The following is a 72,089-nucleotide window of genomic DNA, read 5'->3' as shown; positions in this document are numbered from 1 at the left end:
AAAGAAAGAAAGAAAAAAACTTCAGACTCCACCACATTCAGGTTCGGTTTAAGCCAGAAATGCTATCCAGCAGATATAATGTTCTCATGAGGTTTTAATTCACTTATATTATCTAAAGCACTGAGGGTTTTTTTGTGTGTTTCATTCATTTAATTTTGTTTCAAATATTTTTACTGTCTCATTAGAAAGTAAAGTTTGGAACTCTATCTCTTGGTCCTGAAATTGTCTAATTCTCACTGTCATTTTTTCCTCTGTTGAGTCCCCACTGGACATACTATTTTTAATTTCCCTTTCTAAAATCAATATTATCTGATGTCATAGTACAGCTACCACTGAGCTGAAAATACTGCAAGAGTTGAACTCAAGCAAATTTGACTTACTATGTATTCACAGAAATATCAAATATTTGAAAAACTAATGGATTTCTCTTCTCTACCTTACAGATCTGATGTGCTTCCAAACAAGTATGGTGGGCACGTTTTCACAAAAAGACTCATAACTTGCCTGTTTCTTCTAATTTGCAGAGGTTGTAGAGGCACCTCTGACAATGGCAGAGCCATAGCTACTGCTGCTGAAGTTCTTGCGGCCACCTGAAAAACTTCGTGCTCATCATTAAAAAGGAGGCTGCTTCCAAAGTCTGCCCCTTGCCAAAATAACCATTGCTAATGGATCCAAACCGTAACCAGCAGCTGAGAGCCACCTGCCTCCATTATCAGAGCTACTCCCTAGTCACTGGGTCACCCGCAGTGCCACCAGTTTGGCCTCTAGAGGAGCCAAGGCCAGCCTCAGAAAACCCTGGAAAGTGAAAAATGGGTCTTCAGTGCTGGCCTTTTGCTGTCATCCATAAAAGACTCTAAGCACTCTGAGGGTGGAAACCACAACTTTCTTGCTCATCTTTGCATCCTTAATATCCAGCAGAGTGTATGGCAAGTATCTGGTACTCAAGATATCACTGTTGTGCTGGCTGGGTAGCTCAGTGGGTTAGAGTGTCATCCTGATATGCCAAGGTTGCAGGTTTGATCCCTTGTCAGAACACATACAAGAATCAACCAATGAATGCATAAATAAGTAAAACAACAAATCTCTCTTCCCCTACTCTCTAAAAATCAACCAACAAATTTAAACTTTTTTTAAAGAAATCACCATTGAATTTGTAGATGATGAATGGATGGGAAGGTGTACAAATAAATTAATGAATAATGTTCCCTCCAAGTGTTTTATGTTAACATGTAGGCATGAAATGAATAAGACACCCACAGATGGCTGCAGTCAGGGAAAACATTAGATAGTTGGACACAGAAAGTAACTATCAAGCATGGGGTGTTTTGTTTGATTGTTTTTAAAGAAGGCTTTTTGATGTAGCACTTAACCTGAAAGTTGTTTTCTTCCTGTGAAGTTTGGGCAGTATAACACATTGAAAAGAGAGAAGAGAAATTCCTGGGTATCAGCAGGCAGCTACAGAAATCAGCACGGAAGAGTCTTCTTTGGAGAATGATTTCTTGTACACCAGTAATGTGTGAATCTATACAATAGCAAATAGGCATGGAAATAGCTAGAGCTATGTAAATACAGTTCATAAAGACTCCTACTCAGAACCTCAGTGCAGAGTACGCTTATATTCCACTGTCTATAGGTAGTTGATCAACCCTGAAAATGGAAAGTCTCGATCAGTGGGGGAGATAGGGCAGGACTGGGTGTAAAACATTATTAAACAAAAGAGGTCCAGTAAAGAGTGTTGGACTGAGAGAAATTTACTCTTAATTATTTTTAGCTGTAGTTTTATACTGGTAAGTCAGTTGAAATGCATATAGGACAGAAGCAGCTGATTGAAGTATAACTTGCATACTACAGAATTTACCTGTTAACAAGTATATGTTTTAATTTCATAGTAAATTCATGCAGCTGTACATCCATCACTACGATCTAGTTGTTGACCATTTCTATCACTCCCAAGATGTTGTTATTCCCATTTACAGTCAATCCCCATTCCCATGTCTAGCCCAGGCTAGCACTGTTCTGCTTTTCTGTTTCTGTAGATTTGTATTTTCAGAAATTTAATGTAAATAGGATCATGCCAGCTATAGTCTTTTGTGTCTATCTTCCTTCACATTGAATGATGTTTTTGAAGTTCACTTATGTTGAACATATATCATATCAATAATTTGTTTCTTTTTATTTCTGAGTAGTAGTACCTTGTGTAATACCCATTTTGTTTAACCCATCAATGGCATTTGGACTGTGTCCATTTTTTAGCTATTGTAAATAACAAGTCTATGAGCATTTTTATACAAGTCTTTTTGTGAACATTTATTATTTATTTCTCTTGAGTATATACCTAGGAAAGGAATTTCTGGGTTATATGCTAAATTTATGCTTTACTTTTTAAGACATTCCCAAACTATTTGCACAAGTGGATGCACCATTTTACACACTCGCTGGTAGCGTGTCTGTGTTTCACTTTCCCCACACCTCTGATACTTAACAAAGTCAGTCTTTTGGAGCACAGCAATCCTAATGAGTTTACAGTGATATCTCCCTGTGACTTTTAACTTGCATTTCCCAAACCAAGGATGGCTGAGCATCTTTTCATGTGTTTACTAGCCATCCAGATGGCTTTTTGGTAAGCTGTCTTTATATCTTTTGTCCATTTTTAAATTAGGCAGTTTGTCATCTTAATAAATTGTAAGTGTTCTTTTTTCCTGGACACAAGTCCTTTGTCAGATATATGATTTATAAATATTTTCTCCTAGTGTGTGGCTTGCAGGTTCATTCTCTCAAAGGTACATTTTGAAGAAAAGTGTTTAATTTTGATAAAGTCCAATTTATCATTTATTTTCCTTTTATGAACTGTGCTTCTGGTATTGCATCAATATGTTTTCCTTTTTTGGCTTGATTTTTATTTTCTTTATATTTTACTTTTGCTTCTTTTCCTTATATTTTATGTACATATATTTTTTAAGTTGTTGTATCTATATTTGTCAAAATTAAACTTAATAGGTATTTCATAACAAAGTATTTATATGATTATGCTCCTCTTTCATAAAATTACATGTTAAAAGAGCCTCACTGGGAATTTTTAAAGTGAGGTGAACCCATTTGACAATTTCAACACATATTATGATGCCTCAAAGGCCAGGTAATAATAGTGCTTTATCAAGGGCTTGCTTTGTGCCAGGTACTGCTTTAAGCTCTTTGCTGGTGTTAACTCATTCAGTCCTAATGCTCTCATGTCGTAAGTACTAGTATTATCACCACTCTGAGGTGAGCAAATAGACACACAGAATATTCCAGTAAGTTGCCCAGAAATTGGCAAAGCTGGGATTCAAGCTCAAGCAATCCAGCTCCTAACCCTGCACTCACTGCCTCTAAGCAACTTCCCCTACAGAATATGATTCCCCAAATTCGATCTGCTTCTGTGGGGGTATGTGGTGGGTGTCTAACATAGTGTCACCCCAGCCCCTCTTCTCTGCAAACTACCTGATCTGTCTATGGGGAGGGTTCCTGTTTCAGCTGTGTGAATTTCCCACCACACACCTCCCTTCCCATCCCCACACACAGCCATTGCTGATTATGCCAACTGTGAACAATAACCTAAGCTGAGCATATCATATTGTCACTCTCACTTGAGGCTTAGGAAATACTGGAATTGGGAGCCAAGTTAAGTCACTGGATTGCTAGATGCTGGGACCTCTACCAATTCCCACTGCAGCCCCAGGACTTTCCTTGGCTTCTCCTTTGCTAAGGCCTAGTTGTTCTGTAATTCCATAGTTCCCTGAGATACCTCTGTATTCTTTTAATGTGACCCCAGGTTGGTGTCTGTTATTTTTGAAGTGTATAACACTCCAAACCGTCACTACTAGAGGCAGCCACGGCGAGGCTCACTCTGCCTGTCCAGGGTCCGCAGGCTGCCCCATCATAATATGGGTTTCAGAACCCCTCCACAGACCTGCGGGCCTTACCTCACTGAGCGCTGATGACACGTGCTTGTCAGCTAAGTCTTCACTGAGATAATCTTTCTAGGCTTTCTGGAAGACATAGTGTATCTGATAAACTAAATTGTGGTAATGAGAGAGAGAGCTGGAAGAGACCTCAGTCCCTCCTTCTTACTTCCAGGTAGCATGTGTATACTGTGCCAAGGGATTTCTGAAGACAATGACACAATTGTTTCTAAACCAAGTGGCTTTAATAGCGGCTATTTTAGCTCAGAAAAGAGAGGAGTATTTCTGGGCAATAAAGGTTTTCTTGTGCCCCTCCACTCACTTCCTCTGAGCAGCAACTTCTTTCCTTTTAGCCAAAGGTGAGCTGGTGAGCAAAGAACCATCAGTGAATTCCACCAGTGACGGCCAGTTCCAGAGAGTGACTTCAGAACCTGCAGCAGCTCCAAAAGTGACACTAACGAGTGACAAGAAGTTCTGTTTGGGGCATGTGATTTGAGAAAGTGTAGGCATTGGAGCCAAATCAACCTATATTCAAATTCCAGCTCACTGCACACACAGGCAGCTTCTGGGCCTATTTCCTCAACTTTAAAATACAGTTGAAGGGTTCAGGATTCACTTGAAAAAGCCTGGCACACTGTGTCCCCTAATTATTCGGGTTTACCCTTCCCCAAAGCAGCAACTCCAAAGCTCTTTTCATCGTTTCTCTCTCACACACGCACACACAAGCACAATTCACAAAAGAACCATAATTCTTAGTGTAAAATTGAGACATTTCACAAGCAGGTTTGTATAATTATTCAAGTCAGTCAATACATACTCAGTGCCAACTTTCTAAGAAAACCCTAATCTATGCTAAAGGAAATTCCCCTGTAGTTGCAACTTGGCAAATATCTGTTGGATTATTCAGCAAATGTTACCAAACATTTGAAAAGCTATCTAGAGCTTCAGAATATTCAAAAATCAGTATTATTTTACTTGCTACTTATTTTCCAACAGTTGCAAGAAAGTGGCTAAAATTTTCATTTTCCAAACATAAAGGGATTTAAAATTTTTTTCAATACTTTTGTGTGTGTGTGTGTCTCTCTCTCTCTCTCTATATATATATATATAGATATATCTATATATACATAGATATATATAGATATATCTATATATATCCCCCAAACTTCACAAACTTACCAGAACTTAATGCCACTCCCCAGTATTTCTAGATCAGCTACCTTTGCAGCTGATGTGGATACTGAAATCATCTAAAACCACATAATAAAGAGATTTAAATCTGGAGTAGATGCCTAAAAACCCACAGAAAAATCTACCAATTTAACTTGTAAAAGTGCATCCAGATGTAAACAAATGATAATGAAAGCACAGTGGCTAACATTTGAGTGCTAACTATGTACAAGGCAATGTGCAAAGGATTTTAAATGGATTTTTAAATTTAATTATCACACATCTATACGGTACATACTATTTTTATTACAATTTTTAGGTGAATAAACTCAAATTTAGGATGTGGAAATAATATGGGTTCTCACAGCTAATAAGTTATGGAGTCAGAATTTGAACTTGGGCTTTCTGACCCAGAACCCAAGTTCTTAATGAAGACATTATTTTATATTTTTATTGTATTTTTTCCTTTAACATTTAACATTATTGTATTTTTTTCCTTTAACATTTCCCTTACTCTTCCCTCCCCACCTCAATCACCACACTGTTGTTCGTTGTAATAAAATATGCAAAACCTAAAATGTACCAATTTAACCATCTTCAAGTATACAGTTTTGTGGCGTTAAGTACATTTACATTGCTCTATAACCATTCCCATCATCTATCTCTAGAATAGTTTTACCTTCCCCAAAATGAATTTCTGTACCCATTAAACACTAAATCCCCCACTACCCCCAGTCCCTCACAACCACCATTCTCCTTTCTGTCTCCATGACTACCCTAGGTACCTCATATAAGTAAAATGATACAATATTTTTCCTTTCTGTGGCTGCCTTACTTCACTTAGCATAATGACTTCAAGATTCATCCATCTTGTAGCATATATCAGAATGTCCTTCCTTTCTAAGGTTTATAGTCCATTGTGTGTATATACCACATTTTGTTTACCCATTTATTCATAGATGAAGACTTGGGTTGCTTCCACCTTTTGGCTTTTGTGAATAATGGGGCTATGAGGATGAATGTAAAGAATATCTGTTCTAGTCCCTTCTTTCAATTCTTTTGGAAACACACCCAGTACCCAAGACATTTTTGATACATTCCTTCTCTTTGCTATTGGCCAGTTATTCTTTGTGTTTTGTTTGCTTTTTATCAGTGTCTCCATGGGCCCTGGCTGGTGTGGCTCAGTGGACTGAGCACTGGCCTACAAACCAAAAGGTCACCAGTTCTATTCCCAGTCAAGGCATATGACTGAGTTGCAGGCCAGATCCCGGGGTAGGGACTGGAGGGGGCACATGAGAGGCAACCACACATTGCTGTTTCTCCCCCTCACTTTCTCCCTCCCTTACCCTCTCTCTAAAAATAAATTTAAAAAATATTTTTAAATGTCTCCATGTATGAAGCAATTACAAATGTATAATATCTAGAGAGATTCTAGTGTCCTCTTAAGCCAGTAGCCCGGAGAACAGCGGCAGAACACTGGGCTGGCTCATAGCTAGGGTAAACATAGGCACCTGCAGGCCGACTGGTGAGGCAGGCAGAATTTTTCAGGCCAAATATATTTTCAACATAATTTCTCCCACTTGGCTAACATGGCATTTTAACATGTTTTTTAAGGCATTAAGGACATGACAAGTCACTGAAAAATTTAGATAGAGACGGTGTGAAGGGGAAAGGGATCCCAGTGAAAAAACAGTTGTGGTTCTGAGGTCCACTGAAAAGCAGGAAGGAAATGTGTAAGCACATTAGTGGTGTTAAAGGCATCTTTAAAAAGGCAAAAAGACGTAACTTAAAAAGAAAAAAATAGAATCAGCTACAGCAAGGCACTAAGAGATAAATGCCCTTAGGAGGCTGCTTCCGCCACTGTTAAACTTTTATCAAACTTTACCAGTTTTTTTTTTTTTTAAAGAGTGCAGCTCTTTTTTTTTTTTTTAAAGATTTTATTTATTTATTTATTTTTAGAGGGGAAGGAGAGAGGGAGAGAAACATCAATGTATGGTTGCCTTTTGTGCATCCCCTGCTGGTAGTTAGCCTGCAAGGAACCGGTTTGCAACCCAGGCATGTGCCCTGGCTGGGAATCGAACCGCGATCGTCTGGTTCGCAGGCCCGCGCTCAATCCACTGAGCTACGCCAGCCAGGGCCCAAACTTTACCAGTTTTAATCAGAATCACAAGTAAGTCTTTTCTCAAATATATCCACTTTAAGCCAAAATAACCTACTCCCCCTGACATACACCAGGGTAGGACTCTTTTCCTTCTTTTTTTTATCTGAGTCAAGCATATACCAGAAATGTCCTTTGGTAGTTTTTCCCCTATTTAAACAATCCTTCATTACTTCCCCACTATTACTACAGCAGTATGTCAGGGCAGACAGACCATGTGCCCTTAGAAAAGAGGCATCCAGGCTTCCATCCTGACCCTGCCTCAGACTGACATTATAGCCTCATATTTTTTTACTTAGATCCCCTTAATCTGTTTCCTAATCTGAAAATTGGGATAAAAATACCCAACTCCAAAAATTTTTAAATATCATAAGTGATAAGATCCTAGTACATAGTAAATGCTTAATTACTGCACTTGCCCTGGCCTAGTTGCTCAGTTGCTTGGAGCACTGTCCCATACACCAAAAAATTGCAAGTTTCATCCCAGGTCACGGCGCATACCTAGATCTCGGGTTGGAACTCTGGTTGGGTGCATACAGGAGGAAACTGATAGACGTTGTCTCTCACATCAATGTTTTCTCTCTCTTCCTAAAATCAATAAACATATCCTCGGGTGAGAATTGAAAAAATAGCAACTTCCCTTTTTATCTGGGTTTTGGGATGAATTAAGTTTTCAATTCATCTTCCATATTTTCTTCACATAATGTAAATATCTGAAAAAGAGGTCCTTACTTTCCTTGTATTTATACAGACACACAATGTGAGAGCTATAGGATTTTTGCCACAGAATGCTTATAAAGGCATTGACCAAAAGTGATGTCATTTATACAGAGGTTGAAGGATAAGGAAAGGCACACTGCCAAAGAAAATATACAGATAACCATTCACTCAGCAAAAGGAGGAACTGTTCAAAATTGAAAGTGATTTAAGAGACATAATAGTTAAATATGATTTTGGACCTATTTGAACAATGGCTTGAACAAACCAACAATAAAAAGCCATCTTTGATACAGAAATTTAAAATATGAACTGGGTATTATATTTTGTTAAGTAATCATTTTAAATTTTCTTAGGTATGATAATAGCATTGTGATTACATTTTTTAAAATCTTCTTATCTGTGGGAGATGTATACTGAAATAGTTATAGGATTTCCCTTAAACTACTCCAACTGGGAGCAGGGGAGTAGAGGGAAAGAAAGACAGATGAAACAAGAGAAGCAAAAGTTAGGAGACATGTTGCAACTGAATTATGGGTACATGGGGGCTCATTAAATTCTCCTATGTACATTTAAAATTTTCCACTATAAAAGTTCTTTCAAAAACAAATTAAGATCAGTATTTAAAGAATGGATGGGAGGAGGGACAAAAGTATAGGTACATAAATCAACTAGACAAAGGAAATGAAGAAGAGGTCATATTCTAGTGAATTTGGAGGTAGAATCAATAGGAATTTGATATGTGGAATAAGTGTCTGATTGCTGTTTTAAAGAGCTGGTACTGGCCCTGGCTGGTATAGCTCAGTGGATTGAGCACAGGCCTGTGAACCAGAGGATTGCGGTTCGATTCCCAGTCAGGACACATGCCTGGGTTACAGGCTGGTTCCCTGCAGGCCAACTCTCAGCAGGGGATGCACAAAAGGCAACCATACATTGATGTTTCTCTCCCTCTCTCCTTCCCCTATAAAGATACATAAATAAATAAAATAAAATCTTAAAAAAAAAGAGCTGGTACTGGTCCGTGAGATGAGAGTTCCTGGAGGAAGAGAAGGTTTGGTGGAAGTCAAACAAGGAAAGCTTTCCAGGAGGCAAAAGTGGCTCTAAACATCTGGAGTTCAGCAGATCAGCAGACAAGTCCAAACTGCAGATAGAGATCTGGGACCCACTGGCATTTAAATGGCACTTAAAGCCATGAGGAAGACTGGAACTGCCCAGAAGAAAGAATAACACAAGGAAAGGGCCCTGGACCGAGCCCTGAGGCACTCCAAACCTTAAGGGGTGGCAAGAAGAAGAGAGAGCCCCGAGGAGAGTAAAAATAAACAGCCAGAGAGAAAAGAAGAAAACCTAAAGAATAAAGTGCTGTGAAAGCTGAGAGAACAGTTTTATAAATACTGATTAGTAGTAGTTGAAATAATCCTTTCTAGTATCAATGGATTAAAATAGGCTTTTTTAGCTTCCCTAGTAATCAAGCCATGTTTTAAGATACCTATGCTATAAATTTTATAGCATTGTTTCCATTGCATAAATATTTTCAAGTTACAAGCTTTAGAACACAACCAAAGTTTAATTGAAGACTGACACAAGCAAAGGAAAAGGAAAGTTTAAGAATCATTTGTTGAATGTTTACTATGTTTGCACAAAGTTCTACTGAGCCAGAGGATATAACAAGAACCAATATTTATCGAAAACCTTTTAGATGACGATAGCTAACATTTATAGAGTGCTTACTTTGTGGTGGGCACTCTTCTATCCCAATATTTGCATTGTTAACTCTTTTAATCTTCACATAATGTAGGTTCCATTATTGTATTCATTTTACAAATGAGGAAACAGAGGGGCCAGAAGTAAATTCCCTGAGATGAATGGAGCCTGTATTTGAACACTTGCAATCTGATTCCAGAGCCAATCCACTTAATAGCTACTCTGATTACTTTCCTTTTTTTACCTGGTCTCTTATTTAAAAAAAAATTAAAGCCCTATACTATAGATATCGTTATGTTCATTTATTTTAAGTATTACTAAAAAGAAACTTGGAAAAGTTAAAAAAAGTTCACTGAGGTCACAAATCCACTATAATCAGCTTGGCAAATCTAATATTAGCAAGACCCCTAAACTACCTTTTACTTCTACTATTCCAGGCAGTATGATAGGTACAAAGAAGTGTAAGATATGATTTTTGTTCTGCAGGATCTCAGGATGATGGGAAGACAAAAACAGTTTAAGTAAGACAAGCATGGTAAGTGCCAAATTAGTAGTACAAACAATTATTAGGGAAATTTGGAGAAGCAAGAAACCCCTAGGTCTTGAACAATGAGTAAGATTTAAATAAATACAAGAGACAGGAGAGATTTTAAGGCTACCAGATAGCATTTATAAAGGAATAACAGGACAACATAGTACCAAAAGAAGGCAGACAGATTAAAGTACACATTTCAATTCTGCCCACATTGATTGATTGATTGATTGATTGATTTATAGCCTTTGTCACTTAGCCTTTCTAAGTTTTAGTGCTCTCCTCAAAACCTGTCTCTTGAAATCTGGTCATTATGTTTGAGGTCTATGATTCACACACAGGACTTGGCACAGGTAACTGGAATGAGAAGCTGAATATTATCATAATGATAAAGTCTGAGGAGATGCCAAACCTGGAGCAACTTTGGCCGAGTTATAGTGGCTACTAATTTAGGGATAGGCCAGATTCCAAAAGTACGTTTACGGGGTTTCTGAAGATTCTTCTCCATCTAAATTTCCTTTGACAATTTCACGACAAGGGGTATTCTCATCCGGCCGGTTCTTCCAGTGGTTCTTCTGCTGTAACATTCATCGACGTGATGGCTCTGCTCTGGGGATGTCATTTTCATTTGTATGGTTTTTCGAAGCTACAGCTTAAGAAAGGGGGCATTTTAAGTATAATCTATTCCTTAAATCACAGACATTAGCAATGACAAAATTATAGAACTGCAAGATTTATTTAATGTGATACAGGCAGGTTTGGTGGTCAAGCCTGCAACTGCTGAAACAGAATACAGACAGAATTTGACATATATTTTGAGACAGGCAAGCAGTTATTACACAGAGTAGAAAGCATACCACATTGCCTCATTTTTCTTACATGTAAGTACTTGGTTTCCCCAAGACAGAAATCTTAAAGGAATACAAACTACCCTAAGAGAGTATGAGTTCTGAGTTGTTTTCCTATAATAGCAATGGTCTAATATGCTCTTACCTGGTCTCTCGAATGATTTAGTGCTAGAATTTATAAAATAACTACATAGAGTTTGAACATAGTCTCTGACCAAGAAAACAGAATGAATCTAACTGGGGATTTAAGCTATGGCTTTTCCTTTTTTTGCATCAACAAGCAGCCTTCTTATCCTTGCAACTTCCAATTCCAGTGCTGCATGGTGCTACAAATGAATAGAACTACATTTATATACTATATACTATTTACATGCACTTATACATACGTTTATCACAATGATAAATGCAGATAATGTATATGCACACATACATACACACATACACACATATGCACACACAAAACAGACAGAAAACCAGTAAGAAAGTGCCCCGAAAGGATCAACTTTCAATATTGTTTTGTGAATGAAATAAAATATTTAAGATTAATGACTATTATTGCTACTAATCACCATGCTCAATTGGAAGCTAAACAGCATGATTCTTCTTAATGCTAATAATCATTAACTGTTAATTACAAAAATTGTAAATTTGGGGTTTTTAATCTAATTTTGGATTTGCAATAAGACCTTTACCTACCTGGACTTTTGAAATGAAACTAACAAAGTATAGATGTTATTTGAAGTAAAACTCTTAAGGAAGCAAATAACAGTAAAAATAATAAATACTGTACCAGGTTAAATACTATATCAGATATGAGTGAACATACTATTAATTCACTTCCCCTAAAAGAGAAAAAAATAATGTTGAGCTTTTTCTAGTCCCAGGGGCTAACACATAGCTATCTTCTATATTTTATGTTAAGACGGTTCTGTATGGCAGAGGTTATTATCCCCATGTTATAGATGAGAAAACTAAGTCTCAACATGGTTATGGAATTTGATCAAGAGCAAACAGCTAGTAAGTGGTGGAGCTGAACACTGACTCTAGTACTTTCCATGATTTTATAATACCTCAGGAATAGAAAATTCCACAAGCACATTTTGAATGCCTGTTATGTGAAAAGCACCATGCCAAACATAAGAAATACACATTTTAACTTTAGAGGTTTCATCTTCTAGTAGAGGCAGGCCCAGCTACATAATTTGAGGGATCCAGTGCAAAATGAAAAGTAGGCCTCTTTTCAAAAATCATTAAAAATTTCAAGATGGTGATATCAAAGCTAACTGATCATGGGGCCTTTTTAAGCACAGGGCCTTGTCACAAGCCCATGAAGCTAGCCCTGAGCACAGGAGGGCAAACAAAGGCATTAGCCAAAGCCAAGCCCACTGTCTCTTTTTGTTCAGCCATAAGCTAAGAATATTTTTCACATTTCTAAATAGTTAATAAAAGAAAATTTGTGATATGAAAATTATACAGTATGCAAATTTGAGAGTCTATAAATAAAGTTTTAGTAGAATAACAGCAATACTGATTTTTTTTTAATGTGTCCTATGGCTGTTTTTGCACAAGAAAGGCAGAGTTGAATATTTGCAACAAAGACCATCTGGCTGGCCCACAAAGTCTTAAATACTTACTATCTGGTTCTTCCAGAAAAAGTCTGCAAATCTCTGTTCTAGCAGGAAGGCAGAAAACAAGTAATAAAAGAAAGGAGCACTAGAGTGGCATGCAGATTCAAAAGAGAAGAAACTACATTAGATTCGAAATATCAGAAAAGATACTCCTTCTTAGAGCGAGTAAGGTGACTTTGCATAATGGGCAGGGGAGGGTGAGAAGAGGCATTAGAGGCAGAGGAATCACCTCTGCGTACCAGGGATGGGGGAAAGCTCTACAGTTGGGCAAGATGAAAAGTCCACTCTGATTGCAAGACAGTTTCAAGTGAAACGGAAAAAAGGAAGAAACAAGAATTTTAACTTTACTTTGGTGGGCTCTTTGAGGAAGAGTGTGTCTTGCTCAGTAAGTTTTAAGATAATTCATCCGGCAACAGTGTGTAGAATTGAGCACAGCAGGAACAGACCAGAGACCGAAAAGCAAGGTAGGAAGGTGTGGTTTAAGTCTAGTTGGTGAGAAGTAGTGCCAACCTAAACAAATGTGGTCGTAAGTAGAAATGAATTACTATCTAACATAAGGGCCAACAGACTGATGGTTGAGAAAAGGCAGAGAACAGCATCAAGCTTGAAAACTAGGTAATTAAAAAAATGTGATAAAATTAACAAAAGAAAGGAGAGGAAACTGGTTTGGTCACAAAGATGATGAGTTCAGTTTGCCCACATGACCAGTTTAAGTTGCAAGTGGAACATTCTGGTGAAGATTTCAAGAAGATAGGATCAAAGGACTCAACCCCAGAAGTGATTAAATGCTAAGTGATGCAGATTCTGGCATTCTCTACAAAGAGATAATAGTTTAATACAAGTGTAATGATTTCCAGTACAACAGAAGGAAACAAATGTATTTTAAATTGAACTATTCTACACATTTTCTCAAATTCTAAATAATCTTAGTTCCAATCTTTTAAAACTAACTTTCTGAAAGGAAAAGAAAAACAACAACAAAAAACTGTTGTCAAAAGGTCATAGAGTTCAAAAAGAAAGAAAAAACGATGTACCCAGGTAACATCTGCTTCCATGAACTAAGAGTTTCAAGCCCTCAGACTCCTCAAAGTTTCATGCAAAATTAAAAGGTCAGTAAGATCGAATTTATTTGCAATTCATACATTCCAAATTTATAATAATTCCTACCGGCTGCTCTAGAATTTGCCTTTGGGAGTTCCACTAAAAAAGTTTTCTAAGGAAACAGAAACTATTGAAATAGGTAACATGTTCAATTAACCTAATTGTAGAACACCTAGAAAGAGCTTACATACAGAAAAATTAGGATAAGTATAATTCATTCTTATCTATTCCTTGAACTTAGGTTAGTTTTCAATTACGAGTATTCTCAAAAGGAATAAAATTAGTCATACGTTCCCCTGGCTGGTGTAGCTCAGTGGATTGAGCACAGGCCTGTGAACCAGAGGATAGCGGTGCAATTCCCAGTCAGGGCACATGCCTGGGTTGCCAGCCAGTTCCCTGCAGGCCAACTCCCAGCAAGGAGACGCACAAAAAGCAACCATACATTGATGTTTCTCTCCCTCTCTCCTTCCCTCTAAAGATAAATAAATAAATAAAATCTTAAAAAAAAATTAGTCATACTTTTCATCAATCTTCCAAATTTATCAAAGTTCATAAAAATTACTTCAAGAATAACACAGGGCACAGTGTAACTATTAACTAATAAAGTTTGTCTTCAATGACACCCCAACCCCTACTCTTCCCTGCACTTTGATGCCTTTGCATCTCTTCGCCCATCAAAACCTCATTTCATAAAAAAGCCAATGTCTTATATATGAGTAGTTGTACTTTTAGGCTTTTCTCTAATAAAGCTTATGTTCCCTTGCTAAGTTCCCACCCCTTTTGGAACAAGGCATTTTTGAAACAGAAAGCACTTTCTGTTGCCCAGTAGTCACATCATATGTCTTCCTACAGGTAATCCTTTCGAAGTGCCGGAGTAATGCATTTAAATATGCAATTTATTTTATTCATGTAAACAGTGATTTAGGTACAGAGTAGAAAGTCGTTTGGGATCATCGATTTGTTAACTGAGTTTAGCCAAGTAATGTGGAAAGAGTTCACCCAGGATAAGACACCAGTGGAGAAAATACTTGTCAATTCAAGAGAAAAAACACTTCAAGAATGAAAAAGACTACCGTGGCCTGGGCTCCTTCGCTGATGTCTAGGTTTGGAAACTGCGCACTCTGTTACTTCTCCAGCCACTTTCCCGAGAATAAAGGAATATGCAAACACCAACTGGTGGCGTTGGTGAATGAACTACAGTTGACACTAACGACACCTTTTGAGTTCTGGAGGGCTGCTAAGCCTTTAGCACTCCGATAAACACCTGGCGTTCGGATGCCGAGACGCAAACACTCTCCGACCCGGAGGACAAAAGCAAGGTAAAAGGAGTGGTAGCGGCGGTAGAGAAACATCGCGGAGGAACCACCGCGAGGGGCGCCGCGCGTGTCCCGCCCGTGGTGGGGCCACGCGGAAGGCCCCGCCCCCGGACCCCTCGCTCCGCCCTTGGACACCGCCCCTTCCCTGTTCGCGTACCCGCGCGCCCCGCCTGCGGACGGAAGCGAGAGCGAGGCCGAACGCCTGACGTCAAGGCGACACCGCCAAACCTCGCCCAGAGTCAGGCGTGTAAACCAGCCGGAGCGGCGGCATCCCAGGACCGCCGTGGCGCCGGGAGCAGCTACCTAGAGGGAGCGCGAGGCGCAGGGTGACGCTGGCTAAGGGGACCCGGTGACAGCGTGAGAGGTTCGCAGAGTGCGTTCGTGGCCGGTGAAGAGAGGGGCGGCAGCAGCAGCAGCCACACCGGGCGGGGGCCCAGGCTCCGGCTGAGGGGGGCGGGTGGGGTGCGGCGCGGACCGGGCGGGGCGCGCGCAGCGGTCAGGGGCTCCGGCGGCAGCGGCGACGACGGCGGTGTCTCGGGGCACGGCGGGTGGTGCAAGGACTCGGCACCCAGCCGGCGAGCGCGTTGCCTTTCGGCCGACGGGGGCGAGCCGCCGCTGCTGCTACCGCCGCCGCGGGGGAACAGCGCGCTTTGCGGAAGGGGTCAAATGTCTGAAATATGGCGGAGGAAGTGAGAGCCCGAGGACCCCCCCCACCCCCCTTGCTCCCTCTCCCTCTTGCCTGCGGCCGCCGCAGCCTCTCTTCTCGCCCGTCATCCCCCCGGCTTCCTGGAGGACTCGTCCCCGCCCCGGAGCCCCCTCGCTGTCCGCCTCAGTTCCCTCCCGGGTGTGGGTGGAAGTTAGAACGGAAACCAGAAAGTTGTCTTTTACGAAGACCCAGCTTCCCCCAGCCTTAATCCACGGCGAGGAAGGTTTGGGGCAAACCACTCCCCGGCGCCCTGAAGGCTCGAGCCCGACAGGGAAAAAGTTTTTCTGAATCCGGGCTGGTTTGCCCCATTTGTTGCGGGAAGTGGCAGGAGGACGGCAGCGGAGGGAGCCCCACCTAGTCTGGCAGCAACCAACGCGTAGAGAAAAACTGTTAAAGGGGCCTTTCCCTTCGTCAGCAAGAGGAAATCTCTCTTTCAGTAAGAGAGTAAATCCAGGAAGTTTGTCTTCTTTTTCGCCATCTCGATGTGTCTAATGCTAAAATTGCCTGTCAGCGCTTGAATTTATTTAAAACTATCCCTAGTAAATCGGGCCATCCGGATTTTTCTTCTGGAAAAAACTGATAGTTTTCGTAGAAAAGGCCATCACTACTAGTTTAAGCAGATTTGCTTTCCCTTTGCCTGTCTCCCTCCCATCCTTTTTATGAGTTTGGAAAAACGTTTTGCCCTGCTTCTCCTATTTCTTAGGAACATAGCAGTTCTGTTTTGCAGTAACGGGAAATCAGATTTTTAACGGGTAGAAATTTTACATGAAGGTTGATTTTAATATTTTTAAATTAATTCAAACTGGATTTTGTTTTGCTACTAGCATGTGATATATATATATATATCAAGTGTTATAACTGAAAGCTTTTTGTAAACTTATTCTTAATCCTCATTTTTGGGTAATTAAAATGCTGTTCAACAGAACTTTTATCTTAGCAAGAAGTAACTTATAAAAAGGGAAGCCGTTCATTTAACTCCCCAGCTCAGATCACTCCCCAAAGCTGACTCTTGATTAGTATTTGAGTCATAATGGAGTCATGGGACTTTTTAAGGCCCGGAAAGGACTACTGAGATCATCCAGTCCCACCCTCTCATTTTGTGGAGGAGGAAACTGAGGCCTAGAAAAGATAACTACTGTAGTTAGTGGTCCTGCTGACTTTTAGGACAGTAGTCTGTCTATGATATGGAAAGTTTTATAACTTTCTATCTATAATATAGAAAGTAGTCTATCTATAATATGGAATTTAGAGGAAGAAATAATATTTTTATATACAGGATAGTATTCCCATCGTACTCAAGAAAATGTGTGGATGAACCACTTAGTTGTTTTCATTTCCAGGTTTTAAGAGAGGACATTGCTACAGAGGAGATGAAATAACTTTAAGGACACAGAGTTCTGAGTGATAGTTTTATTTGAACACATCTGCAGTTTCAGTTTCTGAACTACACAGTGTTTTCACCTGTATTTTCTTGTTTGGCATTCTTAATGAATTTTGAGGCTGCCTTATCGGAAGAATTCCAAAGTTGCTGTGACAAACTAAATCTTGCTGTAAATCTTTGAAATACATGTAGCCACTTTGGTTTTAACATACCAGGTATCAGGATATAACTGAAGAGCCCAGTAATAAGTTGGCATAGTTTTAAAATATGGTATGGGGCATGAAAAGGCATGCTATTCTTGTCTTTTGCTCCGCTTCCCCCCATGAAAGTCATCTCTTTTCCTGTCTATGACACATATCATTTCCTGTCTTCTGTTATCTTTATACATATTTTGTTATGTATTTCACTAACTTGTAAACTCCAAGGACAGGAAGTGTTCTTTGTATGCTCCAAAGCAATGACATGGTACCTTGCATATAAACGGTACCAGCTTGTTAAGTGTAAGCACCATGAGGGTAGGGACTTGATTCCTTTCATTCTCCACTATATTCTTAGTTCTAGAACCTTGCCTGTGCACTTAGTAAGTGTTTAGCATTTAGATTTAGAGGTTAACTGTAATGAATGTTTAAAAAGAGGATATTTGAAAGAGAAACTTGTATTCCTTCAAAAAGAAGCATTTCCACATTGGCTTTGGAATCTTTAACATTACAAATTGATTTCCATTTTATCTTCAAAACAATCCTTTACTATCGAATTTCAGTGTTTTCTCTTAGTTATATAAAGGGAGGTGAGCCCCTCGTGCTAAGGAGCTATCTTGTAAGGAGGGCCTGGCCAAGTGTAACAACGAATTGATCATAAAAAACCTTGATCTGTGTGCATAAGGATCTAATCAGGTGTGTCTTCCAGTATAATTCAAGATTGGTAGGCTTATGCAGAGACTGATAACATGGCAAGTAATTATACCTGGAGGTGGGTTTGGAGGGGTGGGGAGAAAATACAACTGTAATTGAACAACAGTAAAATAATTTAAAAGTAAATAAATATAGTCTTAAGATTTGGAAGAACCGCTCATGTTCATTTTCCTTTGTCTTTAGTTTGTCTTTAGTACTTGATGAATATCTCTAAAGGGAGTGGAATTCAGTCTGATACAGAGAGAATTTGGCTGCTTTTACAAAGGTTTCATTTCTTCCCCCCCCCAAAGTCTAGTTTCAATAGGCAGTTTTGTTATGGAATATCAAGATGTTACTGACATGCATGTATCACTTTCCTAAAGACTTAATGTTTTCCTGTGTGTATTGGTAAGAGTGTGGGTATTGATCTCTAGTGTCTAGATTTGACTGGCACCAGGAATAGTTTAGTATTTATGAACTAAGTTTTCGAAAGCTGCTTTTTCCATTATAAAAATGATGTCACATGTTCATTCTTGAAAAACTTAATATTGATTGGTTTTTCTTAAACTTTTTAAGACTGTATAAGGTTGTGACTAAAACCATGCTTTGATTGTCCCGAGTGTCGTCGTATCTGTCCCCCCCCCCAGCCTATCACTTTTGAGAACTCCACGTGGTGTTAGAGATTAAGCTTCAGTTTTACTGTTTACCTTTCCAAATTGAGTTTCTTTTAGAAATTAAGAAACAGGCATTTTGGCTGATGCAATGATTCATTGTATTGTAACATTGGTCAAGTTTTCCGGTAAACAAGAGTATTGTCCCATGGCTTACCCTTGTGCTAAAAACCTAATGTTTTCCAGTATCTTAGATATTTTGCAATAGAATTGGAAGGTACTAATTACCTTATGAGGACTTAAGTTTTTTAATTTATTAGTTCTTTGGAAACCTCTTGAACCCAATGGAAGCAGTAGCTACATAGAGTGAATTTATGCACTTGTGGTAAAGACTAACTATATATATATATATATATATGTATGTACAGGGTGAGGCATAAATAGATTTACAGTTGTGAGTACGGGAAACATTGGATTTATTCTTGTATTATTGTTTTACTATTTTTCCATTCAAACAACTATGTGATCTGTTGTGCTTCATTTGAACCTAGTTTGAGCACTGGATTATAAAACTAATCCCTTTAGTCATAAATTTCTATTTTAAAGAAGAAAGGTTATGAGGAATTTTTTGGTGTGTGTGTGTTACCTTTAAAAAAATTGAAATTACTTTTTTTAATGTATCACTAACAAAAACTACATCCTCACTCTGGTGTGTTTATTACTGATGTTAGTCAAATTAAGAGTACACAGCAACTAATTATTATTTCAGTAGCAATTTAGAAAGAATTTTTGCTTTGCATCAGTGGAGGATCAAAAACGTTTTTAACTCTGTTTCCAGGTTTAAAACTTAAAAAAGAAAGAAGTGAAAATTCAGGGGAATGAATGCGTACCAGGTTTTTAAATAATTCTTAAATTACTCATCAAAAGAAAAATACATGTGACATGAATTGCTGAATTTCCATATCGGTTTTGTTATGCAGAGCTATATTCTACAGTATTACTATTCTTAAAACTGTATATGAGATGCTTGAGTATTAAAAACGTATTCACTTTTATCTTTTATGTTAATGGAAAAGTACAATAAAGAGAGATACCTTTAAATTAAGAATTTGTCTGTGACCATAGAGAGTAATTATCTAATGTTCTGATTTTGAATTTTACAATGAGATAGTTCCTTAAGATTACTTTTTTAGTTACTCTACTTTATGATTTTGTAGTTATGTTACTACGTACACATTGTATCAGCAAGATGTTTTAAATTTAAATTGGATTCTGATCTCATGAAATAACTTTCTAAATAATCTTTTCAAGTGGTTGGGGATTGAGTTTTTTAATGTTGTACTACTAGACTGAATAAAGATGTTGAAGCAAGAGAGCATCTATTTAAAGCAGTTATAAATAATTTTGATCACTTTAAAGTGACTTAGAATCAGCACTTTTACTACATCACAGAGCTGTTGCTAAGATTTCAATAGTTGGTTTGAAAATTTATTTTAGCGAATATGTTCTTTTAGCATTTTGTTAAGTAATTTTACTTTGAAATTATATGGCGAACTGATTGCTTCATTGGCAATCCATTGGTAGATTACCTCTATCTGTTGCTTTGTCTTGTGGGAAGGGAAAAAAGATGAAAGAAAATCTGTTTTGTCCATTTAATAGCAATTTTTGGCAAAAGCCTCTGGAAAGGAAATGGAAAATGTTACACAAAGTAAAATTCTAATTATCTATATCATCTAAAATTTATCCTTCTCATTAAAATATATTTTTCAAACCACTTTATTTCTTTAAAAAAAGTTGGGTGACTTTGTAAAAGTTCTTAGTTAATGGGACTGAGAATATGAATAAAAACTATTAATATAACTTCTCTTCATTGATAGTTTTTAGGTATCAAAGAGAGATATGCACATTGCATCCAACTGTTACCTTGTGTTTTAGGATTTACTATTAAAACGTTTAGAATATGAAAAGCACAAAGAAGAAAATCAATGTTATTGTACTAATCCTAACAGTACAATGAATTTTTAGTCACAATTTATTCTTTTTCTGAATCTTTCCTACTTCCTTCTTCAGTGGGAAAGATGGACGTATATTGTATCACTTAGAGTTGTTGAGGATTAAATGGACTATTATTCGTAATATGTTTATTATAATATGCTAAAATAGTATTATCGTATTTTGCTATGTATAATGAGTTCTCGTGTCTAATGGACACACACCCACATTTTTGGCCCACACTTTCAGGGGGAAATCTTTCATTTTAAGTAAAAAATCTTAAAACAGGTTTTTAAAATCAAATCTCCACTCTTGTATACATAATTTTAACGTGCTGTGACAAAATGGGAAGAATGCTTAAAATGCTCTTTGCTGCCATGGTTGTCTCTAAGGAAAAGCATTTGTGTAATTATTTGAATTACAAGTTGGACCAGCCACTTTTTCATAAACACCACTTTTACCTGAAAGAGTCCCTGACAAACTATGGTTGTTCAGAATTGGGTATTAGGCTGACATTCTTCTCAAAAATAAAGTGAGCCTGTTGCTTTAAGGAAAAGATTAACACTATTTACAGTCAGCGATAAAATTCTAGTTTTAAAGTGAAAATTAGAATTTTGGAAAACTTGTGTCAGTCATTGTGGTCTCAACAGCTTCCCAGTATTTAAAATATTTTTCTGATGAGATTGGTGTTAATGAACCTTTTTTTTAATAACATGCTATGAAATGGGTCAGTATTTGAAGATCTGCATAACTGTGAAGCAGTATTTTCTAAGTGACTAATTCATGATGTTACAAAATCATGCATGAGCAAGAAATTTTTCCAAAGTTCTAGTTAGACCAGTGGATTTTAGTATTAAATAAAACATAAAGTTTATGGATAAAGGTTTTTTATTTTGATATGCTGCAACCAATTGTTGAGTTTTGGTGTAGTAGTAAAGGAAAATAAAATAACCATACTTATCTGAAAAGGCTATTAAAATATTCCCACTATCTATCTGGATATTCACCTTTTTTATTACTCATTTTCCATGTTGTCACATGATGTGCTCTGAGTATTTAGTATCACTTTTTTTTTTGTAAGGGGAAGAGAAAAAGATTAATGTGAGGCAGTGTTTTCATGTGCTTTAGCTTGAAATCTCTTACTAATATTGAATCATTTTAGGTTTACTGTTTTTTTGCAGTCTTTTGGGTGTCTATTCAATTTTAATCACAGTAATGGATTGGGTAGTTGTTATTTTTTAAGCCTATTTTTTGTTTCAATTCTTGCTTTCTTTATACACGTAGTTAGTCGTAGACTGCATGTGTGTCAAGTTTTGGCATAACTTTAAAAGAGCAGATTTTATGATAACAGTTGACTTTCACAATTTTAGGATATGTGGTAACTTTCTTATAATGAAGCTGAGGGTTTTTTCTCATTTCAAGTTTAATAGTCTCCTAGACCTGAAAATTTGGTGTGTTAGCTGCCTTCAGTAGATACTTTTACAAAACAAATGATAATTGACAATGTTCTTACCTTTTGGGAGAAAGGTGGGTCTTTTTCATGTTTGTTTAAAATTGTAGCAATTCTTCTGAAAAATTTTTTATAAACCTTATGTCATAGGACAGTTCCAGATTTTAAAGGATTTTTAGGCTAGCCTGCATTTGATAAGTAGTAAGTTTTGGATTATGAAAGAAGAAAGGTAAATTATACTGTACTCAATTTCTTGGAAATTTAGTGCCATTTCTCTCCTTAGAAGTTATAAAATTGGTGTGTTCTGTGAAGAAAGAGTATTGAGTCTGAGCATCACAATTTGAAAGAATAGAGTTGACTTCAGAGGAAGAAAAATGGTTATGGAGTGGTGTAAAGAAGGATAAGTGTGAAACAGCTAATTTTAGGGTCTCTTCAGGGATTAAACATCATAGAACACCTACCTAGTGGAGCTTAATCCCACAGTAAGGGAGGGAATTTAAGAAGCAGCTTTAGTTCTCCCTATATTAAATAATTAACTGGTTAGCTATTCTGTCCATTCTGAATTAGGGAACATACTGAGGTCATAATTTATGTCCAGGACATCCAAATTAGTCCCCAAGTTACCTGGCTATTGCTTATGTAGTTTTAGTTGCTAGTTTTTAAAAACTTATATGAAATTTTATCTATTTTTAAGTTTTTTATACTTCATCATTTTTCAACAAAGAGAAGACAGAATTTGCAAACTTTTAAAGACAGAAGAGCATTTATAACATTTTTCAGTTGTTTAGGTGAAAGTGATGATGGTGATAAATAGACAAGGTGGAAGAGGTGGGAGGGCAGTAAGTACAGCAGAAAAGAAAGTGAGGATGGTGAATAAGAGAATCTCGTTCTGATAAGCAGGGCTACTGTTACCTGGTTTGAACAGAAATGATGGACTCCACTTTGAAAAGCACTTGTGATGCTTTTGTGATATAGATCTTGTCCACTAGGGGGTCCTATGGAGAGGATAAATTGGTATTACTTAACAGTTAGAAATTTTGTTCAAATTTCATCACCAAGCAATGTGAATTGAGAGTATGTTTGCTCTTTTTACTCCCCAACAGATCCTTACGCACTTTTCACTGCACAAATTGGACACATTTTATTTTATTCATAAGTTCTAGCTGATTCCTTTGAGCATGAGGGGTAAATCTGAAAAGTCATGTGCTAATTTTGATCAGTTGCTAGACCTTTGATTATGCCCTGTTGTCTTAAGTGTAGCATGGTTAGTTACGATAGCGTTGACCTGGGTGCCCTAAGCTGTAGTTCTCTGTGGCATTGGCCATGAAACCTTGAACAACTCCATTCTTTATGTAGAAGAAGTTTGATTGAATGGCTGTTAAGGCCTTTTTGAGTTCTAAAATCCTTTTTCTGTGATACTGCCTTTGTTGAAACGGTAATCATCTAGACTCCTACAGGAGCTTCTTGACTGATTTCCATTTTTGTCCTCCTTTTACCTCAGTCTCCACCCAGAAGACAGTCATCTTTTAAAAATGTAAATCAGATCATGTAACACCCTCCAGTCCCAATTCTTCCCCCAGTGACTTAAATTAAAACCAGATTTAATGCTTACTTATTACTTCACAAGTTTACCTCCTTTCACTAAGCTCTAGCTATATTGGACTCTTTTATTTTTCATTAAGTATAGTTGACACACACTACTGGACTTGTCACTTCTTTCTGATCTTGACCCAACAAGTTCTTTGTCACCTTCTGATTTTTGGTGCTTACAACTATTGATACTTTCCATCATGATCTTTTCACAGCTGTCTGCAATTCTGCCTCAGTATCAACATTGGATCTTAGCTCAGTTGTCAGTCAGATCTACAAGAGTTTTTCCTGACCTTATATAAGGAGCATTCCCTCTTCATTACCTTCATAGTTCTTATCACCATCAATAATTATATTTATCAATTTATCCTCTCTTCCTGTCTAAATGATTTGTTTCAAGAGAGCAGGAATACCATGTCACTTTCCCACTGCAGCCTCAAATGGTTAGCCCAGTAGCTGGCACATAGTAAATGCTCAAAAATTATTTTGATTGAAAGAATACGTAAACTGTTCAATGATTTGTCCTTATCAGTTCCCATCATAGGCTACCTTTACATAATTTTATGTTTAAATTTAAATTTTATGTTTTTTAAAGAATATTTATTTATTATCAGAGAAAGGAGAAGGTAGGGAAAACAAAAGGGAGAGAAATATTGATGTGTAAGAGGTACATCAATGGAGCCCTGGCTGGCGTAGCTCAGTGGATTGAGCGCGGGCCTGCGAACCAGACGATCGCGGTTGATTCCCAGTCAGGGCACATGCCTGGGTTGCAGGCCAGTTCCTTGCAGGCTAACTACCAGCAGGGGACGCACAAAAGGCAACCATACATTGATGTTTCTCTCCCTCTCTCCTTCCCCTCTAAAGATAAATAAATAAACAAAAATTTAAAAAAATAAGAGATACATCAATGGGTTGCCTCTCGCGCGCCCCCAACTGGATACCCAGCCTGCAACCTAGGCATGTGCCCTGACTGGGTATCCAACTGGTGACCCTTTGGTTCGCAGCCCGTTGGGCGACCTTTCAGCTCACAGGCCGGCACTCAATCCACTGAGCCACACCAGCAAGGGCCCTTTACATAATTTTAAAGTGTTGTACCTATTTCCAACTATAATTCCTCATTTAGGGCATCTGTCTCTTGAGGACTTGCTCATCTGACTGCATGTTATTGAGAGCTGATTGTTCTCAGTTACTGTGTTAAGATTAAATTAAATAATTATGCACAAAAGGTTCTTAGCAAGGATATGAAAAGTTAGTCAATGTGAAATGTGCGTAACGGTTCAAAATAATAATAAATACCCAAATTAATACTATTGGTGAGTGCTTATAGAGTCAGAAGAAGACATTAAAAATGAGGTGGGATCTCCATGATATTAAAAGGGTATGTAAATTTTAGATTAACAGAGAATCTCAGAGGTGGGCAGGAATGCAGAAATTGGGAAGCACAAAGTATGAATGTTCAAGGAAATGTGTTTCCGTATTACATGTCTGTGAAATGGATTATACTTGTAAGGTCCATAATCCCTCTCCTATAACCATTGGTGCCAGGCAGGTATTTTGGAATTCAGAATTTTTTTTGAAACATGTTTTTAATTTTAGCAAGATTAATCAAACTCTTTATTTCTAAGGTCAAACATGAATAGTCACACCGAATAGGTAAGTAAAAGCTATCAATAGCCACATATTGGTTCCTAGGTAAAGTTTTTTTGTGTAAAAAATTCATCAGGTCAGGTTTTGCCACCAAATTAACTGAGGAACTTCCAGGATTCAAAGATTTTAGTATTTCAGAATTTCTTTGAGGTCTGTAATCATTACTTTGTATCTTTGCACAGAGAACATCAGGGCCTGGAAAATGTTACTTTAAAGTAACATTACATTTAGCTTAGAAACAGTCTGTACCAAGGAATTCTTTTTGACACTGTCTCAGGGTAAAACTAGAATGCACTGCTGAGGGTGATGAGTTTTTAAGGGTATGGGAGAATCACCTAATTCCTTATAGTCCAGTTAAATGTTCAAAAATAGTGAAGATTCATCTATATATATTGGTGCTTTGAAATAAAAAGTGTTAAAAAAAAGTTCAACAATTGAAAGCACATGTTTTAGGCACAATTTCTTGAAGGATTTTTAAAGTCTTACAAGATATTATGCCATTTTTTCCCAATTGATACTGTTTCTAAGAATTATATAATACCTTTAAGTTTTATGTACAAGTACAATAGATTAGAATAGGAATAATATAAGACTAATATAATCTCTATTTAAAAATCCATGATGGAATCACCTGGTATTGACAGGAAAGAAAGAAGTATCTGAAGATGCTGCTCTGAAACAGAGAATGATTACAAAAAGTGCCTGCTCCCGTTTTGTTTTCCCCACATGTTCTGCTTATTCTAGCATCCTAATTAACACTCAGAACAGCAGTTGCCTTTGCCTTTTTCTGTTTATTTAGTGTGTACTAATGTCCAAGAATGCCAATGTGTCTGTGCTGCAGGGGTTTTGGGAGACGTTTTTGGATAGCCCATTAAATTTCAAAGACAGGCATGTTTCAAAGCTACCTAAAAAAACTGTTCTTACTGACCTAACAATTAATCAAATAAGTGGAATAATGTATGAGAAAGCCTAATAAACGTAAGCATCATTTATGACTTCTAAAGTAAGGCATGATTTTTTTCATTTTTCTAAGTGCTCTTCATTTTCCTGGTACTTCAGCACATCTTTGAATAAACTGAAGAGGGTACAGTATAAAAGGAAGAACTGTTAAATCAATGAAAACAATTTCATAAAACAGTTAGCTGCATAAGCCAGTATAGGCATTAAGCAGCTAGCATAAAACTGCTGCTTAAATTGAGATATTAAAAGTATTTGAGCCCTGGGTGATGCAGCCCAGTGGATTGAGCATGGGCCTGGGAACCACACGATCGTGGTTCGATTCCCAGTCAGGGCACATGCCTGGGTTGCAGGCCAGTTCCCAGCAGGGGACTCACGAGAGGCAACCACACATTGATATTTCTGTCCTTCCTTTCTTCTCTAAAGATAAATAAAATCTTTATAATAAAAAAAAGAATTTGAGAAAATTGTGGGAGTACCCGAGCTTCCACTGTTTTTTGCTGGTTAATTTTTCTCCTCTGAACTTTTGGCAGGTTTACTAAGGGATTTTCCATTAGGAATGTCCTGGTCTTGAAATTTTACTTACAATGTAATGTAATCATGCAAATGATGAATCCACAATCTAAAATCATGGCATTTTTATTATGCTTTCAAGTGCATTTGGGGGCAGTCATGTTAAACTTTGTCATTTAATCCTGGTTAGGTTAACAGTATAATGAAATAAAATATTTTTTGTAGTCATCTGTTTCTTCTCTCATGGAAGACACTAATTTCATTTATTTCTGAATGCAGCCTTATGTTGCAACAGACTATGTTTTAAAAAATGTTCTCCCATCCTTGTGGAAGGAGGTATATTGTAAAATCTGAGAATTTATATTAAAAGAAATACGGCATTCTTTCATTCATGAAAACTGGCATGGTTTGTTCTGGAATTCTTACGCTTAATTTGAATTCTAATCTGTTAGTACTAAAGTGCTTTTTACCTCTGATTTCTTATACCTCTGCCCCAACAGCTCTAAACTATACTTAGTTTAGTATTTGCTTGAAATACAGGAAAACAGATGTTTCCCTAACTAATGGGGATATCTTTGTGGTTGATGTGGTTATCTTCTTCTGCTATCTGTTCAGCAAACACTATTGAGCATATTTGATATTTGTGTTGAATTCTGGAATCAAATTCAGGAGACTTGGAAAAGATGTGGCTTCAGCTAGGAACGTAGAAAACCATCTAGTCTTCTTAACCCCAATAGTGGTCGTCCCTTTGGTGGGATCTCTCTTTATTTTTCATTTTTCCCCTTCTGTGATTATGGAAGCTAACACATTAAGAGCCGATTGTTTAAATTACTGAAGAATCTGATTTCTGGAAATTTGAGGAACAAGAGAATCTCCTTATTAAATTCAAGGATACCTAATTTGGAGACAATAAGATGGTCTCTGGTCGAACCTGACTTTTTTTTTTTTTTTTTTTGCTAGAGATATAGGTCTTAGGGTCTTTTTAAAATTTATTTTTTTATTTATTTTTAGAGAGAGGAGAAGGGAAGGAGAAAGAGTGGGAGAGAAACATTAATGTGTGGTTGTCTCCCATGTGTCCCCCACTGGGGACCTGGCCTGCAACCCAGGCATGTGCCCTGACTGGGGATCGAACCGGTGATCCTTTGCTTCACAGGCCCATGCTCAATCCACCGAGCTACACCAGCCAGGGCATAGTTCTTAGGGTCTTTAGTAGGAAGGAAGATGTCATCAGAGTCTCCAGAGGTGCCTTTAAAAACTTAGACATACACACACACACACTCCCTACTGTAATGAGAAGTGTTACTAATGACCACTACTCTCATCATTTAACTAGGCTTCTGGGTCTTCAGATTTAAATTTGATCTGATCTTGAGACATGTCCTGCCACCATTCCCAGCAGTGACTTTTCTTTGCCACCTCTTCAAGTACCCCATGCATGGTTACTTCCTCTCATGCCAGGGTGTGACCCATACGGGCCAGACTACATCTACTGGAAACATAACATCTGGCTAAAAATGTCTCATTATATAGTGTTCACATTTATCTGTAGAGACTCACAGTGTCTGAAAAAGCACAGACTTAAATTGAGTCTTGGTGGAACACCTTACTATGAAAATGTTAAGTACTAGCTCTCTCAGTCTCCCTGCAGCTGGAGTTGCAAGTGTTTGACATGGCATAGGTTTGGCAAACAAACTCTGAAGGGAAACTTACTTCCAGAGTCAAAGTGGGTATATTTAATAGATCAGATTCAGTATTATATACAAAAACATACTTTACCCAAGATGTCCTTCTGTCCATTTTATCTGTAAAGTTGGTAAGTTTCTGAATATTTGTATGTTGGGGACTTAGCGTCAGAGTTACAACCCTATTTCTCCTTTCCCCAGACCACAGTAGACATTGATCATTGAGAACTGTACTCTTTACCTTTGAGTCCAGAGTTGGTCTCAGAGTTGTTCTTCACTTTGTAGCCTAGGTAACAATGTTTTGAATTTGTGTCTGAGCTAAACCCCATTTTCAACCAATGAATTAATGGGTGAGATCTCCTTATCTCTTCCAGGCTGTAGCCTGTAGGGCAGGACAGGTATCAGCAAACTCCTCTGGTAAACAGTGAGACAATAAATATTTTAGGGTTTGTGGGCCTCTCTGTCACAACCATTAAACTCTGCTATTTAAAGTTTTTATTTGTATTTTTAGAGAGGGGGAGAAAGAGAAAGAGAGAAACATTAACAGGTTGCCTCTGGCCTCTCATACAGGCCCCAATGAGGAACCTAACTGCAACCCAGTCATGTGCACTGACCAATAATTGAACCAGCAGCCATTTTTACTTTGCAGGACAATGTCCAATGAACACCACCAACAGGGCTAAACTCTGCCATTGTGTTGGACTGGCCAAAAAGTCCATTGTTTGGGGGGGGTTTGTTTGTTTCGGGGTTTTTGGTAGGGGTTCCATAAAATAAAGGATACATTTTTCATTTTCAATAGTAATGTTATTGTTTGGGATATTTTGAGTATGATGGCTTTCTCCCTCATCATATAATGTTGATTGTTCTCAATTAATGTTTTGATTTAATTGCTGTGAACTTCAACTGCTTACCCAATCACGGAGCATCATCCAGCGAGAAATTTCCACCGCGAAACTTCACAAACCACTTTTAACACATTCAGTCAGTCACAGCACCTTCTGCATACACTGCACAATTTTTTTTTTGCATTTCAGTTGCATTTTTACCTTTCTTGAAATAATAAAGCATAATATGCTGAAAATGTGTATTTTCTTCTATCTTTAGTATTGAAATAGCGACACAAAAATTCACCAATTTTAATACGATTTTTTTAATGCATGCTGATGTGACAGCTGGTGGAATACAATCTAACAAAAATTTTTTTGAATGAAGTTAAAAACTAAACTCTAGTCTAACCAGTTTACAGAAAACAAACGAACCCTGGCTGGTGTGGCTCAGTGGATTGAGCAACCAGCCTGTGGACCAAAGGGTTGCCGGTTCGGATTCCCATTCCAGAACAAATTCCTGGGTTGCAGGCCAGGTCCCAGTAGGGGGCGTACAAGGGGCAACCACGCATTGATATTTCTCTCCCTCTTTATCTCCCCCTCTGTCTAAAAATAAATAAAATCTTTAAAAAAATGCAAAAGAACTTTTTGGCCAACCCAATATTATGAGTAACCATAGGCAATATGCAGTTGAATGGCTGTGTTTGAACAAAACTTTATTTACAAAACTACAAGGCAGCAGCTGGGATTTGCCTGAAGGCCAGAGTTGGCCAGCCCCGGCCCTAGGCAAGAAACTGGTTTTGATTCATTCAGCAAATAATTGCCTGTTACATTCCAGGCACTGTGTTAAATGTTAGTTATGCAGCAGTTACATACATACATCTCTGACCAATGAGGTCTTTAAGCCTTAACTGAGTATTTTGTAATGCACATGGCAAATCCAAAGGAGTTTGGGGGAACATGTGGCATATATCGGCCTCATTTGTGAGATCTTAGGCAAATACTCTAAGTGCTGTGTCTGTGGTAATGATGTTAACTAAAAATAATCTCAGTTTGTTTTAGATACCAGGTGCTATGGTATCAGTTGACATCCTGTTATGAAAAATAGGGAACCCAAGTTTCATTTTGTAAAGTCCCTTTAGTTTTCTCAATATTAGTATGTTTCTCTTCAAAATGTCCAGTACTATTTCCTAACCAAATGAGTCAAGGCTCTTAACCAGTACTCAGAGATCTGTTAACTTTACCTCTTGCTATTTTTATTTTCCCATTCTTTTGTACACTGAGACGCAGTCAGACCTTGCTTTCCACTGTAGTCTGACCTCTACTGTTTGCTGCCTTCTGGGCCTTTGCTGCCACTTCTCTTTTCTCCGTTCTTTCCAATTCAAATGCTATAACTTTTATTCATTTGCCACCTTGTTCATAAATCTGTTCCTGATTTCTCCTGAATTTCTAGAGTATTTTTGTGTCTCATATTTTCCATATTTTTATGTCTCGTCTACAAAACTCTAAGCTTCTTGACAGCAAGTATGTTTTGTTCAATTTTTTAACCTACTTCTGATAAGTATCTTACGCATATTCAAAAACTAAGTAAATGAAAGGTACACATTTCTAATTAAGTGTTCCTCGATAAATGTCTTTGGACTTGTATCCAAATGAGAAAGCGCATGTCAGTATATACCATACAGTGTAAAGGCTATACAAAGAGTGTCTGTTTCTAAAAACACTCAAACTTATTTCAAAATGCTAACTGCTGCACACAATTTAGTTTTTAATTTCCATCTTTTATTTCAGAAAAGAATATCATTCTGTTGTGATATAAGATAAGCTATGTGGTACCCAAAATGACTCCTAGATATTTTTTATCCCTTCACGGTTCCACATCTTTAAGATTATGAAACATGAGAGAAAGCACATTTCTATCAAGATTTATCCACCCAAGATGACAAACTGTTTCAGTTTGCTCACGATGAAGGATTTTTCTGGGACACAAGACTTTTCAGCACTAAAACCAGAACGGTTATTCACCCTGATTTCACTTAATAATGTAGCCGTTTCCTTTGCATATCACTGTGCTAGCACAATTTCATGGAAGTATAATAAATGCCTGACATCTAGGTGATTGATTTGGTAAGGGAGGATTATTGGGGACACTTGGGCTTTTATTAAGTTTTTTAATATTATTTTAGACATTTTTTAATGTTCAAATGAAAATACAAAAGTGTTTGATAATTCACCTACTTAAGGATATATTTGTGTATGACATAGCATAGTGGTCTTATCAGAAGGTGGTGCTACTCAGATTTTTAATTAAGAATTTCATAATCTGTCAGGTGATTAATACTTTATTTAAATGTACTTTATTGGCTATAGCAAAGTCTGAGGTGGCCTGATAGTTTCCTTAATTCCCTTTGAAGTGGTTTAAGCTTTGGCGAGGAAATATCAGTAGTCTGTACCTTGCCATTCCTTTGCTGGAATTAGCACTTGTGTGTGTTAATGTTTTATAAATAGGGCAAACTCCATAGCTAAGATCTCTGTAATAGCAAGTATATGAGGCCTGTCTGGATAAAGTCCAGCAATTGTTAATATAATGAGAATGGTGACATCATTGTATCCTGGCAGCCAAGGAGAGTGGACTGGAATGTGCTTGCAGGAACAATGACAACTTCACTGTATATTAGTCAGTGGGGACAGTATATGCCATTGAGTGAGCATGTGTACTGTGTGGCCATCATACTCAAAATGACTGAGTGAGTAGAGCAATGAATCTGCATCAAATTTTGTGTTAAGCTTGAACATTCCTCCGCAGAAACTATTGGGATGATTGAGAAGGCTTTCAGGGACAATGCAGTGAGTACAGTGCGAAAAAAAAGTGTGACACAAACACACAAAAAAGTGTGGCACGAAAGATGGTCAAGAATTCGTTGAAAGTGATCCGTGTTCTGGAAGGCCTGCAGCAACCAGAATACCTGTGAATGCTGAACTCAGCCCCCCTATAACCTAGATTTGGCACCCTGCAACTTCTGGCTTTTCCCAAAACTAAAATCACCTTTGAAAGGGAAGAGATTTCAGACCGTTGGTGAGATTCAGGAAAATACTATGGGGCAGCTGATGGAGATTCCACTAGAGGATTCTGTGGAGTGCTTTGAACAGTGGAAAAAGTAGGTCCTAAGGTGCCTACCTTAAGGAACTGAGGTATCATTGTCCTATGTACAGTGTTTCTTCTGTCTTCTTTAATAAATGTATTTTTTTCATATTACATGGCTGGTGACTTCCTGGACAGACTTCCTGTAACCTAAAATGCCTACTAAAAATCCTTGGAAATTTTATCAGCAGCCAGGCCATGGTGGGACATAAACTATTGTGGAACATGCACCGATGATATTGTTGAAAGAGCCATTAAAAAATTGATACTTTGTACCAAACAGGAATTAAAAACCTGGTTCCTTCCTTCCCCCTCTCCCTCATTATAGTTTCTCCCATTTTGTAATGATTAAATTTTAACATGCCCGATGGGCTGTGTGGAATAATGATAGTATTCTTAATTTGATTGATCTGTTGACTAAAATAAGCTCTTCAGGGGTGGTTTGTTTGGTGGTTATTCTTTCATTGCTTTTTTGGTTTTAAGAATGTGAATAGTCCTTTTGATGGTATTTGGGCTTTATGGTTCTTTTTGCCACTTTATGGAACTTGATACCTAATATCCCAGACCACATCGTTGCAGAACAATTACTTGTGCCTTTTAAGTATATGTATCCAACATGATATTCCTGTGTGGAAATGTAAAGATAAGATTTGGGTGATGAAAAGACTTAAGACAAAATGGAAAATTTGAAGTTTAAAAAGAATAATGTCCTTTCATAAGAGAAGGAGGAAATTTACTTCTTTGCTTTCCAATAGTTTTGGTTGACTTTTAGTAGATATTTTTTAAAGACTAGACCTTAGAAGAATGTGAAGTAAACACTGGCAGTGGTGTCATCATACCAGTAGTGTCTGGTTATTCCTAGAGAAATAAAAGATAGTATGTGAGATGTTACTCCCCTGTTTACAAAGGGCTTCAGATGATAGAAAGGATCAAGTCCAAAGGCACTGTGTGGGCAAGTGACTTTTATATGTTTCGGTTTATTGTGCAACACAAGCTGGTCACAGAGTGTTTCACACTAAGAAACTCATTAAGTCTAGAAAGGTTTTTGGTTTTGTGTGATATTATCTCTGTTCATGTTTTTATTTTTTATAAACTGGCAAGAGTTCATCGAAGTTCATTTGATGAAGCCTTATAACTAAAACAATAAAACCTTACAGTTGGGATTTGTAATCATCTAAATAAATTACATATTTCAAATTGATAAGCCAGAAATACTGAGTAAAACAAATTACATATGGTACGTTCATAATCTTACTAAACAAGTCAGTGTTCTTTATGTGCCTGAAGACTTTTGACACAGGCAGTAAGCATCTTCCTTCTAATCTCTTTAGGAATAAAAGAGACTACTGCCAAGCCCATATCATTTATCCAAAAGATAAAAGATACCTCCTAAACCAAGTCTGTTCCTTTTGGGCAACTTATCTGGTTTAATGGCCTCACTATCCATCTGTTTGATTATGGTGCATCTTACTCTCTTCACACCCATCTAGTCAGTCACCATGTTCTCTTGATTATGACTTACACATTCCTCAAATATACCATCTGGTTATTCCTTCTGTCACTGCCTGACTCAGGTCATCAGCTCTCATCTGTGGTAAACTTTTACTAAATTTCCAAAATTCAGAAATCTAATATTTGGTTTCTCTGATCTTACTAAAACAGGTAGGTTTATATTATTTCCAAACTTGAAAACTCTTTTTCTCTCAGTTTCTGGTACAATACAGGTCAAACTTACATTTTTTAAATTATATTTTATTGATATGCTATGGCAGTTGTCCCAATTTTCCCCCTTTTGCCCCCATCCACCTGTAATCCCCACTCCCCCGGGTAGTCCCCTTACCACTGTTCATGTCCACAGGTCATGTGCTTAAATTATTTGGCTCTCTTACTTCCCATACTGTACTTTTACATCCCCATAGCTCTTCAATTTGTACTTCTTAATCCCATCACCTCTTCACCCATTCCCCCATATCCCCTCCCATTTGACATCCATCAAAACTCACTCTGTCCATGATTCTGTTTCTGTTCTTGTTTGCTTAGTTTTAGATTCATTTGTTGATAGATATGTATTTATTGCCATGTTATTGTTAATAGTTTTGATCTTTTTTTTTAAATAAGTCTCTTTCACATTTCATATAATAATAGTTTGGTGATGATGAACTTCTCTAGTTTTTTCTCATCTGGGAAGCGCTTTATCTGCCCTTCAATTCTATATGCTAGCTTTGCTGGGTAGAGCAGTCTTGGCTATGGATTCCTGCTTTTCATGATTTTGAATATGTCTCGCCAGTCCTTCCTACCCTAAAAGTTTCTTTTGAGAAGTCAGCTGAGGGTCTCATGGGAACTCCCCTGTAGATAACTAACTGCTTTTCTCTTGCTACATTTAAGATTCTCTATTTTTAACCATTGGCATTTTAATTATTGTGTGTCTTAGAGTGGACCTTTTTTCATCCATCTTGTTTGGGACTCTCTGTGCTTCCTGGACTTGCATGTCTATTTCCTTCACCAAATTAAGGAAGTTTACTTTCACTGCTTTTTCAAATAGATTTCCAATCTTTTTTCTCTTCTCTTTCTGATACCCCTGTGATGTGGATGTTAGACCTTTTTCTTTGTTTGTGAGTTTTTTGGTTGGTTGGTTGCTTGCTTGCTTGCTTATGTTCCAAATTATTGATTTCTCAGCTTCATCTACTCTACTGTTGTTTCCCTGTAAATTGTTCTTTATTTCAATTACTGTATCCTTCTTTTCTGACTGGATTTTTTTATATGCTGCTGAGGTCCTCACTAAATTTTTTGAGCATCCTTATAACCAATGTTTTGGACTCTGATAGGTTTCTTATCTCCATTTTGTGTAGCTCTTTTTCTGCAGTTTCTTTTATTTGGGCCATATTTCTTTGTCTTGTTTGGCAGACTCCCTGTGTTTGTTTCTATGTATTAGAGCTGCTTTGACTCCGTGTCTTGGTAGTGTTTCCTAATGTAGTAGGTGTTCTATAGGATCCAGTGGCATAGCCTCCCCTATCACCCAAGCTGGATACTCGAGGTACACCCTTTGTGTAGGCTGAGTACACCCTCCTCTTGTAGTTGAACCTTGATTGCTGTTGGCAGGTCAGTGGGAGGGATTTATACCCTTTGCAACTGCATGGATAGAACTGGAGAGCTTTATGCTGAGTGAAATAAGGCAGGTGGTGAAAGACAAATACCATTGATCTCACCTTTAAGCGGAGTCTAGTCAACAAAACAAGCAAGAAAGCAAGCAGAATATAACCAGAGATGTTGAAATTAAGAACAGATGAACAGTAACCAGAGGGGAGATGGGAGGGAATGATGAGGGGGGGTAGGGTGAAGGGTTTTCAAGGAACAACTATAAAAGACACATGGACAAAACCAAGGGGGTGTGGAATCAGGGGAGGGAGGTGGGGATGGCTGGGGTGGGGATGCAGAAAACTGTACTTGAACAACAATAAAAAAAATTAAGATTTTATTTATTTATCTTTATAGGAGAAGGAAAGGAGAAAGGGAGAGAAATATCAATGTATGGTTGCGTCTTGTGCATCCTGGGTCAGGAACCGGCCTACAACCCAGGCATGTGCCCTGACTGGGAATCGAACCGTGATCCTTTGGTTTGCAGACCTGCACTCAATCCACTGAGCTATGCCAGCCAGGGCAATAAAATTTTTTTTTAAATTTCATTCTCACTGAAAAAAACTTGGCTTACAGTTTTAATTGTCATTGTAATCAAATGATGACTATCTCCAAAGAATGGATAAGATTTTGTGAAGAAGGTTCACAAGGGCAAAATAGCTGAATAATGCACTGAACTAAATTTCGAAATACTTTTATCCCTTCTGTTCTCTAGTTTGTTTGTGGTGATTTTATTAATTTTCTATTGACAATAAACATTCATATATGTTTAAAGGTGGGAAGGGATTTACCCAGGCTAGTGAGCTGCAAGGATTGGTTGCAACCACTTACCATCCACCTCTGCCCTCTGTGGAAAATCAGCTGTGCAGGGGCAGGGAGATGGTGGTGCTCCAGCGTGGTCTGTAGCTGTCCACTGGGCATGCAGGCTCTGGGATTTCCCAGGTGGTTCAGGCCAGGGTCAACCACCATCCTTGTTCTTCCTGAGACCACTGTGGCTGAGCTATAAAGCAGTCTGAGATGCCTGCTACTTGTGCTGTGCTTGGAAATTCTAAGCTGTGAATCTAGGCTGGCTGCTCTAGGGCCAGGCCTAGGGCTATTTAGCAAGAGATACGGGGGTTGGGGGCTCACTGAGGCCAACTGTTGCTGGTTTCATTGGATTTAAGAAGTTGTGAAGCATGAGCCAAGACCAGCTATTCATATGGAAAAGTTTCAGTTAATGTTTTGGGGGGTCCAAAAGTCGGTGGTACGGAGTCTCAGGGTATCTCCTGGGCAGGACAAATTGTGTTAGCCAGTTTGATGGAGTCTCAGATATGGCACTGGCTTGCTGGCTCTGTGGCTGTGTGTGTGGAGGGCTCAGAAAAGGGACAATGAACTCTGCCCTCCTTTCTATCAAACAGTCCTCCAGCTCCCACCTTGATGCTAGACATTTCACGTGGATGTGAGACCAGCCTATTCCACGTCTTTGCCCCTCCTACCAGTCTGGATGGATATGGTATCTTTAATTATGTAGTTGTCACACTTTCATTCAACTCAATTTCTGATGGTTCTGAGTAATGGTGGTTCTATATTTTAGTTGTAATTTGATGTGTTTGTGCAAGGAGGTGAGCTGTTTACCTATGCCACTATCTTGACTGGAAATCCTCCTTTGTCTTTTCCTTTTTTTTTTTTTTAATCTTCACCTGAGGACATTTTTTTCTTTGCTTTTAGGAAGAGAGAAGCATCAATTGGTTGCCTCCATTTGCACCCAGACTGGGGATCTGTACAGGCACAGGGAATCATCTGTGTTAATACTGGTGGTTGCCCATGCCTGCTCGCAGACCAGGGATCAAGTCTGCAACCTTTCTGTTACAGGACTACACTTTAACCAACTGAGCCACACCTGTCAGGGCCAGGTCAAACTCTTAAGCAAAGGAGAGCTCTCCTTCCTTTTCTGCCTGCCCCTGTGCATTCATGATGTGATGAATTCTCTCATGCTAATATTTTTGCCCAATCTTCATCTCATGGTGAGCATTTCTTTTCCTATAAAATATCCACTGATATGGTTTAAGTATTTACTTAGGCAAGAAGCATTGCTGGCATATCCTTACAGACAGAACTCTCTTCTCTGCACCAATAGGAATTTTTTCTATAGACCCTGCTTGATTGTGAGCTAACATAAACACTGTGAACGTTTAATGTTTTCCCTTCTTACTTGTCTCTTGTACCCCCCTTTTCCTGTGTGAGAAATAATGAGGGCCCTTATAAGGTAATGGAGTGGAGAGAATGAAATTGATTCCAGAGGCACCAAGGTAGAATGAGTTAGACTTGGTAACGGGGTCAAAGAGAGACAAATTGATTACAACTCCCCCAGGTATATAGTTCAGTGTAGTGTAGTGTAGTGTAGTGTCGTATTCTTCTGAAGTCCTTTGGGTGCTTCAGATTTTAGGCACTGTAAATAGCTAAATAGATGAGTTGTTCTCTTCTTCTTTTTTAAGTGCCAGTTATAATTCTGCTGGAATTCCAATCTACAGAGCAAGTATAAGACCTTTTTTTTTAATGCCAAGATTTATGTAGTTTGGTTTCAGTTGGGATTTGTGACATCAGTCAGTCAGTAATTTGTGTGAACTAAAATGGCAGTTTACCTATGAACAGTAACTTGTTAGTGGTCTTTTAAAAATCTAAATTTATTTTTAAAATAGACTGCTTATATGTTACTGACTGACGTTAAATATTTTGTGTAGGATAAGTTATTTCATTTGAATCTTAAAAACTTCAGCAGATACTATTCCCATTTCCAGATGAGGTAATGCGGCACAGAGAGGTTAGGTTAACATGACCAAGGTCACTTAGACAGTCTGTGTTAGAACTGCTATTCTAACCTGGGAAGTCATATCTAAAGCTTGTGCCTGTAACTGTTTTACTTTTATTACTTTTTAAATTTAAAATATAGTTAAAGTGCATGTATATATGCATATCAGATTCTAAGCAAATAATAAAGTTATAATGTCCATACTCAGGCTACCTAAATTATGTTTAAAAGATATAGCAGATCTTTGAGTTAAAATATATGCCTAGAGAACTCACAGCTATATCTGACACATGGGAAAAACCAACAGGTTAATTTTTAGGTCATGTCCAAAAATATCTTAGGAGCAGGGTAGAGTTCTACACAAATCCAACCTGTTTGGAGGGATCTGCTAGGAACTAATAAGGTGATCTTGAGCCCACATTATTTCTTCTTGCCTGCTTTTAAAAGATTGTTGGAATCTTTATTTACCTATTTTGGGGGTGGGGGAATCACTTAACTACCTTGCTAATCTGTTGACTTGGCTGAGAAGTCTATTAAAAAAATGCTGCTTCCGCATTTGTCATATTGCTGATAAATTGTTATGCTCTAGGTAATACATTCTTTCAGAGATGTGATCAAGTAGTGAACTGAAAGGTAACAACAGTTATAACTCTGGTGATAAAACTGAAAAACATGACCTTCAGTTGCATGTCACAGTGTGTGTTGGAATAATCTTTATTTACTGGCAATATTAATCCATGGAAAGGGCAAGGGAAAAATTGTTTCCTACTTGAGATATTATAACTGATCAAAATAGAGAAAATGCTATAAACAATTTGATAATCTACAAATTCTATGTTGACTAGATTTAGAAATTTAGTACCCAGAGAAATCTCAGTAAACTGTAAGATTGAAACATTTTCCATTTGTCTTCATTATGAGAAAGACAACTCAGAAAGTAAATGTGGTAAGCAATATTCATTTTAATAGCTTTCTGTTTGTTTTGTAGTTCCCTGTTAGAAGTTTTATTTTTTAAAAAAGAGTATGAAAGATAGTGTTTAGATCTCATTTCTTCCTCCAATAATTTTTAAATCTGCTCAGTTTTGAATTCTGTCGTTGCATCTAACAGATTAACCAGGTTCATCTGACATTGAATTAGTTAATATAATTTGGGACTAAGAAGAGAACACAGTAATTCTCTTTAGCTGCTAAAATACTACTTTGGGAGTTGGAGTCAAAGGAGAAACCAGGTATCATCTCTTCCTGAAAGTGTTTAGTGAGAGAAGTAATGTCATTTGACTTTGGAAACCAGTAGTAAAATGTTTTTACTTACCTCTTCATTTACAATTTGAGATAAAAGAATTTCAAACTGGCTGGTGGTGAGTGTTGTAGTTAAACAACTTGAGAATAGAAGAATTGCTTGGATTACCGGTGTTTTAGGAAAGTTTTAATTTACAGCTTTTTGGAGACCCCTTGACAGAGTATCTCAGTGGAAAGGAATTGTACTTTTTAAATGTCGCGTACCACCTTTCAAGGATTTGAGTCTTGTCATAACCTACTTTTTACATTTATTAATGAGACTAATTTAAAAATAGATTATGATGTTCAGAGCAAGTGTCTGTGGAACCCAAAAATTGTTGTTTTTAACGCTGTTCCTGCTGTACAGTATTTTCTTTTCTACTGGGATTACAGTTCCTACAGGGCAAGTTTAAGAACTTTTTTTAAATACCAAGATTTGTGTATTTCATTTTCAGTTGGGATTTGTGACATCTGTCAATAATTAGTGTGAATTTAAATGGCAGTTTACCTATGAAAGGTAACTTGTTAGTGGTCTTTTTTTATATTTTATTTATTTATTTTTAGAGAGAGGGGAAGAGAGGGAGAAAGAGAGAGAAACATCAGTGTGTGGTTGCCTCTCATGTGGCCCCCACTGGGGACCTGGCCTGAAATCCAGGCATGTGCCCTGACTGGGAATCAAACTAACGACCCTTTGGTTCACAGCCCATGCTCAATCCACTGAGCCACACCAGCCAGGGCTGTTAGTGGTCTTTTAAAATTTTAAATAATTATTTCCTTTCCTGGAAATGAATTATTGGTCTTTAATTAGTCATTCTTTTATTCAACAAACATTTCTAAACCAAATAGGGGACACCAAAATAAGTAAGTATCACTCTACCTGTAGTAGATGATGATAATGCTTATCACATAGGCTTTTAAAGACAACATTTTGGGTTGGCCAAAAAGACTATTTTGATTTTTCCATAGACTAAAAGACAAAATATTCATTTTCAACCAGTAACTTCATTGATTTGGATATTTTGAGTGTGTTGGCTATCTCCCATGTGGTATAGCACTGGTTGTTCTCAGTGTCTTAATTGATTGCTCTCAACTACCCAACAATGGAGCATCCATCATCCAGTGAGAAATCGCCAGCACAAAATTTAGCAAACCACTTTTCGTGTGTTCAGTCATAGCACCTTCACCATATACTGCACAAATCTTTTTTTTTTGCATTTCAGTTGTGTTTTTACCATCCTTAAAATAATGAAACGTGATATGCTAGAAATGTAATTTTCTTCCATCTTCAATATTAAAATGGCTACACAAAAACTCACCAGTTTTGATGGGGTTTTTTTTAATGCAAGCTGATATAACAGCTGTCACAACACAATCTAACAAAATTGTGTCCAATGAAGTTAAACACAACTAAGCACTACTAGAGCCATGTTATGGAAACACCAAACAAACTTTTTAACCAACCCCATATTTCTTTTATGTCCTAGGATAACAAAATAAATTTAGCTATGAAAGCCCAAGGAACAGACTGGAACCTCCCATCATTGTTGAAACTGACTCATCTGATAGCAAGCTAAAAGCACAAACAGAAATGGGTCACAAGCAGCCCATTCAGTACACTTGTTTTTCTAAGGGAATCATTTGGAATAATGCCAATGAAGGTCGTAAGTCAGCTGTCAAAGAATAAGAGAGACCATTCATATCTGAAACAAAAAACAAAGCTGAAGTTATTGATTACTGTGTTTTGGGACTATAAGACGCACTTTTTAACCACATTTTTTGCTTCAAAATTTCCCCCCCCTATTTTCCTCTAAAACCTATGTGTGTCTGGGGTCCACACCATAAGATGCCACCTAGGTTTTAGAGGAGGAGAATAGGGGAAAAATTTGAAGCAAAAAATGTGGTTAAAAAAGTACGTCTTATAGTCCCAAAAATACAGTACTTAAGGAACAGCTATCCTAGTCAGACACTGCCTCCCCTGAGCAGAGCAGACTGCTAGTCTTACATGGTTTTAGGGAATTAGAGTTCAAAGATCGACAAACTTTGAAAGGCAGGAGTGGACTGAAGTCAACTGTAGAAGCACTGCCACTCAAGCGATACAGTTGTTGATTGGTTGGCATTTTGATGAGTGTTCATGGAAGTGAGGTTTTTTTGTAAGTTGGTAGATAAAGAAAAATAGCAAACAAGTCATGAAAAAAAATAAAAAATGACATAGCCCAGGAGATGAGTCTTGTTTGTGGTAAAGTAGTTGGTTTGCTCTTTGGGATGTTTAGTAAATTATTGTCCTCAACGTTACCACACTCCATTCTAGTTGGATTCAGAAACATAATTTGGAGGCATTTTTCATTAGAATCCTAAGTTTTTAAAAAAATATTCCTCAAATAGATCATTACAGATTTATGTGGTTGGGTAATGTCTGCATGGCACTGATAATAGAAATGTTACCTAAGTAATTCTGTTTTTAAATGACTGTTAACATGAAAAGAAATAAACCTGACTTTGGTTTAATTTTTACAAGGAGTAATTTTATTGTCCAAAATTTATGTGCTTTCCTAAAGCTGAAAGTTGATTCAACTTTTATTGCATATCTTAATTCCTAAAATTATAATCTGGTAAGAACCATGAAAGTCTTTGGGAATGATGGATTCAAGTTTAGAAATAAAATAAAGGAACTAATAAATGGGAAAGTTGGCAGCTAACTTTTTGTGGGTTTGGGGTGGTCCCCATTCAGGAATGGGAAAAATATATATATATAGTAGATAGTCCTTCCTGTATTTAAAGGCAGAAGTGAAGGAGACAGTTTTGTAAGGAAGCCCATGACAATAGCCCTGGCATATTAAGGAGAAATAAAAGAATGTCAGAGATAGGTAAAACAAAGGATATTTTTTTCCTAAGAGTATGGACTGGAAGGAAAGAACATATAAAGAGATTTAACATAAAGTAATACACAAAATGAGTCCCTTTGTAACTGACTTTCAGAAGTACAGGGTTCTTGATGATTGACTAGTTTACAGAAGCATATTCACTGAAGCAAAGGGGTATTGTTTGATTAAATGTGTTAAAAATGTGTTTAAATGTGTTAAACTGGTTCTGGTAGTGTTACTTGTTATTATGACTTAAAGAACTGTCATTTCTTGATTAAGAATATTTAAAACCTGTTTTGGTGGCTACTTTTATACCTTGGACATTGACCAATAATTTTTTTTTCTGGGAATGTGGGAGCTTTGTGTTCTCATGATATCCCCCACTCTGGAAGTTTTTAGGATCTTCTTCCTCTATCCTTAGTATACTGATATTTTATAATGATATAACTTTGATGTGCTTGGCTTCTTGTTGGTTTTATTATTGATTTCCATATTTCATCGTACTCAACACTGAAAATTCAGTAGACTTTTCGAGTCTGGGCATTTATATTCTTCAGTTCTGCCACTGACTCCTGGCCATTTTCAGACTCTTTGTACCTCTCCCACGTTAGTAATGGATATTTGGTCTGCTTTCTCTGCTAAATGATTTACCATTCATGTGTCTCAGGGGTCAGCAGGTTTTTTCTGTAAATGCCAGGGTAAATATTTTAGGCTTTGCAGACCAGATGGTCTGTGCTATAACTTCTTGATTCTGTCATCACAGCAAGATAGCAACCACAGAAGATACCAGATGAATGGGCTGTGTTTCAATAAAACTTTATGTACAAAAACAGGTGGTGGGTTAGATTTGTTTACAGACTTCTCCCCATCCTCTTTCCATAATATTAGCTCAATAAAGGCAGCATTTTTCCTGCATTGGGTATATTCCTTTACTTAATAGGCATTCAACTATTTGTGACTCGAGGTTACAGATGATTCAGGGAAGGGGAGTAAACATGTCTGTTGTTGCCATCTTGTAGACGACAGAATACGCCTTTGTGCTTTTCTTAAATATTTTGTTCTAATTGAATTTAGGATATTCTAAAAGTTGTGTCTGTAAATCTGCAGTTTCTTTCTACATCTAGTGTGTTACAAGAGAGCCCTGTCAGTAGCATTCTTTAGTAAGTCTATTTATAGAATGCTTCATGTTGTTGGATTGGCCAAAAAGTCCGTTTAGTTTTTTCTGTAAAATAAGAGACACATTTTTCATTTTCACAAATAACTTCATTGATTTGGATATTTTGAGTATATTGGCTACTGCTATTGGCTTCTAGTGGGTAGAGGCCAGAGGTACTGCGAAACATCTTCTAATGCGTAAGACAGCCCCATAGCAAAGACTCATTTGGCCAAAATGTCCATGCTACCAAGAAACTTCGCAAACAACTTTTGACATGCTAAATCAGTCAGTCGCACCTTGTCCATACACAGCACAAATTTTTGTGTGTGTTTCAGTTGTGTTTTTACCTTTCTTTAAATAATAAAGCATAATATGCTGAAAATGTTGTGTATCTTTTTCAATTTTCACTATTAAAATGGCTGCACAAAAATTCAGCTTTGATAAGTTTTTTCTAAATGCACACTGACATCACAGCTATTAACGCTACAATCTTAACAAAGTTGTTTCAAATGAAATTAAAGACAACTAAGTGCTGCTTAGAGCCATCATATGGAAAAAAACCAAACAAACTTTTTGGCCAACACAATAGTACAGTACTCATTCTTAAATAAACCCACTTGTTTGAATTCCTTATATAAGAACCACATGAATACAAAGATATTCCTAAGATTCTTTTGTTTGTTTGTTTTCTTTAATAGGTACTAGCTTTTGACAAGTTTGCAACATGCGTGAGTATAAGCTAGTCGTTCTTGGTTCAGGAGGTGTTGGAAAATCTGCACTGGTAAGTCATTCTCACTGTACCTAAAGTATTCACTCCAAGACGTGTTCTTCCTTTGAGTTTCAGTTTTGATTGTTTTCATTTATTTGTTAAGGTGAAATCTCATAGTGATTTTAGAAGCAATATACTATTTTTCTTGTAATTTTAGTCAACTTTAGTTATATCTGGGTAGATCATATTCCCTTTGGAACATTGGTTTCAGGCCAACATGAGATATGCCAGAATCCAGTTTGAGCTTAGCACAGAGCAGGTGAGAACATGTAAAAACATGTGTGTGTCTGCGTTTCAGAGCCAGATAGGAATTAATCTTGGTCATTCTCATTGAGAGTTGGCTTATATATTTTTTACCTCAGAAAATATTAAATAAAGCTTATTTTAAAACCTTTAAAATAATACATTTGACTGCGTTTTCTTCTGGAGTAGTATAGCAAGAAAAAAAGACAGAGCTTAATGGTGGTTGAGGAAAGGAAGGACTTAAGGAAAATAACTTAATGAATAATTGAAAGTTTAGCAAAGCTTCACAGTAAGATAGACTGACCCTCTCATTCAACTATTTAGAGTGACCACCTAGCTCAGAACTTGATATGCTGGCATCAAACCGAGAAGTACGTACAACAGAGCATGAGCTGCTTCTTCGTTTGTAATTATATCCAGAGGAATGGGGAGGTATCTTGAGTGTGCACATATGTGTATACATAAAACCATTACCATTTTCTAATTAAAATTCAGAATTTAAGCCCTTAAGACAAACTGGAAACATTTTTTAAAAATTTAAATATACACTGCGAACCAGACAATCACGGTTCAATTCCCAGTCAGGGCACATGCCTGGGTTGCAGGCTGGTTCCTTGCAGGCTAACTACCAGCAGGGGACGCACAAAAGGCAACCATACATTGATGTTTCTCTCCCTCTCTCCTTCCCCTCTAAAGATAAATAAAGAAATAAAATCTTTTTTAAAAAAAATTTAAGTATACAGGGTGGGGCAAAAGGAGGTTTACAGGTGTTCCTATGGGGCAAAATACATTAAATAATAATACAAGAATAAACTCTGTTTCACATATGCCAGTCCTATTCCCAGTCAGGGCACATGCCTGGGTTGTAGATCAGTTCCCCAGTAGGCAACTACACATTGATGTTTCTCTCCCTCTCTTTCTCTCTCCTTTCCCCCTCTCTAAAAATAAATAAATAAAATCTTAAAATAAAAGTTTTTAAATGTACAGATTTGGATTTGTTCAGGGTTTTTTTTCTTTAGAAATTTAATGGTATGTTAATTTTTTTTCAGACTGTACAGTTTGTTCAAGGAATTTTTGTTGAAAAATATGATCCTACGATAGAAGATTCTTATAGAAAGGTATTTTTTACTTTAAAAGGCCTTTGCTTTTGATTTTACTATAAATACAAAGTAGTGTTTTTAGCTTTATAATTATTGAATGTTGTTTATAAAGTAGGTAAAGAAGCAGAGTTAATTATTTATAGAATTAATGGGAAAAGTTCACACTTGATTATTTCTTAGCATTGCATGTTTACCAGTTAATGAGAATCTTAAACACTTGCTCTCACTCTCCATCTCTCTTATTCTCTTTCTCTCTGAAAATTTTAAGTTTATCCTGACCCCAACATTGTAATTTAGCAAGCAAATTTAAGAGCTAGGCCATCCTTTCCAAGTGGTAATTCCATGTTCCATTCCACCTCCAACCCCAAGATTATAAGTCCTCTAAAGCTCCCTTTTTAACCTAAAGATGTAAATGCAGAAGTCTCCCTAACCTTCCTTCTAATAACTCCTTGAGAAAGTGCCACTGTTAATAATAGAAAAGTTCATTTTGATGTTTGCTAACACCACATTTGACAGTAAAGCTTAATGTGCAAACATCTTTGATGTAGCAGGGACAAAGTTATCTCTCACCTTACTTAGTAGTCAGCATGGCCCCTGTTGATATGCAGATATTGTGCTTCATTTGTCCTTCTGTCCACAGTGAACAAAAAACAAAACAATTGGAGAGCCCTTCCTACACCCCAGCTATGTGGCAGCATAACTCTTACTTTCTCCTCAGCTAATTTTAAATAATTTCTAAATAATTATTTAAATAATTTTAAGTAATTTTTAAGAAACTTTTTTTCCTAGAAAATGTTAGGTGAAAGTGGGTAACATGTAATATATTGTAGCTATCCTCTATTTTCTTGCTACCAGAAATTTTGTTCCAGTACAATGAAGGAGGTGTGGTTATCTAGAGAATAGAAGATCTTTCTAAAGTATGACAGAATTGAGGTAGACAGAATCACTTCTGATATTGGAACTATTACTGGTTTTAATTTTATGATCTATTTTGAAATAATTTTTTTTCTAGAATTAAGTGCTGCATGATTCATACTGAGTTTATATCTTAAAAGTCTATGCTTTGGATCAGAATACATGGGTTTTTTGCACCTCGTGCAATTTGACTTTGGTGGCCCTCAGTTATCCAGCTGTTTTCTTCTGTTAAAGTGTTGCTTGAACTTAGAGTTACTGTAATCTGTGTCTCTGTTTTAAATATTGTACCAGCTTTTGTGTATATTAAGATAGTCTTGTCTGCATTTAAAAAATGATGTATTTTGATTTTTTTCCCAGCAAGTTGAAGTAGATGCACAGCAGTGTATGCTTGAAATCTTGGATACTGCAGGAACGGTATGTAAAACGAAGTACCAAAGTAGATATGCACAACTTGTGCAATACTGACCTTGCAAATGCTAGTACTCTATAAACAAACATTAACCTTACTTAAAAGTGCTACTTGGATTAAATCTTAAAGCTATTTTTCTTGTTCTCAAATTCTACTTTTGTGTGTGTGTCCTTTGTCATTATAGGGAGTCAGTTATTTAAAAAATAAGAAAGTTGTTTGGATGAAAACTTTCAATCTCACTAGTACTTTTACAACAAGTTAAAATTTATTGCCATATTTTAAATAATGTGGAAAATACTTGGTAATATTTATTTATTTACATAATACATATTCTTCAGTGACTGTGAAGTATTTTGAATGATATATTCCCTCCTTCAGAGTAATTATGGACCAACTAGATTTGTTGGTATCTGAAGGTGAGGGGAAGATTTATTCTGAATATGTGATGTTCATTTAACTAATGTTTGAGTGCCTGCTATATGCCATGGACTGTGTTTTTATGCCCAAAGACGCACAGTCTATGAAGGAGGAAACAAATGGGGAAATGGCAAGGTAAGGTGTGAGTGCTGTTGGGCCCCACAGAACCTAGAGCACTGTGAGCTAGCTGTGAGTAATTGGGGATTTCGTTTGAGTGCTCTACACATTATGAAGTATTTAAAAACTGCCTTTAAGTAGCTTTTAGAGGCAGGACATTCTGTTCCACTCCAGTACATATACTCTTTGCATATAAATCTGCTTTGGTATATCATTTCAAATTAAAAACTTATTTTTTGAGATACCAACTTTTTCCAAATAGCATCTTGCCTTGGACTATAATTTTAAGATATGTTGCATAATACCACGATATTCTTCATTGAACTCTAATTATAGACTTTGAAAATTGTCAAAGTATCTGTTACATTGTTCTTTAATAATTCTTTCTATTGTAGGAACAATTTACAGCAATGAGAGATTTGTACATGAAAAATGGACAAGGCTTTGCATTAGTTTATTCCATCACAGCACAGTCCACATTTAATGATTTACAAGATCTGAGAGAACAGATTCTTCGAGTTAAAGACACTGATGATGTAAGCTGACTTCCTATTAAAATTGTATTTTGAGGCTTATTTTCCAAAACCTTTTTCCTTGAAAGGCCAAAATATATCTTTAATCCTCATACATATTTCAGATATATATAGTGTGTAAAGTAAGAAACACTCTTCCCTTAATCTGTGTAAAATAAAATTTATATCCTTCCATTTTTAAATCATGTGCTTGATGGGGAAGAAAGAGTGATGTATGCGATAAATGTTACTAATAAAGGGAGTGATGTTCTGCTCACATTACTGGTAGATTCAAGAGCCTTTTTAACGAGAAGCAGTATGATATATGAACACATCAGCCCTGGCTGGTGTAGCTCAGTGGATTGAGTGTGGGCCTGCGAACCACACAATCGCGGTTCGATTCTCAGTCAGGGCACATGCCTGGGTTGTGGGCCAGTTCCCAGCAGGGGATGCACAAGAGGCAACCATACATTGATATTTCTCTCCCTCTCTCCTTCCCTTCCTCTCTAAAGATAAATAAATAAAATATTTTTAAAAAAGATATACGAACACATCAGGAGCCATGATGACAGAAAAGGGGCATAATAACAATGGTTAAAGGAAACCAACAAATATGTTAGACTGCCATGCCAATTTACTTGCCCCTTCAAAGTGCATCATAATGGAGTTTAATCCCTATAGGAAACTTCAAAAGGATTACTTTAATTCCTCATCTTACTATATATAGCAGTGGTTCTCAAAATTGATCTTGCATCAGAATCACCAGCTAAAACTGGTTAAAACAGATTGCCAGGCCCCAGTCCCAGAATTTCTGATTCAGTAGGTCTGGGATTGAGTTCAAGAATTCGCATTTCTAACAGGTTTCCAGATGGTGTTGATGCTGTTGGTCTGGCCCCTCACTTTGAAGAACCACTGTACTATCTATAGTTTTATTATAGCAAATATTGTGAGACTTCTAGGAAATGCTGTTGTTTCCCAGACTTCTGAAACAGGGACTTTGGGGCACCCTACATATTTACATCAGCCTCAGTGAGCATTTCTTAATTGGTAAATCTATTTTGCACTGTTTCTATTAACTACTATAGTTTCCTTCTGTGAGTTGCATTAAACAACTGTTTATTAATATAATACTCTATTATATCTGTTCCTAAAAGGTGAAAATTCCTGATTTTGGATTTTTTCCAAAAACTTCTTTAGAAAGTCAGTCTCTAAATGATTAATGGGAGTTTTGCAGAGTAAGGACTGTTTTTCCATAGTGTCCTTCTAAAATTACAGCATCACGTGTATCCAGACACCTGATGAACATGGTCTAGATCTTTAGTAAATTAAGGTGATTTCACCTTCTGGCATTTAAATACAGATTACATGAGAAACTAAATATTCTACTTTAGGGACTTTCCAAATTTCTCCTTTTTGATAATATACTGGCTTTTTACAGCAACACCCTTTTGTACTACTTTTTTGAAAAGTCTTTGTATTTTGTTTACTATAATCAGTTATCAGTCCATTGTGATACAATTTTAAGGGTTATTTCCCATTTTATAAGTAGATCATAGCTTGTTTTCTAAAAATTATATCATGTATTTATTTACTTATTTGCTTTTACCCTCACAAATATATTTTTAGGTTCCAATGATTCTGGTTGGCAATAAGTGTGACTTGGAAGATGAAAGAGTTGTAGGAAAGGAACAAGGTCAAAATCTAGCAAGACAGTGGAACAACTGTGCGTTCTTAGAATCGTCTGCAAAATCAAAAATAAATGTTAATGAGGTATGGTGAAATATACTTTAAAAACTCTGTTAGGAATTCAGCATTCAGAATGGAAATAATGTGTGTCTATTAACCCATCTTCAGGTTAATGTGTACTCAGGGTGCTTTGTTCATCTTTGTAGGCAGAAATCTTGTTAAATATATGCATGTTGATAAGCAACAGTGATATTTGAGCTTCTTTATTAAAGTAGAATTACCCATGAAAAGAAGGAAGGCTGCACTCAAAATTGTAGGTGTGGGGAAGACGAGTCTTCAGGTGTATGAAGGATGCTGTGTAAAAGAGCAAATTCAGAAAGGCATGCATGGTTCTTGCCTTGAAGGAAGGGGCTTAAAGTCAGGTACAGGGACATGGAAAGATTTGAAGAAGAGTAAGGATTGGTTTCAACGTACAGTGATAAATGTTGTAACTGAACTAAAATTAAGATCTCTGTGGCTCCTTGAACTTAGTATCATTTTAAGGAGAACAGTTTTGGCCCTCCCAAAAAATAAACAGAAGAGAACTTGGCATTTACAAGAAAACCTGGTTTTACTTTCATTTAACCGAATAAAACATTTGCTTTCTGGGGTTCATTTATATCCATGGAAAGTTCACTTTTTTTATTTTACTTTTTTGTGTTTTTTAAGTTTTCTTCTTCTGTAAATTAAAAAATAATGTATTTGCAGATCTTTTATGACCTAGTGCGGCAAATCAACAGAAAAACTCCAGTGCCTGGGAAGGCCCGCAAAAAGTCGTCGTGTCAGCTGCTTTAATATACTAAATGCATTGTAGCTCTGAGCCAGGTATGTGAATTTTTTTCACCTTTTTAAATCTTTTTCTCTAACTTTAACCTCAGCTTGATTTGGCTACTCTTGTTAATTAAGAAAGCATGTACAGAATTTTTTATTGTTCTAAGAAAGAAATGGTTACTTCCCTTTTAAGATAGCCAGGAGTTAGTATATTCTAGTGATTAAAATAATTTATTTATATGTCATCACCATAAGTATTCCACATAAGTGACTATTCTAGTTTATGTAATACATACTTATGCCCCAATGGGGTGCTTACAGTACAGTGATGAACAAAACTGACTTCTTTGCCTCTTCATCGCCTTAGTGAGCTAATTAAGGTCTAGTGCAAGAGTTAGATAATTGTAAAACATTATAAGTGATATTATAGAATAAATCCAGCATAGTACTGATAATAAGAATTCCTTAACACATTTATTATATGCCAGTCACTCTTAAGTATTGTCTGATATTAATTGACAATCCTATGAGGCAGGAATAATAATTATTATTATTATTACCATACTACAAATGAGTGAACTGAGACACAAAAAGATCGTTACTTTTCAAGCTCTGTAGTTAGTAAATACAGAGCCAGAATTGTAATCTAGTGATCTTAAGTACATGGCTCAAAATTTGAGCCATGGACTGGCTCCCAAGTCCATGCTTAGTTATTATGAATAGTATAGAAGCGCATGTAAATGTGACACCAAATCAGGTATGTTACACGTGAACTGTGGATTCAGGAAAAGTCTGTCAGAGTAAGAGATCTAAGCTGAGATATTAAGGTTAAGTAGAAATTGTGTAGGGATGATGAGCTCCAGGCAGAGAGAACCACAAATACAACCCACAAAAGAGACAGCAAAGGGAAACTAAGCATGTAATATTTTTATATAGTTTTTGAAATTAATTAATTGTATTAAATGAGTTAATACTTATAAAGCAATTACATCAGTGCCTGGAACATGATAAATCCTCAGCCATTAGCTAGCGACTGCGGTTTGCCAACAACAGTGGTTTCCTGCTCAGTGTTCATTAAACCATATTGCACTGTACTCTTTCCTTGGGGCTCTTTTGATGTTTGTGGTTTTGCTTCTTCCCATGTTAGATGGCCCTGTCCTGCCATAGCACTCCGATCCTGTATCTCTTTGGGGTTTTTGACCCAGCTTTCTGTTTAAAGATATAAGGGGGACCCCCAAAAACTGGAATTTATTTATAAAAAACTGTGTATTTTTACATGTTTATACTTAGTCATCTTCAAAATACTCTACATTTGATGCAGTACACCTATCAAGATGTTTTTTCCCACTGCTCAAAACAGTTATAGAACTCGTCGATCTTGATGCATTGTAGAGCTTCTGCCATGTTTTGTTTCACCTCTTCCACATCAGCAAAACGTTTCTCTTTAAGGACTTTTTTCATTTAGGGAAACCAAAGTCACTCACTCATGGTGAGATCAGTTGATTAAGGAGGGGGAGGCATTGGGATGGGGTGGGTCATACCATTGGGTCAAAAACTGCTGAACACTCAGCATGGTGTGAGCAGGTGGGCTCGTAAATCACCCATCATGAAATGGGCAAACACATTGAAAGAGAATCCCAGAAAATCACTGAAGCCGAACACAGCAGCTCACAACAATGCCAGCTGGTACACAGATACAGTGGGTTCCTAGAATACTCACCTAGTGGGAAAAGCCTATACTACAAGGGCTCCCCACCCTCTTGAAGATAAGTCCTATTTTTCAGGTGTCCCCCCTCATATATCTTCTCATTTCTGATATCATCTCGTTCCTGACCACATACATGCCCATTTTTAGCACACGCATGCTTGAACTCACACATTCCCACTTGTCCTTTCCAACATTCCTTTGCTACATTCCGTTTGCTAGGAAAACTTAGCAAACTCAGACTCTAAATGAGGGCTAAAAGTTCAAGACATGTAGAAATCAGCAACCGTACATATTAATAGCATTTTTGGAGCTTGCAACAAGTCTGATCCCCAGAAAAACAGAAAAGGAAACATTTTTTAGCCCAGGCATGTGTGCAGAAAATCATCCAAAGTAAATAAATACTTGACAAACAGTGGGTTCTTATTTTACCTCTTACATTGCTCACAATTTTTTAAAGTTTAATTTCATGATTTTAGTGTAATACCAGCTTTCTGACTTGCATCTAAAAGTTGATGGAGTCTGTTTAAATGTGGAATTTGAAAGTATATAACTGAACTTACAGACCGTCATGAAATAAACTCTGTTTTGTGTACTTAACCTTTCTCATTGGAAGAGTGAGGAAGAATGGTCTTGATTTTCTAATACTACAAACCCTAGTGAAATGTAATTCTAGGACTGTAAATAACTTTTATAGCATCACACATTTTATTAAATATAATGAAGTTGACCTGACCTGAAATTTTTATGTGTTTTTTTCCCCTCACTTTTAATCTTTGGAAGGTAATACACAGAAATTTGCGCTAAGGGATACTCTTTTTTATCTAAAACTTTCATTTGACTGACTTTCAAAAGGGCAGCAGAATAGATGAAGTCATTCCAAAAAGATGAAAACGTCTACCCTTGCTTTACTTTGCTATGAGTTGTGGTACGTTGTATTCATTTGTAACACTTGAATACTGTTATCTTAATGTGTTCCTTTGGCTTTCATGTGTACAGTTTTCTACCCGTGTTTTCAATTTATTTTTTTCTTTTGACAGGTCTGAAGAACTGTTGCCCAATTCAACAGTGCCAGCATTCCAACTTTGTTAAACCTACCAACATCTTAAATGGACTTTCTGTGGTGGTACCCTTTAAGAGGCAGATGAAAGCTACTACATCAGTTTGCACATTCTAATCACTTTCCAGTATCACAAGAGAGATTTTTACTTATATAATAGTCCTAGAGTATGCAGCTGGTAAAACCAGAGGCTACAATCCAGTATTACTGCTAAGAGACATTTTCACCCACCAATGTTGTACATGTATGAAAATGGTGTACTGTATACTTTAACACGCCCCATACTTTGTATTGGAGAGTACAATAATGTAAATCCTAAAAGCACCACTATTTTAGCATAATAAAAGAAAGTCCAAAGAGCTCCTATATAGACTACTCCAGATAACTTTGCTTCTTTGATACTTGTAGCTTATTGTAATTTTTTTTAAGAAAATCAAGGTCATTATCATTGTATTGTACAAATAAGCGCTTTGATTAACACAGCTATATAGTTTTTTTAATTTTTAAAAAACCTGTGGAGACAGTGATCTTGTCTTTAAAATACAATAGTCCTTTCATTATAATGTCTTAGATTAAAGACATTGCCTTTAATATCTGTTGGGAAGGAAATGTCCAGATTTTTCAAATCTCTTATTATATGTTTCCTTTTTTGTTTACATAGGGAACAGTGTTTATAGTTGTATGTACAGTGGGGGTCTACAACAAGAAGTGTATATTTTCAAACAATTTTTTAATGATTTAACAATTTTTGTAAATCATTTTCAGGCTTCTGCAGCTGTAGATTCTCACTGTGAATCCCTTGCTTGCTCATGCATAAGTGTATTTGCAATACCAAATATACAGGTTTAGTATTTTTGCCTGTTAGTGATTGTTTCACATGTGTAACGTTTTGGTTGAGATGTTAAATGGTGAACGAGTACTGTGGATGTGAATGTGGGAAGTAATTTTAATCATGTGTAATTGGTCACAAGGCCTAAGTTGCAGTAACTATTGCTGTTTTATTTAACAATGCCTTGTTGCTTTGTATGCATTAACGTTTGGGTGTAAAGATTGTGTGTCTATCCAACATGGAGCCACAGTATTTAAATTGACCAACCTAATGTTACAACTACTTAGAGGTGGCCAAATGTAAACTAAAAGCCTTAATTAAAGTGGTGCAATTTTGTATAACTTAGCATCAGTAGTTCAATAAATTTGGATTGCCATGCAAGGGCTTGCATTATAATTACTTGCCACTTGAATGTGTTTTGTGTAGTATTTAACAGTGCTAGTTAATAAATATAGATTTAACTTCTTTTTAAATGTGATAGGTGCATTTTACATAGTGTGATTTCATAATTTCACATTTAGGCAAGCCAGACTCATTAAGTTCAGAAACGATGAATGAAAGATGTCAGGTTTTTTTTTTTTACCTAGTGTTGTTTAAATAGCCATATAACTACCTTTTGAATTTTTCCTTGGGAAAGAATTTTCTAAGTCAATCAATATTACTTATGAACATATATGTCTTCTGCGTTATAATCAGTACCTCTTTGAGGTATAGGAGGAAGAATTGAAAATACTTTGGACAGATGTTACAGCTATGGATTTTTTTACAATATAGGATAAAGTTATACCTAGAATATTAATAGTTATAAAAATTTTTGGATGAAGTGGACTGAGGTACTACTTTCTTTTCAGATAATTCTGTCTTTGTCTTATGTGTGCTATAATTCAGTTTTGTGGGGCTTTTGATACTTAAAAACAAATCTTAATTCAAACTTTCTGAAAGTATTTGTCAGTCACTGGAGCATATCATCAATTAATTAGGGATACCATCTAATTTAGGGGTGTCTGCCAATCCCCTAATACATGCTATCTGAATGGGATAATTTAAAGGCTTTCATATAAGAAAGCAAAATTCCTACTGATTACGTATTTAACTCACAGAATTCCATTTATTTAAAGGTTACATGTATCTATTAAAAAAAATGTTTGTTGTCGCAGTAGTCCCACTTAACTAAGAGACTTTGGCAGTCCTGAACCCAAAAGACATGGGACTGTGGAGCACTAAAGTTGCTTCAGTTTACTATGCCTTGTTGCATTCATTTGACCCTCTGAGAGTGCCCTCATTAATTCAAATGTTTGTTGCCCACTAACTGTGTATCAGGCTGAGTTCTGGGCTCTTAAAAACAGACAAATATTCAACAGGTAAAATAAGTATTTCCATGTCAAACATAGCTCTAGGTCTGAGGATAAAGCAGTGACTGAGATCAACTTAGGACCCTCTCCTAGAATTTATACTCTATTATAGGGTTTCTCAGCCTCAGCACTGTAGATGTTTTGTGCTGCTCGGTGCATTAGAGAATTTTTGCAGCATCCCTGGTTTCCACCCACTAGAGACCAGTAATGGCATCCCCAGCCTCAAGTTGTGACAACCAAAATTATCTCCAGACATTGCCAAGTGCCTTCCAGTTCAATTTAGAGTGGGTTGTGGGGGAGAGCAGATATTGAAGGGCAAAAATCACACTTTAAGAACCACTGATGAGGTGGGAAATAAATTAATTACAGGTGAGTGTTAGGGGTGCAGAATGGACAGTTTGGTGTAGTGAATGAGAATGTAGGCTCTGGAACCAGATTTATAGGGTCTGTAATCCCAGCTTTGCCACTTCCTAGCTTGTGGCTCTGGTTAGATGCCTCAAGTTCCTTATCTGTGAAGTGGGAATGATAATGGCACCTTTAGGAGTTAAAGAGTGAAATGAATTGCCATCCTCTAAGTCAATATGTTTTCATATTTTGCTGATATAAACAGGGCTATAGTTACACAGAAAGCCCCATTGTCTCCCATATAAAATAGCTACTGCACCTTAGAAATGCAAGTCTCATGTAGAAGGACTTAAGCGCTTACGTGGAAAAGTGCTCAAGTAATTCAGTCAGAAAACTCATGAGTTCCTTTTCATGTCCCCAAGGACACTTGGAGAAACTTGAATTTTAGGAGAAAACCAGAAGGATATTTCACTGAATTTTTCTAAAAAAGTATAAAAACCCTATTTTGCCTTTTATGTTGACTCAACTTTTTTCTTAAATATGATTACCATGTAGATATTATGCGTAGAAAGTTTTAAAACATTTATGAAAGTAAGTTTTGCTTTGCTTTTTAATCATCTTGACTTTAGATGTTGGGGCAACAAAAAAATCAAAACTCACTTCTGCAATCTGTCTTCATTGAATTGAATCCCCATCTGTTCTGTCTCCTCTGTATTAAATCTTGAAAATATGGGGAGGAGTTATAGTATTTTATAATTAATATTACTGCAACCTTATCTTAGAAATCTCAGTGTCTGCAGGCCTGTCTCTCTTAACCTCTCATTGAAGCTTAACAAATTGTGATTTATAGGACTCTAAAAAATCTGTAATTTGTTGCAGTCTTTAATACAGCTGGTATTTTACAAATGCATGAGAGAAGTGTATTATTAGGTTGAGTTAAAACTAATATTCCCTTAACTGACCACTGAGAGAAGAAATATGCAGCATGAGCCTTTGTTGGGATATTGATACTTGTCAAAGTCAGCTACTGAACCTATTAATGGAAAAACAGTTTCTAGTGATGGTTTGGTATTATCTTTGAAAGGTAGAAATAAAATACTTCCAAATAGCCTCCTTTTTCTAAATACTGCAGGTATTTTTCAGATTTTAAAAAATACAAATTTCATGTTGTACATACCTTGAACTTGCTCTTTTTTAAAATCCTCACTCGAGGACATGTTTATTGATTTTAGAGAGAGGAAGGGAGAAAAACATCAACCAATTGTTTCCTGTAGCCTGCCCCCAGCCAGGGCTGAACTTACCCCCTTAAAACATCATTGTTAGTGGCCTATATATCACTGACCTTAAGAATTAAAAGATTTCCCCCGATGTTAGTGAAAACTACCTGATTTTTGTATCTAAGGATCAACAGATGTATTCAACATTGCATGTCTACCTTGTTTTACCATTTATAAGCAATCAGTAATTTCTGATTTTCTGCCTGATGTGGCTCTCTGGCTTGGGCATCGCACCACAAACTGAAGGGTTGCTGATTGGACTACGGTCAGGGCACATTTCTGGTTTACCAGCCAGATGATTGGTTGGGGAGTGTGAGGGGCATGATTGCTGTTTCTTTTTCTCACTATCTTCCCCTCAAAAATATCTTTGAAAATATGTGGAGACAGTTTTTACTGTTTTATTAATGTAGTTTAACCCGATTCTCCTTATATAGTGACATAAATGAAATATGCAGATTCAGCATTTGGGTCAAGATGCAGAATCTTTTCCTGAAAACTAAAGAGCACATAGATCTTACAGGATTTTCATGTAAATAATGTTTACTAAGACAAGTTTTATAGCAGTTTTTAAGCAGGCAGAAATCAAAGCCTTTAATGTTTTTGTCATCTGCCATTATTACCCATTCAAACTTCTATTTATAGTGTAGTAGTTTATGTCCCCTGTGAGCACTAAGTTCAGGACAGGAAACTTATACAGTCGTGTGCCTCATAATGTTTCCATAAATGACAGATCGCATATATAGTCTGTGTGTGATGGGCTATGCCGTCTAGGCTTGTGTAAGTGTAACCTGTGTTCACATAGCAACACGTTTCTCAACGTATCCCCGTTGTTAAGTTGCTGATGGCTTTAACTGTCAAATGAATACAACCTGCTGTGTTTGAGGGCAGAGGGAAGTAGCAAAGAGTACATGATAAACCCCAGTCCCTGCAGACGAGGTGGTCAACATTAACAGTGGTGGGAAAGACAAGTCAAAAAGTATCGAGTGGAAATCTAATAGCATATTCTAATAGTAGACCAACCATAGTATGTTGTCCATACTATGCAAGCAACTAACAGTAAAAATTGTATTTTGCTTTAAAATGTGTGGGTTATAACTTCTGTTAGTTTTACTCAGGTCAATGTTAGGTTCTCTGAGCAAATCATCTAGTGATGGAGAGCTCCATGGCTGGCAGGAAAAAAATGAGTTATCTTTCCCTACTGGAAATGAGTAGGGAAAAGTGAGTAATATGATTAAAGTAACACTTTGACAGCGGTATGAAAATATCCCAGGAAGGAGTAGTGATAAAACTAGAGTTAACCCAGCCAGCTTGTAGGCTGCTTGGGTCTGGAAGCATGAAGTAAAATATAAAATAGGGTTGGAGCTGTGATGAGGAGGAGAGCCCAAGAAAAAGAAACAACTGGAAAATTGGTTAATGGCTTAGATGCAGGGGCTGAAGGGAAGAGTGAAATCATCTGATTTTATTAGCAGAGCCAGAGAGATTGAGCACCAGTGATAATAAGCCAGGAAGGAATCAGTTTTTACTGCATGATTGAACCAATTTGGGGGTAAGACAAAGTCTATGTTAAGTGAAATATTTTCATGAGTATCTTTCTGGGGAGAGGCTATGTTAACAGTTGGACCTTGAAGTCACTGATGTACAGGTGGCAACTGAAACCATGAATGTGAGTGAAACTATTTTTATAAGGATTAGGCATGGAGAAAGGAAAATAGGACAGTCTGGCCTAAGTGAGCTGGGAGTGGGGAGGTGAGAGTTATAGCTCAAGGACTGCTGGTCCAAAGGCAAAGGCGGACAAGGCAGCAGATAGCTTTCTGAAGCCTGAGAATACAGCATCTTTGATAGCAAGGAGCAAGATAATGTACCATAACGTTCCCCTCTTCTGTGCTGTCGGCCAGCAGTAGTTTCATTCTGACCTGTCATAGTGAATATCTCCCTGTATATACTTCTTAGTGGAGAACTGGCTGCTAATCCAAGATGATAGGATAGCTTTGGAAGTAACTGTCCTCTCATTAGTACCAAGTCTATGGGTATCTGTAGGGATTAGGAAGTCTGGTTCAGTGCCAGTGTTGATAAACTTCAAATTCAGCTGCACTAAGGCATCTTTCCAATACATGGCATTGAAATATGCCTCCATATACCCTTCCAATAGTATGAATATTTTTGCTCATCTCATTTTTATTAAATGGTACTTTGGTATTCTACCTACAAAAGTGTGTTAGGGGGATACTTAACTAACTTGGTTCTCATGTTGATCTATTTCTACTATCTCAGATACTAATGTCCTAAAAGATATTAATGTCCTAAATAGTATGTATTAATTAGTTCTTAGGGCCACTGTAACAACCACAAATTTGGTGACTTAAAACAACAAACTTTCTCACAATTCTGGAGGCCAGAAGTCCAAAATCAAAGTGTCAGCGAGGCCTTGCTCCCTCCAGCAGCTCTCAGACAGAATCCATTCCATGCTGCTGCTCTTCTTGGCATTAGGCCACAATCACTCCAAGCTCTGCCTCGCTCTTCCTATCTGTGTGTGTGTGTTTTATCTTGGGTTTAAGGACATCTGTGATGGCAGGTAGGGCCCCTCAGGGCATTCCAGGATCTCATCAAGAACCTTCACTACACTGGCTGAGACCCTTTTTGAAATAAAAGTAACATGCACAGGTTTGGGTACTAGGTTGTGGACATATCTTTGGGGGACGTCAGCCCACTACGTGGTGTTATACTCATTTTGCAGTAACAAAGACTAATGTGGATCCTACACTAGAATAACCCCAAACAGGCTGAATTAAAATCAGGCCTAGTGGGTTCCCTATAGAGATTCCACCTAGGTAGGAAACCCTCAGAATTAAGCTACTCTTCAGAGATTTTTCTGAGGGAAGCTAGAATCTGGAGTCAGTAGAGGTCCAGTCTGGGCTCATCCCACAATTCCAAATTCAATATAGTGTCCATGGAATGTTATGTTAACCATTATCCCACCGAATTACCTTCCATGTGTGTTAGCATACATCCTGTCTGCCATAAATATTTTCTATTTTTCAGTGATGACAGAAATTTCCTTCTGCTGAGTGACAAAAATAGCAAACTTTGTTTTTCATCTTCAGACAAGCAGGCTTTTCCTCCACTCACCCCCCCACCTGTAAACAGACATGTAATTCATATTAAAAGTAAGTGCTGTGAAACCAGTGTCATGATTTAGATTCTACTCAACTCTGCACCAAATTGAATGTTTTATTTACTCTGGTTTTTATTTTAGAAATGGGAGTAATAGACAGGCACAAGAATTAAATGATAAAAATGCATTTGGTTAGAATGAAGTACATTGAACATTCAAACAAATTAAGGATTAATTTAACACAATGTGTTTGAAGGTTTTTGTATATTTGTTAGTACACCCTACACCCTAGGGGGTGAGATTTCTGTCATTGGATCATCTCCAAAGAGGCCTTATTCATTAATTATTTGCAGTAATGATATAAGGAGATGGTGATCATCTGTGTGGTTTACAGGTCTAAGACACGTGTTCTCAGGAGTCGGTTCAGCCGTCCTGTCCTAGAACTATTCTGGAAAAAGTTTTCACCACTTCACTCATTCATTCCCTTGAGTTTTCTGACTTCAATAAAATAATGACTTGGATTGTACAAGACTTAACTGAAGAGTTATAGTATTTTATTAGACCAAAAGTAATCCCTGAACTACATCTTGGGCCCCTTGAAGAAAATGGACCACCTGGTAATATTCAATGCCCGACTCTTAGTTTTTCAGAAACAGTCACCACCAAGACACTTAATTCAGCAATGCTGTCTTAAAGGATGTCCCTAAAAAAGGAAGTAGTACCCACTACACATCCCTTCATCCTTCTACTCCAAATCTGTACAGCGTAGTCCTATGGTCAGGGCATTTGCCCCTTGGCAGGGTGTAGCTAAAAGGGAATACAGAATTAATGATTTTGTTACTCTAGGTCCCCTGCCAAGGCTCTCCTTCAGGGACAGTACAGACGACAGGTCTCAGGATGTCATCCAAACAGGATAGGTGTAATTTGCCCTTAAAAGTGAACTCAATTTTAGTGCTCAGAGCTACATCTACCCAAGGCTATTGCATTGCAAGGAAGGAATTTTTTAACTCCCTTGTTCGTAAAACTCAGAGGAGCAGTAGAATTAGTCATAACTGACTCAACTTCTTTGTATCATTTTGAAGAAAAAAATTCTAGCAAGCAAAAGGTTTTGACAGGCCTTGATCTGCACAGATGAACCATAAAACACCATATGAGTTAGACCAAAATATATTCACTATCTAGCCTTAAGCCTGGTTTGACTCCAACTTCTCTTTCCCAAAGCAAAATAGTCTGGAATACTAGTAATTGTTACATAATAATAATTAACCTGTTGTTATTACACAGTAACAATCTGGTATCATTTCCATACATAGACTGTTTCTCTGCTCTCCTCTCCTGCTGTCCTATCAAGGAAGAGAATCACAAAAGCTTAAGAAGGTTGTCTGTCACCCAGGTTCCCTAAGACCAATTAAAATAGGGAATAGCGAAAGAAGAACCACTACATGGTAGCTTAATTCTTGGTTCTTTAGCATGATGTATCGATGAAAAAGACATTTCTAGATTGAACAACTAACAAGCTCTGATGGTTAGGAAGTAATAATACCAGGTACCGTTTCTTGGACCTCCTACTTTATGCCACCCACGGCACTAAGGGCTTACGTGTTTGCCTTAGCCCCCCAAACAATGCTATGAAATAGGGGCTTTTTTATTAGTGTCCCTTACTAGTGCTAATGGGTACATCAAGCAATAGAATGAAATAATTCATTATAAACACTGGAAAAGGGAGATTTTTTTTTTTTTTTTGCTGATACAAGTGAATACTTCAAAACCTAAAAAAAAATTGTGTAAGAATCATTCAGGAACTTAGAATGTGGCTTGGTACAAGGTAAAAAATGCCAAAAGTCAACAGCTTTTTTTCTGTATCCACAATAAGCACAAGTTGATACAGGGAAGAATATATGACAGGCAAAAACTAAATGTCTCAAGGAATAAAGCTATTATATAATCTTATAAAATGATATAAATCAAAATCGGAACAAATATTCTTGAATGAGAAGACAATGTAAAATAGCAAATCCATCAAGTTAACATTTAATGTAATACACCAATTTGAATTTCAACTGGGTAAGGTTTTGAAATTGAAATTGTACCAAATGAACTTAAAGTTCAAGGGTAAGAAGAAATGGCATTAACCAGTAGAGCAGAATTGAGCCCAGAAGCAGATTCCAATGTATAACAGAAGTTACTACAAAACAAAAATATATAATAATAAACTTATTTTGTAAATGAGGCTGGTACAGTTACCAATCTGAAGAGAATAAAAGTTCAATTCCTATATCATACCAAAAATGCAGATATATTGAAAAATTTAAAGCTATAAGTAAAACGAAGAAGCAAGTCTAAGAGACTGGAAGAGAGGTCTAGAGATAGGGGAGACCTTAGCTAAGTCAAGACAAGCTATTTTAAACAAAATATATAAATTTCTAAAAGAATGTAGATTTAAAACTTGATTGGGAAAATACAAAGTCAGATTTTGGAAAACAAAATAGAATTAATATATAAAATACAAATGGTTCTTTGAAACTGAAAACAATGTTCTCCCAGAAAATGAATGAAAGAGATAACTAAGCAGTTCAGAGAGAAGCAATTCCAGATGACCCATAAACATAAAAGGATACCCTAACTAGTCACAAGACACATGCAAAAAGTACCAAAGAACCCAATACATGGGCAAAAATTGCAAAGAAATAACAGTACAATCCCAGAAGGGACCTTTGAGGGCAAGAAATGAGTCATATATTGCTGATGGTTGCTATCTGCTAGTGTCTATTAAAATTTAGAATAAGCATATATGATCCAGCTATCCTATACCTGATAGGAGACCAAAGAAATGACAGGATATATACCCAAGACTATTTAGTGACACACTATACAAGCAAAAGCAGAAATAGGATAAATGACCATCAATAAAGAATGATTGCATAAATTATGATTCATGGAACATTATGCAGCCATTAAAGATGACTTTCATGTTGCCCTGGCAGGGTGAATCAGTTGGTCGGAGCATCGTCTCATACACCAAAAGGCTGTGGGTTGATTACCAGGCAGGGCAGATAACCTAGGTTGCAGGTTCCATCCCCAGAAGGGGTATTCTTTCTAAAATCAGTAACATATCCTCTGGTGAAATTTTTTAAAAATTACTTTGATGTTTAATTATTGACTTACAGCAGTGATTTTCAACTTTTTATCCTAACGGCACACAAACTAATTACTAAAATTCTGCAGCACATCAAAAATATATTTTATGGCTAAATGCCAAAAATAGGTATAATTTTGATTGATTTTAATAATAATAGTAATTACCTATCTTTTTTGCTCCAAAGTGACTTTTTGAAAAAATCAGGTACTGCCTGGCTGGTGTGGCTCAGTTGGCTGGGCATCATCCTACAAAGCATAATGGTGCCGGTTCAATTCCCCATCAGGGCACATGCCTGGGTTGTGGGGTTGGTCCCTTGTTGGGCACATACAAGATGCAACCTATTGATGTTTCTCACATCAGTGTTTCTCTTTGTCTCTTTCTCCCTCCCCTCCTTCCCCCTCTCTAAAAGTAAATAAATAAAATCTTTTAAAAAATCAGGTGCGTATACTTGTATATAAGGATTTCTGGTACCAAGATTAACTAATTAGATGCAACCTTATTATGTGAGGTGACCGATAAGATGCAACTATTTTTACGACATATATATTTATGGTTCAAGACTGGGCATTCACACCAGACTGCTATTGTTGTGTTGGCTGTTGTCATTTTTTTAACAGTCTAAGTGAAAAGAGGTCAGCGCCAATGACTAAATAGTCCAAGTATCACACATTTTCTTAAAAATATATCTCAGTGGGCCCTGGCTGGTGTAACTCAGTGGATTGAGCATGGGCCTGCAAACCAAAGGATCACTGGTTCAATTCCCAGTCAGGGGATGCTGGGATTGCAGGGGTTGCAGGCCAGGTCTCCAGTAGTGGGGTGCACACATTGGTGTTTCCTTCTCTTTATCCTTCCCTTCCCCTTTCTCTAAAAAAAAAGAAAATCTTTAAAAAAAAAGATCTATCTCTGGCCCTTGCTGGTGTGGCTTAGTGAGTACTAGCCTATGAACTAAAAAGCCACAGTTCCATTCCCAGTCAGGGCACATGCCTGGGTTGTGGGCCAAGTCCCCAGTTGGGGGTGTGTGAGAGGCAGTCAATCAGTGTTTGTCCTTTTCTTTCTCCCTCCCTTTCCCTCAGCCTAAAAAAAGAATAAATGAGATTTAAAAATATATCATTGTATTATGCTATTACAGTTGTCCCAATTATTCCCCCTTTGCACCCCTCCACCTAGTACCCCCCTTCCCACCAGCAATCACCCCCCTTAGTTTATATCCTTGGGTCATGCATGTAAGTTCTTTGGCTTCTCCATTTCCTATACTGTTCTTAACACCCCCCTGTCTATTTCATACCTATCAATTATGCTTAATCTCTGAACCTTTACCCCATTTTCTCCATACTCCCTCCCAGCTGATAACCCTCCACGTGATCTCTATATCTATGAATCTATTCCTGTTCTGCTTGTAGGCTTAGTTTGTTCTTTTAGATTCAGTGTTTGATCATTCATTGTGAATTTGTTGCCATTTTAATGTTCATAGTTTTTTTTTCTTTTTCTTAAGTCTCTTGAACATCATATGTAATAATGGCTTCGTAATAATGAACTCCTTTAGCTTTACCTTGTCTGGGAAACAGTTTATCTGCCCTCCCATTCTAAATGATAGCTTTGCTGGATAGAATGACCAAGGCTGTAGTTCCTTGCTTTTCATCACTTTGAATACTTCTTGCCAGTCCCTACTTGCCTGTAAAGTTCCTTTTGGGAGCCACAGCTGGTATAGCTCAGTGGATTGAGCACAGGCCTGCTAACCAAAGCATTGCCAGTTCAATTCCCAGTCAGGGAAATTGCCCAGTCAGGGCAAGCCAGGCCCCCAGTAGGGAGTGCTCAAGAGGCAACCACACATTGATGTTTCACTCCCCCTCTTTTTCTCTCCCTTCGCCTCTCTCTAAAAATAAATAAACAAAATCTTACCAAAAAAGTTTCTTTTGAGAAATCAGATGATTGTCTTACAGGAACTCCTGTGTAGGTAACTATCTGCTTTTTTTCTTGCTGCTTTTAAGATTCTCTATCTTTAACCTTTGGCATTTTAATTACGATGTGTCTTGGTGTGGTCCTCCCTGGGTCCAACTTGTCTCTGTGCTTCTTGAACTTCCATGTTTATTTCTTTTGCCAATTAGGGAAGTTTTCTTTTACTATTTTTTTCAAATAAGTTTTCAATTTCTTGCTCTTCCTCTTTTCCTTCTGGCATCCCTAAGATTCAGATGTTCGTACATTTGGTGATACCCCAGAGGCTTTCTATACACTCTTCTTTTTTTTAATTTCTTTTTTCTTGCTATTCTAGTTGAATGCTTCTTTATTCCTTCCTTATGTTCCAAATTATTAATTTGAATCCCATCTTCCTCCCCTTCACTATTGGTTCCCTGTAGATTTTTCTGTATTTCACTTAATATAACCTTTATTTCTCCCTTTACATTGTTGCTGTATTCAATGAGTTCTTTGAGCATCTTGATCGCCAGTGTTTTGAACTCTGCAGCTGATAGATTGAAAATAGGTTATCTCCATTCATTTAGTTCTTTTTCTGGGGTTTTGTTCTGTTCTTTCTTTGTCTCCTCAATTTGGCAGCCTCCCTTTGTTTGTTTCTGTGTATTAGGTAGACCTACTTTGACTCCCTGTCTTAGGAAGGTGGCCTGTTGTAGAAAAGGCACCTATAAATTGTGTGCAGTGGGGCCTTAGGTAATTACCAGGGAGGGGCAACCTGCTTCCCCACTTTGGGGAGGCCTTGGAGAGGGGATGGTGCTATTACCTGGCTTCTGGAGGTTTGCTTGGCACTTGCCCTGTTTCCAGTCACTTCACCCACTCCCCATATGTGACTGGCACCCTTCCAACTGTTGCCCTGGTGCTGAATCCCCGAGTGAGTGGGTTTTGCATATGTTCTAAGACCATGTGGGCCATTTAAGTGGAGTCTCCTGAAAATCCAGCCGTTTCTTCCTGTACCCCAACACCCACTGTTTTTTACAGCCACACATTATGGGGATTTATGCTCCTGGTGCTGGAACCCTGTGTTGTGTGGTCTGGCCTGGGGCTGGGATTTCTCCCTCCCAAAGTATTCCAATTTTTAACCACCATGCATGGATGTGGGACCATCTAATCTGCTGCCACTGCCTCTCTCACCACACTGTATCTCCTCACCTCTCTGCCTGTCTCCTTGTCTGTGCCCCTACTACCCATCTGGATGGATGTGGCTTCTTTAAATCCTTGGTTGTCAGACTTCTATACAATTTGATATTCTGACAGTTCTGGGTATTATTTGTTTTGAGGTTTAGTTGTAATGCACTCTGTGGCTACGTGAGGAGGTAAAGTATATTTACCTATGCCTCCATGTTGACCAGAAGTCAGGTATTGCATGTTTTAAAAATTCTTGCAGCACACTGGTGAAAATCACTGACTTGGATTTCTATGAGGTATTGAAAGTGAACAAAGCAAAATACAGAGGAGAATTGTGTTGTGTGTGTGTGTATTACATAAACCTGGAAAAGAACTGAAGGATACATACATATCAGTTTGTTAATATAGTCATAAAGGATGGTAGAATGAGGAATTTTAGGGAGATTTTAGTAGGTGGGAGAAGAAAAGCAAAAATACAGGGATTGTGGGGAAAAACAGGAGCAAAACATATAGAGAACCTTCATTGTCAGCAGCAACTAAATATAAATATTAAAAGCTATATTATTATATATACATACAACGTTATTGTATGTAAAATACGATGTAAACATGGGAGGTAATGTACAATTATAAAAATTACTATGCCAACAGTAGTAACGTGGATGACTTTTGAGTCATTTTTCCCTAACATTGTTATGTTATCTTTATGTAAAAATAAATTTAACAAAATTTAAGTCATTAAGTTATCATTGTAACTTCATACTTAAATCAGAAAAAAGAAATTATCATTCAAAAAGCCAAAAGAGTTTAACTTTGTTTTATTTATGTATTTACTTATTTATTTTTTGTCCTTACCCAAGAACATTTTTTCATTGCTTTTACAGAGAGGAAGAAAGAGAAAGAAACATCAATGTGAGAGAGAAACATCCATCGGTTGCCTCCCATACGTTCCCAGACCAGGGATCGAACCTGCAACCTAGATATGTGCCCTGACCAGGAATCATATCCAAAACCCTTCAGTTATTGGACAGTGTCCCAACTGAGCCACACCAGCCAGAACTAGCTTTCTTTTATTACCTGAAATGCAACTTTTTACACAGCTATAAAACTTCAGTTGATCTTGTGAAGGACAAAGATGCAGAAAGACTCCCCTAGGATGGCAGGCCAGTCTCCTAAAGATGAAGCTCAGTCATTTAGAAATTGCAAATAGGAAGCCAGGATGGATTTTGAAGCACATATTTACCTAATTCCCCTTTGCAGCACAGACTCAAGCTTCCAGACAAGTTTCAAGGGCAATGTTCAAGACACACACAGCTTTTTCTTGGCATTATATTGCACTGCCAATACTTACATTCTATGATTTTATGCTTTAAATGTACTTCTATTTATAGAATCTGCATAGTTTGCTCTTATATGTCAATAGGTTTATAGCTCAATATAAACATACTCAAAGTATTTTAAAAGTGAGTTTCTGCTCTTGATTTATGAAATAAATATACTTTATTTTTAATCATTAAAATACCATCTTGAAAATTCTGTTGTTAAAAAATAGACTCATAGCATCAGGCATGCTGTGTACTCTTAAGGATACATTTTTATCGATGCTCTAAGGCAGGGGTGTCACATTCATTTTCACCAGGGCCCACATCCGGCTGGTGGTTCCCTTCAAAAGGGCCAAATGTGGCCTTGGCTGGTGTGGCTCAGTGGACTGAGTGCCAGCCTGAGAATCAGGGGGTCACTGGTTCTATTCCCCGTCAGGGCACATGCCTGGGTTTCGGCCCGGGTTCCCAGTGTGGGGCGCTCGAAAGGCAACCACACACTGATGTTTCTCTCCCTCTCTTTCTCCTTCCCTTTCCCTGTGTCTAAAAATAAATAAATACAATCTTTTTTAAAAAGTGGCGGAATGTAATTTTAGGACTGTATAAATGAAACTACTCCTTAACAGTTCAGTGTGAGCTTGGCACTGCCACCGGGTAGAAACAAGGTGCTGGGCCAGATAAAACAAGGTGGAGGGCCGGATTCAGCTTGCGGGCCTTGTGTTTGCTACCTGTCCTCTAATGAGAAGATATTGACTTATAGACAAAGAAAACTGTATATATATGGTAATTATCTATTTAGATTTTTTACATTGCTTCTCCAAATGTTATCATTTAGTCAGATACTGATGTGTGTTTGTTACCCTTTGTTCTTTCCCCCTCCCTGCCTCCTCCTACCTCTCTCAGTATGCAAGTAGCATGTGCCTCCCATCTGCAGCCACACCCTGAGGTCTGGACATGACATGCATTAGGTGAAGTGGATTGAAGAGTGAATGTCTTCATCTGTATTCGTAGCACCACAGAAGCCACCCTTCTGGATTCTTGTCCAAACCTTAGAAAAGGGGAGAAAACCCCCACTAAGTGTGAGTTGAATTTCCTGCCTTCAACCCACCAAACCATGCAGGATGAGGACTCAGTCAGAATGCTGACTACATAAAAAAATTAACATGACTTTTCTTACCCAGCCAGATTTATGGGGTGAGGTTCATGCTAGCTCCCTTCTTTTCATGATAAAATCTAAACTGTATATATTGTGCTATTTAGAGAAAACAGAACAAAACAAGAGACCTAATAAATCATTTTTCAGAAATGCAAATGTGTGTTTGATTTACAAGATTTCTATGCCAAGCAGAGAAGTATGTGAAAACAGCAAGGTAAAATACACAAGCTGCAATAATAGTTTTGTGGTTTAGCTGGAGAGTGTGTTATACCAACAGAAAATAATGATTTTAGTTTTACAATTGCCCCAACATCATTTCCACTATTGATGAGACCTGAGATGTCTGTAAAGAGTAGTCATTGAAATAATTTATTTGTCTGGCAAACATTTTTGCCAGCAGATTCCTCACTACCTTGAAAATGTCATTAACTACTCTGTGCTAAGATACTAGAAGCACAAACCACAATGAAACCTATATTGAGCTCTTACTTAAGTTAGACTTCTATGAAGCAATAATATACTTCTGACTTCATCTTAAAAATCTTCTACATATCAATGTTTAATCACAATCCAGCAATAAAAGAGTAACTTGAAATTATAGTTTTACATTTCACCATTTTATTTTCCTCTTCAAATTGATCACAATTTGAAAAAATTAAGAGGAGAAAGAAGCTATAATATGAATTATTTGAGGGTTTTTCCTGTTGTTAAGATCCACCAGGTTAAGATGACAAAGAAACCTTTTAAAGTGGTAGAGAGTACTTGAAGTATCTGTATATGATAGAATATAAAATAAACATAAATTCAATCTGATTATACAAATGTAGTTACTCTTTCTAGAATATTTTTTGAGAAATTAAATGCACTTGTGCTGATTGGAAATAACCTAATCATTCAAGAAAAATCTGAGCACCCACCAAGTGACAAAAGGTAGAGGTGGATAATACAGATGTGGTGCCTGCCTTCTTGCAGCTGAACAAAAGAACAAACACATTGAATATTTACTACATGTGGTGCATTATAATGACAGTCAATGTTTACTGAGTGATTACTATATACCAAACACTGTTCAAAGTGATTTTTATATATTACTTCACTTAATCCTCACAATAAATCTATGAAGTAGGTACTATTATTTCTGTTATACAAAAGTTATTTGTCCAGTGCTCCACTGAGTGTGGGAACCAGGTAGTTTTTGTGTCTATACCACCTTTCAAATTGCTGCATAAATATTATTTAATTGCCTGTACAAATTTTTTGAAGACAGTACTCTTATTATCTCTGTTTTGCAGAAGAGGAAGCAAATGCAGAGAGCTGAAATAACTCAACCAGTGTGAAATGACCAATATCCTACCCACTGTACTACACTACAGTGCTTTACTGGGAAGATAGACAATCAAGTGTCAACCAGGCTCCACATTTAACTTTGACCCCATTTGACCCTGGAGTAGGCATTTTTCTTCAAACCAGACCCCACCACCACCACCACCCCTCCCTCTGATCCACCAACCTCACAAAAAAAAGTCCTCTCTGAAAAGACAGCGTACTCACTCAACAGCTTCCTTCTATTATCATCACAACTATATTCTTTCCTAGAATCATGTAAGTGTCTCATTGAGTCCTTCCATTAGCCTTTTCCCTATACATGAAGTCCAAGTAAAACATCCAAACTTTGGAGGGCACACACAGTTACACTCTACACTTAAATATTTTTCTTCCTCCCTGATTCATACACTTCTTGAAATTTAACCTTCTTTTTTCTATCATTTTGCTGCCTGATCTGGATTAAATCCAAATCTCCCAGATTCCCCCTAAAATATATTTAAAGCTCTGTTTTGCTTCATGTCACTGATGTTTAACTACTTTGAATTATCATGGGCCCTGGCGGGTGTGGCTCAGTGGATTGAGTGCTGGTCTATGAGTCTAAAGGTCACTGGTTGGACTCACAGTCAGGGCACACGCCTGGGTTGCAAGCCAGGTCCCCAGTCTGAGGTGTGCAAGAGGTGATTGATCTACGTATCTCTCACATATAGATGTTTCTCTCCCTTTCTCCCTCCCTTCTCTTCTCTCTAAAATTAAATCTTTAAAAAAGAAATATCACCGCTACTTATACAAAACAGTATGTCAGAATTTTACTCTCATTATCAAGATCTGATACATCTTGAACAAAAACCAAATTAAATAAAAAATAATTTGGGGATAATTTTGTATTATATATGCCATCTATGTGACTAGTATATATATATATATATACATATATATATAGTTTATTTGTAAAAAGTATAGATTTATATATGTATAGCATACATGACTAAAATATACTCATATAACTAAAACATTGCCTTGTATAACAACGTGAATGTATTTCATGCCACTGAACTGCACACTTAAAAGTGGCTAAAATGGTAAGTTTTATGTTGTGTACATGTTACCACAGTTTAAAAAAAAAATAGAAGAGCCCTGGCTGATGTGGCTCAGTGGATTGAGGGCAGGCCTGCAAACCAGAGGATGGTGGTTCGATTCCCAGTCAGGGCACATGCCTGGGTTGTAGGCCACGTCCCCAGTAGGGGGCGCACAAGAGGCAACCACACATTGATGTTTCTCGCCCTCTCTTTCTCCCTCCCTTCCCAATCTCTAATAAATAAATAAATAAAAATCTTTTTTTTTTAAAAAGAAGAATTATTTTGTGAATGTAATGACCAAATTCTATTTGGTCATTACAGTAATGACTTAAAATATTCATGTATTCCATGTTATAGTAAATTATGTTTGAATAGGTAAAGGTAAGCTTACCTTATTTTTTCATTAGTGAATTTCCTTTATCCCCACAATCTTATGATTAGTACTATTGTTACACCCAAAAAAGAAAGTGAGGCACACACTTGTACCCAAGGTCACATAGCTAGTAAGTGGTGGAGCTGGGTTGTGGCCCCAGGCAATTCAGAGCTCAAATCTGAGCTTTTGACCCCTTTTCTCTATTGCTTTTTTAAAATTTTATTTTATATTTTTAAG

The 72,089-nt window shown here is 37.2% G+C and overlaps 1 protein-coding gene across 2 annotated transcripts; it reads left to right on the top strand.

Moving 5' to 3' along the window:
• The first annotated feature begins 15,308 nt into the window (after positions 1-15,308).
• On the top strand, positions 15,309-54,696 carry RAP1B (RAP1B, member of RAS oncogene family). Of its 2 annotated transcripts, none has more exons than XM_037049491.1 (8): positions 15,309-15,482; positions 44,411-44,493; positions 45,774-45,842; positions 47,097-47,153; positions 48,078-48,218; positions 49,821-49,964; positions 50,628-50,744; positions 53,436-54,696. In XM_037049491.1, the coding sequence occupies exons 2-7, from the start codon at positions 44,437-44,439 to the stop codon at positions 50,712-50,714; spliced, it is 555 nt and encodes a 184-aa protein (XP_036905386.1). In that variant the 5' UTR covers positions 15,309-15,482; positions 44,411-44,436; the 3' UTR covers positions 50,715-50,744; positions 53,436-54,696. The 2 variants fall into 2 exon arrangements, with proteins under 2 accessions (XP_036905386.1, XP_036905385.1); XM_037049490.1 differs by having other exon boundaries at positions 15,310-15,473.
• The last annotated feature ends 17,393 nt before the right edge of the window (positions 54,697-72,089 follow it).

This window comes from Sturnira hondurensis, unplaced genomic scaffold (assembly GCF_014824575.4).
Source record: "Sturnira hondurensis isolate 20B ecotype Veracruz unplaced genomic scaffold, ASM1482457v3 Scaffold0006496, whole genome shotgun sequence".
NCBI lineage: Eukaryota > Metazoa > Chordata > Mammalia > Chiroptera > Phyllostomidae > Sturnira > Sturnira hondurensis.
This window is presented reverse-complemented; position numbering and strand designations above follow the sequence as displayed.

Bases quoted from the DNA above. Each gene is read 5' to 3' on its own strand.
- RAP1B (XM_037049491.1), top strand. From the start codon at position 44,437: ATGCGTGAGTATAAGCTAGTCGTTCTTGGTTCAGGAGGTGTTGGAAAA. The intron at 44,494-45,773 runs GTAAGTCATTCT...ATTTTTTTTCAG, and splicing joins GTGTTGGAAAATCTGCACTG to ACTGTACAGTTTGTTCAAGG. The intron at 45,843-47,096 runs GTATTTTTTACT...TTTTTTTCCCAG, and splicing joins TAGAAGATTCTTATAGAAAG to CAAGTTGAAGTAGATGCACA.